The following is a 72089-nucleotide window of genomic DNA, read 5'->3' on the forward strand; positions in this document are numbered from 1 at the left end:
AGTAGATACTGTGTGCTTCCTTCCCCTTTTGCAGAAAGGGAAGGAGCGACTGAGACAAAAAGTTACTTATCCAAGTTAGGAAATGGTGGAGCTCCCAGGAAAAGCAAGCAGCACAAAGCCAGAACCACTACTCACACCATCAGGCAATACTGCCTCTGTCACAAAGAGACCAGAAAAACTCAAGACTACAAAAGGATTTGACAGCTGACAGGAACACTCATTTTCTAGCAAATATATTTATGTACTGAATATTCATGATCACAGCACTTGCTTCTCTAGAGCTAAAGCCAGAGCTCCGTCTTGGGACTACTGCTGGAAAGTATCCTTGCCTTCTAAAAGGTAAACTGATATTTGATTTCTATGTGCAGAGGGTGTTAAACTGATACAGAAATGCAAGGAGCAATGTACAAAATCACAGATTTGCCATTTGGAAGTGACACCTGAAAACAGGAAGATCTTGCTGTTTGGGTTTTTCAGCATCAACTCTGGTGTCTGAGATTGGAGTTTTTATAATGGGATTGTTCACACCTGTTCTCAAACTCTAGCGTGATCAGAATCCCCTGGAGGGCTTGTTGAAACAGACTGCTGAGCCCCAACCCCATAGAGTTTCTAATTCATAGGTCTGAGTGTAGCCTGAGAATTTGCATTTCTAACGAGTTCCCAGGTGACAATAATAATGCTGGTCTAGGGCCACATCTTACTCAGGCCTCAAAAGACGAAGTGACTTGTCCTGGATCACACAGCCGGCTTTTGACACAGCCAGAAGTCTTCCCTCCTGAAGCATGTGGTAGCTCTATTCTCTCTTCTCTTTTCCCCATCTAAATTTTTTGATATATTGTTTTTCCTTCATAACGACAGAAAGCTTGTCCATCACTAGAATAAATATGTGGGGTTAGGAAGTGATTACATTGAAAAATAGAGCAGGCCCATGCTTCTGCAATAAACTATCTTGAAGTCAAACTTAAATTCTTAGTTTTTTCCTCATATTTAACAAGCACACTCATGCATTCTGATTTGCCCAAGGTCAACACCAAGGAACTTCATGAAAATCCTTCAGTGGGGCGTCCAAGTGGCTCATTCAGTTGAGTGTCTGCCTTCAGCTCAGGGCCTGATCTCAGGATCCTGGGATTGACCCGTGTTGATTGATAGCGGGAGTCTGCTTTTCCCTCTCCCTCTGCCATCCCCCCACTCATGCCCTCTCTCTGTCTCTCTTTCTCTCAAACAAGTAAATAAAATCTTTTTAAAAATATCCTCCAGTTTGGAGTCAGGCCTCCTAGTTTTCCACGCAAACCTTAAAACTCATATTATTGCTTCTCCGTGATTCCCACAGGTAGTGTGTAAGAAAAAACAAGAGCCTGTGTCCAGTTCCAGCTTTGCCTTGGGCTGTCAGTCCCCTCTCTGGTCTCGGGGTTTTTTTACTTATAAAATGAGAAGCATAGCCTCTAAGGTCCCAATTCAGCTCCAACTTTCTAAAGAGCTGAGTAGAAGCAGAAGCAACATGCCTGAATGACAATGAATTCTTTTTAAATAGCATACCATATAATATATATAATTTAACCACTGGGGAAGAAACATACAATCCTGGTGGAATAATAGTGGGGTGATGATAGTGAATAGAAGGCAGTAAGAGAGGTGGAGAGCCATTTGGGGCTGGGGCTAGGACCAGAAAGAGGAACAAATAAGTGGGCACGTTCACAGTGATTCATTCTGTTTATCCTAGTTCCCCTTCCCTCCAGTGAATACATAGATCCATGACACATATAAGGATTTTTTTAAGACCACTTTATTTATAATGATTTCTCATTTATGCTTGGCAAAGAGACCAGAGAGGCAAAGGATGCTTGAGCATTTTTACAAGAAGAAGAGATGCTGTGGAGGGACACAATGTATTGCTCATTAAAGGAAAATTCACTCCCTTTGTAGCAGCAAAACATATGCCAACCAGAAATATTATTAAGCCAAATTTGCTCCCATTTAGGTAAAAGGATAAAACTGTCAAAAGTCTACAGTGCTATCATATCAGAGTTAACACCTGTCAAGGAGAAAAGGAAAGTACCTTAGCGCATAATCTGTCTGAGAGTCAAGGTCAGAAGCAAGCGGGTCCTTCTTATTTTATTCATTTTTCCACAGGTACGAAAAGATTACATCTAGCAGATGGAGGCTTTTAGCATAAAATAAGCTCCTGTGGCTGCATTTACTTGCAACAACAAGAAATATATGGCTACAGATGACCATCTGTTTCTTAATTTTAAGGTGGAGGGCAAAGAAAGTTTTTCAACTTTAGTTTTTGGATTTACTAAATAATCATTATTATTGTTAAATACAGACATCATTAACAACCCCCCTACTGCACTGTTTGTCATCTAAGATCTTGCATATTGCATGAGGGGTTTTGCCAAAATGATAATACAGGGCATCAACACATATATACCAATAACACTTTTTTTAAGTGACCATGTTTGCAAATTAGCACCTAAGCACCCATTCCTGTTGAGAGCTCAATTTGCATTAGTGCATTATACTGTGCTCTGAGTGATTTATTCACACAGAAATGGGGCTGTTCCTGTTATTATGGGACACACAAAAAAACTGATGGGATTTACTACACCTATTCTGAGACTTCCAAATAAGACCAAGGTGATCAAGAATAGAAAGGTAAGGCCGGACACCAGCAAGAGATGTGCGTGTTGTGACTAATTGAGAACTTCTACGTGGAGGCCCTGAAGAAATTAAGGGGCCTGGATGTTCACACCTGGCTCCTGCGAGGCAGATGGGGCCGCTGTGAGGATGGTGCTTGGAACATGTTCTGGTGGGAGGAACAGCATAGGAAAGATGCAGAGCTTGAGGGAATGGCAAAAGGGCCAATGCTCCAACCAAAGGGATAACCTGCAATGGCTACTCAGAATGGAAGAACTCAAGCCAACCTAAGACCAGCAGTGAGAAAAGCTCCATTCTGAGGTCCTGCACCTAATTTCTTGTGCCAACCTATCACCCATCATGCATGGAGAAGTTCCTTCAGCCTATCATGTCCTCGATGGGATACTTAAAAGGGGAAAGCCTGGTACAGCAAAACAGAATGAACATAGTGTTGTGAAAAAATCTATGCTGTGAACCTAAGGAACATCAAGCAAAACCCAAAATAATACAATTTAGCTAGTTAGATACTGTCCGGGGGTTTCCAAATGCCAGTTTTGGAAGTTAGGCTACAAAGCATTCTCAGAAAATCCACATGAAGACTGAAAGTAGGGATTCCCAAGATAGATTCTCAGGCTTCTTTCCCCCAGTGGAGAATGGCAAGATGGATACAGACCCCCAATACTCTGCGATCATCAAACTCTTGTTAGCGTTTTCAGTGGAAGGGGAAGAGTTTGGGACATCAATGCTAATAAATTAAAATAGATTTGTCTTATTTCTCTGATATAGGCCTGCAAATCAGTAATCTAACATTAACAAACTAAAGTATCCAGGTAGCAGGGTTTTGCCTTCTGAACCAAATTAACAGATGCAAAAGACAAAATTTCCTGCTTTTCAGAGGTATGATTCAGCTCCAGTTGCTGCAAGATGGACACCTCTTAACATGCTGTCATCTCTTTAGGTACAATATTAGGGCAAAGCATTTAAACAAACTGTGTCCTGGAAACTAAAGATTTGAACTTATTACTGACACAGAGGAAAGTCATAGCAGGCTTTTTCAACTAAAAATAGTACCACCAATGCAGGAGAAGGTACAGCTCCATGGTCACCAGAGCCCATCAGGGTCCAACCATCCCACCCTCCTCCCATTTACCCCTATCCTCAAACTTAACTTGTTCCAACATGACTACTGGATTGTCGGCCATCACAAAGGCATTTCAGGCTGCAAGAGAAGAAGAGAAGGACAACGGGCACTTCTGCCACATGAGTAACTCCATTTAAGCAGCCAGTGTTAAAGATTCCACACAGCAATTCCAAAGCCAGACAAAGACCCCGCCAAAAAGGAGAATTACAGACCAATATCCCTGATGAACATGGATGCAAAAATTCTCAACAAGATACTGGCCAATAGGATCCAACAGTACATTAAGAAAATTATTCACCATGACCAAGTAGGATTTATCCCTGGGACACAAGGCTGGTTCAACACCCGTAAAACAATCAATGTGATTCATCATATCAGCAAGAGAAAAACCAAGAACCATATGATCCTCTCATTGGATGCAGAGAAAGCATTTGACAAAATACAGCATCCATTCCTGATCAAAACTCTTCAGAGTGTGGGGATAGAGGGAACATTCCTCGACATCTTAAAAGCCATCTACGAAAAGCCCACAGCAAATATCATTCTCAATGGGGAAGCACTGGGAGCCTTTCCCCTAAGATCAGGAACAAGACAGGGATGTCCACTCTCACCACTGCTATTCAACATAGTACTGGAAGTCCTAGCCTCAGCAATCAGACAACAAAAAGACATTAAAGGCATTCAAATTGGCAAAGAAGAAGTCAAACTCTCCCTCTTCGCCGATGACATGATACTCTACATAGAAAACCCAAAAGTCTCCACCCCAAGATTGCTAGAACTCATACAGCAATTCGGTAGCGTGGCAGGATACAAAATCAATGCCCAGAAGTCAGTGGCATTTCTATACACTAACAATGAGACTGAAGAAAGAGAAATTAAGGAGTCAATCCCATTTACAATTGCACCCAAAAGCATAAGATACCTAGGAATAAACCTCACCAAAGATGTAAAGGATCTATACCCTCAAAACTATAGAACACTTCTGAAAGAAATTGAGGAAGACACAAAGAGATGGAAAAATATTCCATGCTCATGGATTGGCAGAATTAATATTGTGAAAATGTCAATGTTACCCAGGGCAATATACACGTTTAATGCAATCCCTATCAAAATACCATGGACTTTCTTCAGAGAGTTAGAACAAATTATTTTAAGATTTGTGTGGAATCAGAAAAGACCCCGAATAGCCAGGGGAATTTTAAAAAAGAAAACCATATCTGGGGGCATCACAATGCCAGATTTCAGGTTGTACTACAAAGCTGTGGTCATCAAGACAGTGTGGTACTGGCACAAAAACAGACACATAGATCAGTGGAACAGAATAGAGAATCCAGAAGTGGACCCTGAACTTTATGGGCAACTAATATTCGATAAAGGAGGAAAGACTATCCATTGGAAGAAAGACAGTCTCTTCAATAAATGGTGCTGGGAAAATTGGACATCCACATGCAGAAGAATGAAACTAGACCACTCTCTTTCACCATGCACAAAGATAAACTCAAAATGGATGAAAGATCTAAATGTGAGACAAGATTCCATCAAAATCCTAGAGGAGAACACAGGCAACACCCTTTTTGAACTCGGCCATAGTAACTTCTTGCAAGATACATCCACGAAGGCAAAAGAAACAAAAGCAAAAATGAACTATTGGGACTTCATCAAGATAAGAAGCTTTTGCACAGCAAAGGATACAGTCAACAAAACTCAAAGACAACCTACAGAATGGGAGAAGATATTTGCAAATGACATATCAGATAAAGGGCTAGTTTCCAAGATCTATAAAGAACTTATTAAACTCAACACCAAAGAAACAAACAATCCAATCATGAAATGGGCAAAAGACATGAACAGAAATCTCACAGAGGAAGACATAGACATGGCCAACATGCATATGAGAAAATGCTCTGCATCACTTGCCATCAGGGAAATACAAATGAAAACTACAATGAGATACCACCTCACACCAGTGAGAATGGGGAAAATTAACAAGGCAGGAAACAACAAATGTTGGAGAGGATGCGGAGAAAAGGGAACCCTCTTACACTGTTGGTGGGAATGTGAACTGGTGCAGCCACTCTGGAAAACTGTGTGGAGGTTCCTCAAACAGTTAAAAATAGACCTGCCCTACGACCCAGCAATTGCACTGTTGGGGATTTACCCCAAAGATACAAATGCAATGAAATGCCGGGACACATGCACCCCGATGTTTCTAGCAGCAATGGCCACGATAGCCAAACTGTGGAAGGAGCCTCGGTGTCCAACGAAAGATGAATGGATAAAGAAGATGTGGTTTATGTATACAATGGAATATTACTCAGCTATTAGAAATGACAAATACCCACCATTTGCTTCAACGTGGATGGAACTGGAGGGTATTATGCTGAGTGAAGTAAGTCAGTCAGAGAAGGACAAACATTATATGTTCTCATTCATTTGGGGAATATAAATAATAGTGAAAGGGAAAATAAGGGAAGGGAGAAGAAATGTGTGGGAAATATCAGAAAGGGAGACAGAACATAAAGACTGCTAACTCTGGGAAACGAACTAGGGGTGGTAGAAGGGGAGGAGGGCGGGGGGTGGGAGTGAATGGGTGACGGGCACTGGGTGTTATTCTGTATGTTAGTAAATTGAACACCAATAAAAAAATAAATTAAAAAAAAAAAAAAAAAAAAAAAGATTCCACACAGCACTCTCACTTATAGCTCATCTGTCAGAATAGTCACATGGTTCTGGTTGCAAAGCAACCTGGGAATGTAGTCTTTCTGCTTGAGTCATTACCATCCCCATAAAATCAGAGTTCTGCTGTATGAAGAGGACTCTCAGATGACAACTGTTATAAGATAAAAGGAGCTAATATGAGTAAAATGTTTGGTGCAGTGCCTGATATATAGTAAACCCTGAATAAAAGATGAGAGTAGCATAGGAAGGGAATAAAATATCTTCTCCTCACTTTTGAGTTATTATATAACTGGTTGGTCTTTGTGACATTAACACAGTGTTCCCCAAACCCTGGTCATCTATATACCATCTTTGTGATTTTTCCCATATTGATATACTACCTGTATCATTATTTAAATTTTTCTTTAGATCAAGTCAATTTTTACTTAACTATTTAGGTATACTATCCCCGTAAATAGGAAATCAATATTCCTCTAATACAATAAAAATTATCACTATTAAAATGAAAGTATTCATTTTGGATAGGACCAAAAACCATTTCATATGCCACATTTTAGAAAACGTTTCTCTGTTGAATGCCCTGGAGTAAATGACTTTTGTGATTGATTACCTCATGTTGGCTCTGGTCATTAATCAATCTCTGCTGCCATTTATTTGCTTCATCTAACACTGTACGATGGAGATGATTCTTTAAATATCTTTAGTAATTAGCAAAACTGGCATTTTCTTTAGGTTCAACCAACCTTTAATGAGAATTGATGACAAGAAGGATGTGGTTATGGGACTTTCCAGAAAGCTGACACATTCCACAGCTTTTTATTTTCTTTTTCAAGATCCAGACAGAATCGTATCGAGAGCTAATGATTGAACACACTGTCAACTCAACTATGTCTTCCATTTCTTTTCTTTCCTTTTTGGTCTCTGATTTATCTGTATGTAACTTTCCCCACCAAACTCCCTGACACAGCATTTAGTGTCCTCCATGATGCCTCCCTGTGGGCCTCTGTACACCCTAAAGTTCTTTTCCCCATAGTCTGAGCATGAGCAATTCTGACAATTTCAAGCTGCTGTTGACATCATGGTTACCTCAGATATAAACTGGCAACTTTGCCTCCTATCCCTGTTAACAGCTAACCCTGTCATCAGGGCAAAATAAGACCACTTTTGAAAGTTGTTGGCAAAACAAGAAGGGCTACACAACAAAAGATGGCACCATCTAAGTCAGCTACCTTCATGCTGAAGTGATCCTGAGGATGGACTCCACATCCAGAGGACTTTGCTCACGACTGTTTATATGCTGCATGACCTTGAGGAAGCACTGCACCTCTCTGTGTCTCAGTTTCTTCCTCTGTAAAACAAAGATAGCATACAACACCACACAAGGTGGTGTGAAGAGTCAGTGGGTTAATACGGATAAAGCACCTAGAACACCTGGGACATACTTAGCTCTCAAAACATGTTAGTTATTATTATTATTACCATCTGCAAAGCCTATCATTGAGTCTCTGGGTCCAGAGATTCATAGAATTGAATTCTGTGGAAAAGTAAGGAATTTTATTTGTCTTCCTGCTACTACCTTTTAGAAAAGGATCCCAGGGAGCAAAACTCCTTCCCACGGTCATCCCAGTGAGCTCTAGATTCAGGCAAATGTGATTTCAAATCCCAGCCCCATGACTCACTAGTGATACATGGTTAGGATACGTTGCTGTCCCATGTGCCAAGAAAATGGCGTTTCTTTATCCATCTCCCTACCAGACCTGCTCTTCCACACAAGAAAGAGCACAAGACCTGGGTAGTGGGAAACAAGCAAACAAAAGACACACCCTAGATTCAGTCTATTCCAGCAAACCTACACACATGCAGTACTTTAAAATTCATTAGATGAGGTTCACCCTCCCTCCCAAGATGTTGAACAGGAATATGGGAGGCAGATTTATGTAAACTTGGAGAAGCAAGTACCTCCTAAAATTGTGTGACCTAAGCACCTCATGGCCATCACACTAGCCCCAGCCCTAGGGCAAGAGTACTCTGGTCTCATATTGACTTTGGGTATAAGCCAGCCACTTGGGGATCTCATAGTTGTTAGCAGTTCTATCCCTTGAGCATCCTGCTACTGTTGAAATCAGTGCCTGATGCATCTGTGTCTGGTCTCTATCGATGATAACCTAGAGAGATCCTCACTGCAGCTCTTGCTAAAGCTGCTAGTCCCGGTCACATCTTCCCATCCAGAGCTTAGAAGTGGGCAGTCCACCAGCATCCTCCTTCATGCAGGTTGATGTCCCTCAGACCACTAATGACAGGAAGCACTCTCAGAAGCAGTGGGAATGTCAGGGGTCCCTTCACACCACAAGGACACTGAAGGTGACTTAGAAAGCTATCTTTGGCCTTCTGTTTGCCTAACCATGCTGTGTTGCCAAGCTTTCCTTGATATGGCTCTCCCTCAGTTTGGAGCCGGGCAGCCTGAAGGCAATCTCTGCCCAGAGCCCCATATTCACCTTGAGTCCAAAGCCCTTGACCTGGTCACCTCCTCCACTAAGTCCACCCACCCCTGCTCCATCCGACCCAAAGCCCATAGTGGAGAGATTGGGACCCACATGCCCAGCTCTTGCCACTTCTCCTCATAAAAGCCCTGGTCAGAGGAGCAGGATCCTACTATTCTCATCATCACACTTTGCCATATCCTCATCCCAACATGGAGCAGGATGCCAAACAACCTAGCCAACAGGTCGAAGAGGTTTCTTCTCCACTCCATGAAAGAAACTATGACCTAAACCTTCCAAGTTGTCCTCTTGATATGCTAAAAATAAATTAAAAATAAATAAATGTCCTATCCTCTTCTCTCCCTACACCCCCTCCTTCTAAAACCTGGCTTTTAATCTTACTGCCTTGTCCCAAAATCTTATGCTAAGTATCAGAAGCTGATTAACTTATTCTATTACCTTTGCATTTCTGCTATAATGTTCCTTATACCGCCACCTCAACCTGAAGTAGATGAGTCACTCAGGACTTAGCTGGGGAGTCAGCAAACTATATGGAAGTGACAAAGAAGAAAGTGCACTTAATAATTTTTTAAAATATTATCCATGTTGCATTTATTGCCTTGGGCAAGTTTCATAATTTCTTGACCTTCAGTTTCAGTATCTAGAGAAAAAAATTATCATGGTTTAAACCATAGGGTAATTGGGATGATTAAAATTTTATGTATGTGCAGAGACACATGAGCAAATAGTCATACTGGCATTCATAATAATCTCAAACTGGAAAAATTCCAAATGCCCATCAATTTGTGAAAGGACAAACAAAAAGTTGTATAACTACATAATAAAATACTATTTGATAATAAAAATGAATGGAAAGCTGGCACTTGGTACTACATGGGTGGATCTAAAAAACTTAGGCTACGTGAAAGAAGCTAGACTGAAAAGACTACATACTGTATAATTCTATTTATATGCAATATCCAGAAAAGGCAAATCCATAGAGACAGAAAGTAAAGCAGTCCAGGGCTGGGAGTGGAGATGAAATTGATTACAACCAGGCACCAGAGAAGAACTTGGAGTGATAGCGGTGTTCTAAAACAGGACCGTGATACAGTCAGTACTCACGTCTATATTTTACTCAAATCACTGAACTGTACATTCACACTGACTAAATGTTATGATATATAATTATACCTCGATGAAGTTGTTCTTAAGTGTTTTTTTTTTTTTTTTTTTTTATTCATGATAGGCACACAGTGAGAGAGAGAGAGAGGCAGAGACACAGGCAGAGGGAGAAGCAGGCTCCATGCACCGGGAGCCTGACGTGGGATTCGATCCCGGATCTCCAGGATCGCGCCCTGGGCCAAAGGCAGGCGCCAAACCGCTGCGCCACCCAGGGATCCCTGTTCTTAAGTGTTTCTGTATGTGTGTGGAGCCACACACAAGGCCTGACACAAAATCATCACTTAACAGATATTGATCACAACTGTTATCATGTTATTGAAATGCTTATTATTGCTATTAAACTCTCATTTCCCAAAAAAATAAAAAATAAAAAATAAATAAACTCTCATTTCCCATCACTTCCATGGCTATTGCCCCTAAAATAACTTGAGAGCTATTTATGTCTGGAAGATCATCTGCTTACTTAAAATGCCTATTATCAAAATCTTTGTATGTTCACAAATTCCAAGAGCTGCAACAGAAGGCCAACAAATGTCCTCATGATTTTATTGTCCTTGAAAATAAAAGGCAAACACACATTGTTAGAGTATTATTAGAATTCCCAACCGCTCTTTTTGCCTGTTGTGAAAGTCAATTTTCCAAATCACAATACTTGAGACTATAAATGAATAAATAAATAAAAACTAAGGCATTTAGCACACCTGCTTCAATCAGGTGCTGCAGCCTTTTTATAGAATGTTAATATTTTTACCCTTCCCTTTAGTTTTTATAATGGATGCTCCTTCCTCAATGTTTAAAAGCATAACTACGTCACCTACGTAGAGCTTGTAACCATTTGTTGCTATTCATAAGGTAATGTCTCTTTCAGCAGAAAAAGAAATCTGAGGCACGCATGCCCCTCTCATTAACCAGGTACTCAGGCACATCTTTATGCTTTTTCCTTAAGGAATCTTTTTTGTTTTACTTTTGCTATGATTGACCAATCTACATTCTCCAGGGTTCAAAGACTCTTTGGCTTCATCCTCATTTGGCCTGTTTCCAAAATCCATTCCTTTGGCCTCCCCAAATTGGTCTTTGCCATATAGCCAGCCAGGTCCCTAAATTCCCAGTCCCCCTATCCACACACATTCTCTTTCTCACCACATGCCAATGAGATTTTACTCCCACCTTCAACCCAACCACAACTGCCTTCACCCCTCCAAGTCCTCAGTGACCTGGCTTCAGACTCCTGTCTCTGTCCTTCCAGCTCTATCCTTTAACTCAACACTCAGGACAACTTACCCTCTATTACCTGGCATGCATTTATTTTAGAATAAATGGCAGTATTTTTCTCCAGCATAAATTTGGTTATAAATGTCTCAAAGAAAAAGATCAGTGCTTCTATTTCTTTGAGAGTCCTCTGTCTCTCTCTTTCTCTTTCGGTCTCCCTCAGAGGTGAATTTCTCTAGCTCCATGGTTCTCAAAGCCTGGTCCCTGCCATTGGTGTCTCCTGTAAACTTGATAATAATGCAAAATCTCAGGCCCTACCCCAGACCAACTGAATCTGAAATTCTGAAGACAGAGGCCAGCAATTCACAGTTTCACAAGCCCTCCAGGTGACTCTAATGCACATTTAAACTGAAGTACCACTGCCCTCAATCAAGTGCCTGTATAATGCAACACTACTGTAATTGAGATCAATGGGCTACACACTTTGAAATCCTCACTATGTTACCGTATTTCTAAATTGTCAGCCACCCCATTAAAAAGACCTCTGTCGCCCTTCAGACATTTTGCCTTTACTGTAGCCAGACAACCACATTATGAGGATTAAAGCAAATCAACTGGTTAACTTCTGAGTTTCCAGAGCTGAGCTGACTTTATTACTGATCATCATCAGAGATGCTGATGGAAATAAAAAAGGCCTTTGGTGAGAACCATCTTGGCTTGTGTTCCATTGAAAACAAAGATGGGAGACATTCACCTTTGACAGGTTGAGGAGGATCAGTATAACAGGAAAGATCATTTGTAGCAAAGCTTTGACCAGGACTTAGAAAGTATAGCGCAATGATTTAAAAATCTCTTTAGTTAGTAGCACCTAGGTGGTTCAGTTGGTCAAGTATCTACCTTTGGCTCAGGTCATGATCCCAGGGTGCTGGGATCGAGCCCCTCATCAGGCTCTCTGCTCAATGGGGAGCCTCTCCCTCTCCCTCTGCCTGCTGCTCTGCCTACTTGTGGTGTGTGTGTGTGTGTGTGTGTGTGTGTGTGTGTCTGTCTGTCAAATATTTTTTTTAATTTTTTTTTAATTTCCTTATTAAAAAAAAGTGGAGAATAGGCAGTGGCTTTCAAACAGCAGACATGATGGGTATATTAGCAGACTACAAAGGTGTATTAATCTTAATTCTTAAAAACTCCTTTTAAGTTATTGCTCTTTTTTTCACATTTGGAACTTCTAAGAAGATGTCCCTTTTTCTGTAGTCTGAAAACAATACACTTAAAAAGTCTTTGAAAAAGAACATAAGAGTGGAAGTAAAAAACATTTGCCTTGATAAGGCCAGTTTTTACAGATAATAGAGTGGAAGAAGATTGGGATTCATGTGAATGAAAACTATAAATACTTACTGATTGAGCACTGCATGTACATAATGCTCTCTGCTAAGAGGTGATCACCACCTCTACCATCAATTCACCATCATTCCTCCATGGATCTGCTGCAAGAGCCTCCTAACAGCCTTACCTGCTTCCATTATTGCATATAGCAATGGAGAGACTTCTTAAACATGGATCAGTCACCACACTCCCCATCCAGCACCCCACTCCCAAGGTTGCCATCACACTCAAAGTCCAGAATCCTACCCTTAACATGCTCCACCTATGTAGCCTGTGCTCTTCCTACAAGACCTCTAAACTCTTGTCCTACCTCCTCCTCTGACCTTCTTCCCTCCACTCCACCCCTCTTGTCTTACTGCTGTCATTTAAACATATTGAACACACTCTTACTTCAGGGCCTTTGCATCCGCTGTTCCCTCTACCTGGAACTCTCTTCCCCCCATAACAAAGTGGCTGCTTTCCGCGCTTCCTTCAGTCTCTATTCAAATGTCACCACAGCAGAGAAGCCACCTACAGAAAAGAGCACAGACATCCCTCTCTTCATTCTCTATCCTTATTCCCCTGTTTTTTCTCCTACCTGATGTATTATATTCTAATTTTTTAGCCTCATTCTTCTTGAGAATACTAGCCCCATACAAGCAGAGATTCTGTTTTGTTCACTTCTATATCCTCATCCTATGGTGCCTGGCACACAGTAGGTCCTCAGTAAATATTTGTTGGATGAAATAGTTGTTAGATGGATGAGGGACTACTAGGTGCTAAGGATACAAAAAGATAAACTACAGATTCCTGCCCCCAATGAGCTCACAATCAGGTTCATATTTATGTCCTTTCTCCTCTTGAAGACATTAAAATTGGTGGCGTATGCCAGTTCTGCAACATATCTGCTTCTCATGTTCACATTAGGAAAATGTGCAAACATATTAGAACCCAAATTGTTTCTATAAACCATTTGGTAAATCAAATTCATAAGGACAATTGGTTTAAAATTCTGCCTCCCGAAAAACCAATCTGTCACTATTCACTAGAAATAGCCACATTACTTCACTCTGTCTGATGGTAGAGCCAGGTATCTAGAAGTTCTTAATAACTGGTGAGTGACTTTGTTTGAATGTTAGTCCCAAGGAAACAGGAATGATGCACCTTTAAATGCCTCTAAGTGCAGGAAGGTCAACAAGATTTATGGTGTACCTAACGTGTAAAATACTTCACTTCATAAGTGATTCCCCAGGGAGTTGGAGAATCCTCAATAACCTTTCTTCCATGAAAGCAAGCAAAATAATCGTTACTATTAGAAATGCAGTTTCCTCATTAAGTCAGAGTAGTATGTCATGAGATTGACGTAAGCAATATTTTTCCCCTCTTCTGCCTTGTTTTAATGAAGGTAACATTATGAAGACATTTTCTCTCACTTTAACCAGTTGTGGAATAAAATGATTTTTTTCTTCCAAGTTTTTGTTTAAATTCTAACTAGTGAATCACTAAATCCTACACCTAAAACTAATACTATGCTGTATGTTAACAAACTGGAGTAAAATGATTTTAATAACACTCACCCTCCAGATAAACCTCACTTTTGGATTATTTGTTCCCTTGGTTACTGTATTTTTATATAGTAGAATCATGAAATAACAGCTTTTAGCACAAACTAGGATGTATTGGTGAAACATTAATCAATCATTGCATAGCAATGCCCTTGCGGAACCTAACTCAGGACATGGTTTTCAAAGGTCTTCAATGAAAATATATCCAAAGATTTTAAGTCCAATAAGTAAACATCTAACAGGAGAAATTCTTAGACTCGAAGATATAAAATATCACAAAGGTTGAAATCTGAGCCTTTGTGAATTGACTCCACATGGGTTGGTATCCCATCTCTGCATATGCCCTAAGTAAGGGGGTGACCTCTCTGCAGGGGTTCCCATCTCTCTGGGAGGAGGGTATTCATTGGAAAATTCTCCCATGCCAGGCCCAGCATGTGGGGATTTCTAGTGAGAATCAGTCCTCTGCTATTCCAAAAAAACACCTGGAAGGGACTGATTTGGTTTCAAAGTTCCCTGTGGACCAATAACAACAAGCCTCTTGCCATTAGCCTGGCAGTAAAGACTGATCCAATAAAAAGTTTTGCTCCATTACATCCAATTTTCATGCCTCAGAATCAGAAGCTTGAAGGCTGGTTGGTGATATATCCCCTTTCCACAGATGGCTCTTACAGAGGGCTCTACTACATACCCAGTCCTGATGGGTTCAACTGTAGAGAAGTACCAGTGTTCAAAGTCTGGACATTAAAGCTCCACTCAAGCTATATGGAAAATCAGAAACTCTAGCAAGCACTGGGGGGCCTGGCCTAAGGTTATTCTGGTGCATAACTTTCTGTTCTGAGCAGTTCTGTTATGTAGTCTCCTGAGCTAAATAATAGATACCAGACCCTAGAACACAAGTCTGTCTACCAGCAAGCGCTTCAAAGAAGGAGGGTGTGGAGTTTTATTAGCCAGAACTTACCAAGATATGGACTAGTGACATTGAAAGAGAGGAATGGATAGAGGAATGGGGAGATGTCTTTGGGTAACAGAGAATGACAAGCTTCGGCTGACATGTCAGAGAATTCAGGCAGCTTAAGAATCTAAGATCTCTCAAATTCCCTTGAGTATAAAGAAAAAAGTAAACAAGATGCAAAGATACCCTAAATATGAAGAAAGATAGAGGTTACAGGTTCCTAGAGATACCAGGTTAGGGGTCTCGGGAGCCTCTTCTCCAGTAATAGTTTAATGCTCAGGTTGGCTGTTATTCTGAATGACTTGTTGGTAATATTTCTAAATTTATGAAATGTATTTATAAGATCTGGGACTAAATAAATAACAGCAAATAACATTAGAGAAAAAACTTTAAAAATACTAGAGGACACATCAGGGGAAAGACTTTACAGAAACCAAAGTTTTTATGGACATAAACACCCCAGGGGGAGTTGCTGGCCTAACAGATTATGATTATAGGAATACCACCTACCCCCAGTAGTTCCCCAATAGTTCCCTATTGCAGCAGCACAAAATCAATTCGTGTGAGATTGGTCTTTGTCTTATAGATTCATCCATTATGAAATATTTTATCTATTTACTCAGAGACATTTGCCTTATTAGCCTAGGGCCCTCAGTGAAAGTGAATGGAGGTGCTCAGCCACAGTTAGCATGTGGGTTCTGGACTTGGATGAGCCTCAATGTGGACTTCAGCTCTACCACTCATGAGCTGAGGGCCCAGACAAGTTCCTAACCCTCCAAACCTGTAAACCGTGTGTCACAGTGCCTGGAGCAGCATCACCCAAGATGCCATTGAAAGAGAAGGGGCAATAGGAAGGGCTTGATGGAGCTGAACAACAGACAAGTCAAGCAAGAAACATCATCTCCCAGTGGAAAGAGGAATTTGAAATTCAGACAGATTGAAGACGTTTTTAGGTCCAACCATGGCAGGAAGATTCTGAATCTGTGTCTCATTCATCTTTTTCCTATGCATTTCCAAAAGTTAGCTAAGGGAAATGGCTCAGCATATCTTGCTCAAACTGAACTGGATTTGCAAACAAGGCAAGACTTAAGACTTACATCTATGAGTATTTCATCCCACTCGAATACCTACATCTGTTGTTTTTCATTTTCAACACTAAATGGAATATTTAAGGGCTGATTTATTCTCTTATTTATTTCACATGGCTAAGAATGGTGTGTGAAAATGGCTAAATATTTTTTAATTACCGTTAAGTAGTTTCCATGTGTCTACAAAACATCTGCATCCCACGCTGCAGGGGAAAAGAAAGAAAAAGAGGAGATCCCCACTTTTAAGAGGGGGAAAATCTAAATAGGCACATAAAGCATCCAAAAATCTGGAAGGAGTGATGTGGCCTTTTACAAAGAAAAGCAACAATAATGTACTGTTTTAAAACAGACAAAATATCTCTTTAAAAAGCTCGCTTTTAAAAAAAGGTCAGAGAAGTTTAAGGTTTACTCAAGTGTAAATGTCAATTGGAATAAGTGATACCTGTGAGAAAATGGGGAGACCACTGACCTTTTATCCAAAAGAAGGCTAGAAATGATGTCTAAGAAGGGTGAAGGGAGGGAAAATATTGTAAAGATTTTGAACAGAGAAAGAAGCAAGAATGAAGTAAAATTTAATTAAAATAAAAAGTTCCACACACAAGATGCTTTTAGTTGCTAAGCCATAACCAATCTGGTTAGACTTTTTAAAAGATGATATATTAAGTTATTAACTGATCCAACTGCAGGGGAAGTTTTACTCAAGTCTCATTGTGGTGCAGACAACCTCTTTTAACCTCAGAACAGAGCTTCATCCTCAGACATACTGATCCCTGGTAGTCCCAGAAACTTCCATGTTCACACTTAAAAAAATCTGCTCACTGATATAACTTAACCAAAATCCTTTAGTTTTCTCTTGATTAGTTTGATCTGGTTTATTTGCCCATCCCAGAGCCAAGTGCTGTGACCCAGAGTGGGGGGTGGGGAAAGGACATGCTGATTGGCTTATGCCCTTCGGAGCCTGTCCTTGGAGCTGAGAGGTCCATCCCACCCAAACCACATGGCTTGGCATACTGTGATCCATAGCAAGAAGATGGAATCAGAGAAAAGGACACAAGGTAAGCCACAAAAAGATATCCCCTTCACAAAAGAACTAGGTTTCTGTTTGAAAACAAGCATCATGCCTATGACTAAGCCACCCTTTCTTCAAAAGTTTGAAGTGAAGTAATTTGCCCTCTTTTTTTAAAAAGATCTTTTTTTTATTTATTCATGAGAGACACCACGAGAGGGGCAGGCAGAGTGAAAAGCAGGCTCCTCGGTGAGAGCCCGATGGGGGACTCAATCCCCTGACTGATCCCTCCCTGAGCAGAAGGCAGATGCTCAACCACTGAGCCACCCGCATCCCAAACTAACCTGCCTTCTTAAAAGAAGAGCATACAAGCATCCTTGTGAACCTCATAAACTTATCACAACCCTATTTATCATCTAAAGAAATAGTATATATAAATAAGCACCATGAAATCAGCTTAAAGTGAAAAATCTTTATTTATTAAGTTGATGAGAAAAGGTGTTATTTTCTTAAATATTCAATATCACTAATCTAGACCAGTTTATAAAATTTTTCATAATCAGCATCTTACATGCTTTTCCAGCTTTATCTTCTTCACATTCTGTGCTCACCCCATTCTTTCTGTACAGTCAACATTTTTACCAGGATTTTCACAATTTCCTCCATCACAATTTTTACATATCTGTACAAAAATGTAGGTTATTTTTTTAAATTCCATTTTACCTCTATTATTGGCTTACTAAATATACCTTTTGTTATATTTTTAGTTGTTTCCCTAGGATTTATCAGCCTACCTTCAAATATGATGTGACTTCATGTAGAGTATAAGAACTCTACAATCCTATACCTCCAATTCCTCCCTCCCATAATTTATGATGCCACTGGTGTACATTTTACCTTTATAGACACCACACCCCAAAATACATCATTACCATTCGTGCTTTAGACAGTTATCTTTCAGAGTCATTTAAAAATAAGAATAAAATCCCCTTCTATTTATCTTCATTTTTTACCATTTTTAGAGCTCTTTATTTCTTTGCCTACATCCATGTTTCTGTCTGATGTCATGTTACCTATGCCTGAAGACCTTTCTTTATTTCTTCTATCACAGGACCACTGGCAATAAATTCCCTCAGCTTTTGTTTACCTGAACCATTTCTCTACTTTACCTTCAATCTTGAAAGATCTTTTCACTGGGTATAAAATTTTGTGTGGCCATGGTTGTTGTTTTTTTTTTCCTTTCAGTAATTTAAAGACATTACTTTATTGCCCACTGACTTGCATATCTTCTGAAAGAAGTCAGCTGTAATTCTTATCTTTATTCGCATCAATGTGTCTTTTTCTATAGGTTTTTTCAATATTTTCTTCTTATTATTAGTTTTCAGCAGTTTGTATGTGTATTTAGTTGTGTGGTTTTTTAATTATTCTCAATTTTTTAATCCTTCTGGGAGTTTTCTGAGTTTCTTAGATATATAATTTGGTATATTTACTTATTTCTGGAATATTCTCAAATTTTTCTTCTGTCCCATTCTCTCTCCATCACTTTCTTCCTAGTGTTCCAATTATAAAAACGCCAAATCATGCGATATTGTGTCACAACTCTTGGATGTTTTGTTATGTTTTTTTCTCATTGTGTTGCAGTTTGGATAATTCTTACTGACCTATTTTCAGTTCATTAATTCTCTCCTTCTCTGTGTCAAGTCTACTGATAAGCCGAACAAAAAAATTCTTTATCTCTGATGTGTGTGTGTGTGTGTTCGTGTGTGTTTCTGGCATTTCTATGTAACTCTTCCTTATAGATTTTATCTCTCCACTAAAATTCCCCATCTGTTCTCATATGTTATTTTGTCCACCTTTTTGACTAGATCCTTTAACATACTAATCACAATTACTTTAAAGTCTCTGACTGATAGTTCTAATATCTTGATCATCTCTGAGTCTGGTTCTGTTGATTGCCTTGTCTCTTGAAAATGGGTATATTTGTTTTTATAATTCCTGTTTTGTGTGTCTCATAATTTTTATTAAATAACAGATATTGTGTGTAGAGCAGCGAGATCAATATTATTTATACCTGGAAATGGTCATGCATCTGTTTTGGTCAGGCCATCAGTGTCAGGAATTGAGTCATTCTAGCAAATGTAATGTAACAGAGGCTAAAAATGTGCCCGTGCAGTTATACCTTATAGTTATACCTATATCTTTTGAGCCTCTGTTTTTTCCTCTAGCAATAATGGATCCTTAGCTATTTCAGAGGGTTACAGAGTGCTGCCCTTCCCCAGCAGTTTAAGTCTTTTGCTCTGTCAGGAGATAAAGCTTTGGGCAGGAGGGTAGGGTTATTTTTCTTAAGATTTTATTTATTTATTTATTACTGAGAGACACACAGGGAGAGGCAGAGACACAGGCTCTGCCACCGGAGAAGCAAACTCCTCACCGGAGCCTGATGCAGGATTCAATCCCAGGACTCCAGGATCATGACCTGAGCTGAAGGCAGATGCTCAACCACTGAGCCACCCAGGCACCCCATGGACAGCAAGATTTTTTTCCCTTCTCCAGTCTCCTCCTCTATACCTGCATGAATGAGGATGACTCTCTCTTGTCTCTTGCCCTGCCTCCAAACTCTCTTATGAATACCTGGTGAAGATGTATAGAAAAGAGCCTGAGAGAAGTACAAATCCCTCTTGTGCCCCAAGATCCCCACTTTCTCTTATTTTATGCTAGCCCCTACTCACCCTAAAAAAATGATTTGAATGCTATTTAATTTCTTTTTACCTATTTGTACAGCAGCCTCCCTTCTTCCTGTCACAGAGGAAACAGTCTACATGTCAAGTCTCCCGTTGGAGGAACATCTTCCATCTCAGAATTTAGGTTGTTTGCTCTGTGACCTCGGCTCTTTAATAGGTCCAAAACCCAGTTATGATTTTGTAATCAGCTGAATTTTTCCCATTGTTATACTGGGAGTGATCCTGTTCCCAACTTTCTACATCCAAAGTGGAAGCATAAATCCTCTATGTTTGTGTACACTAATAATAAAAAAAGCTAATATTTATTGCATATCTATGATGTGCCTAGCATAATACTATGGGATTTACATGAATTAGCTCATTTAATCCTCACCATTTTTACATTCATTTCCTAGTTTGGGAAACCAGGACACAGAACAGTTAACGTACTTGCCCAAGGTCTCACAGTTGCTAAATGGTAGAGACTGAATAGAACCCAGTCAGTCTGATTCAAAAGTAGTGCTATGACTCTATATTGTTGCCTCTACCTTATGAGCTCCTTGAGGACAGAAAGAAATTCAATTCTTGTGTTTATTTTTCCAGAGTCTTTCACATTGTCTCATTCAAAAGAGGCATTCAGTCAATGTTTGTTGAATTAAAGGCCTTCCTCCTGCCCCTGAAAATCAAAGTGGGGTTTGGAGGTAATAACCTGGTGCGGGGCTAACCCATCTTGTTGTTCTCACCTTCCAGTCCCACACACAGGAACTGTATGTCATAATACATGATGATAAAAAGTCCCCAGTACCTTGAACAATCTCCTCCCCGTGCTGAACAAGTCAATCCATGACAAGAAAGCAATGATTAATGGCTTCTCTGCCAAGTGATGTTTGCTTGATTAACAGGAAATATGATCCATATTTCATATAAGTTTCCCTAAACTTCAAACACAGAGACTGGAAGTTCATACTCTGTTCTATCTAGCTACAGCTTCACACTATGTGTCTTTGCCCTCCTCTTATCCTGATTAAGCAATAAAAACTTAAAGGGCAAAATCTATAAATTGTACTTCTCCATATCCCATACAGTACCTAGTGCGAAGCTCTACAAATACCTGTTGAATGAAGGAATGAAAAAGATTAACTTCCACTGCTCCAATGTTGCAGCTCAAACAAACCATGTCAGAGTCACATCTTCTACTGAATGCTGGAAATTTTTAGGATATATATGATTCAAAGGCTTGGCACCAAACTATTTCAGAGATAAGTAGATTTATCCAACATGGGTGAATGTCAGTTCTAAATCTTTGTACTTGATATTCTCTTTCTGATTCTTCAATCTAAAAGGACACTGGACTTCAGAAAATAAAATCTAGATTCTAGCCTAAGTTTTACCATTTACTAACATTAAAAAATAAAGGTAATGATATCTCAGAGGCTGAGTTGTTGTGAAAATAGAGTAAGTTAACAAATGCAAAAGCACCTCAGAAATTATAAAGTACTATATAAATGCCTGTTTCTTTTTTTTTTAATTTATTTTTTATTGGTGTTCAATTTACTAACATACAGAATAACACCCAGAGCCCGTCACCCATTCACTCCCACCCCCCGCCCTTCTCCCCTTCTACCACCCCTAGTTCGTTTCCCAGAGTTAGCAGTCTTTACGTTCTGTCTCCCTTTCTGATATTTCCCACACATTTCTTCTCCCTTCCCTTATATTCCCTTTCACTATTATTTATATTCCCCAAATGAATGAGAACATATAATGTTTGTCCTTCTCCGACTGACTTACTTCACTCAGCATAATACCCTCCAGTTCCATCCACGTTGAAGCAAATGGTGGGTATTTGTCATTTCTAATAGCTGAGTAATATTCCATTGTATACATAAACCACATCTTCTTTATCCATTCATCTTTCGTTGGACACCGAGGCTCCTTCCACAGTTTGGCTATCGTGGCCATTGCTGCTAGAAACATCGGGGTGCAGGTGTCCCGGCGTTTCATTGCATTTGTATCTTTGGGGTAAATCCCCAACAGTGCAATTGCTGGGTCGTAGGGCAGGTATATTTTTAACTGTTTGAGGAACCTCCACACAGTTTTCCAGAGTGGCTGCACCAGTTCACATTCCCACCAACCCAGGGGAATTTTATCAAACGTTTAAATGCCTGTTTCTTATAATCATTTGCTCTTGGGTCAATGCATTTAAATCCTATGCTTAATAATTGGAATAATAATAATAACCAGTTTTTATTTAAGGTTATAAGCTTCTAGGCTATAACATCATTTAACCTTCACACAAAATCTCTACATATTAGATCCATTATTATCTCCATTATATAAGGAAACACTGAGACTCAGAGAAGTTAAGGGACTGGGTTAAGGTCACATAGTAAGTTAAAGTGTCTGTATTCAAACCCACACAGTCTGGTTCCAGAAACCTCACTCCTTAGCACAGTACTCTGCTATCTCCTAAATAGAAAGCAGAGATTTTGTTAAATCTGGTTATGGAAAAGCTGGTTAGAGAGTGAAATCACAGGACACTTCATGGGTTCTATTCTTGACCATCATCTCTACCCTATCCCTAGATTATCTCTACTACCTTATTGCTTCAACCTTCACTTATGTGCAAATAGTATCCAAACTTCTATCATCCTGATCTCTATATCCAACTATCTGACCAACTAGTCAGTCATTCATTTATTCAGCCAATGCCCATCAAGCATCTTTGTTTTTTTGTTTTTTTTTTTTTATTGGTGTTCAATTTACTAACATACAGAATAACACCCAGTGCCCGTCACCCATTCACTCCCACCCCCCGCCCTCCTCCCCTTCTACCACCCCTAGTTCGTTTCCCAGAGTTAGCAGTCTTTACGTTCTGTCTCCCTTTCTGATATTTCCCACCCATTTCTTCTCCCTTCCCTTATTTTCCCTTTCACTATTATTTATATTCCCCAAATGAATGAGAACATATAATGTTTGTCCTTCTCCGACTGACTTACTTCACTCAGCATAATACCCTCCAGTTCCATCCACGTTGAAGCAAATGGTGGGTATTTGTCATTTCTAATAGCTGAGTAATATTCCATTGTATACATAAACCACATCTTCTTTATCCATTCATCTTTCGTTGGACACCGAGGCTCCTTCCACAGTTTGGCTATAGTGGCCATTGCTGCTAGAAACATCAGGGTGCAGGTGTCCCGGCGTTTCATTGCATTTGTATCTTTGTGTCAGGCCTGAGCTAGGTGTTGAATGGAGCATAAAATAAATAAGAGACATGATCTCATGGAGTTTACGCAGAGTAGAGAAAGGCAAATAAATATATTTACTAATTGAAAAGTAATGCAAAAATTTCAGACAGTATTTATTATATTGCATGAATGTTTCAAGGGTGAGCATCCTGAAAGGGAGAGTCTGATGGAAGCTGTATTGCTTTTTCTAACATAGGTTCAAAAGTCAAAGCCACTCACTTTACTCTATTAATTAAAAGTGAGTAACTAAAGACCAACCCATATTCAAGAGGAGGGGAATTAAAGCCCATCTTTTGATGAGAGCCATGCCAAAGAATTTGTTAATATACTTTAAAACTATCATCCCAGTCATTTTTTTCCAACCTTCAGAAGGATATGAGAATCTCAGGTCCTCTAGTCCAATCTGGCAGCTTTAAGTAAAGCTGCTTTGACACCCCCATATAAATCTCAACTATTCTTTAGAATTCTTTAGAATTCTAGGAAGATGGCTTTGTCCATTCTGCTCAATGTAACCTTTTGTCTTCCCTCTTCTGACCTCATAGCACCCACACTCCCATCATGACATTGCCTTAATGATTATTCCATATTTCAACCGATATCAAAATAGAACTTCTTCTGGTCTCATCTAGATCATTGGCTCCTAAAGAGTATTAAATATGTATTGCATGTGATTTCTGAGTATCTTTCACAGTATTTTAATTGGAGCTATAGTCACAGAGCATGGAATAGAGAAAGGAAGGAAGGAATTTTTCTCTATTTTCTGAGAATACCTATTGCTCTAAGACCTAGTCTATTTTTTACACTATGAAACACACACACACACACACACACACACACTGTGGATTGCTCTGTACGTTATATAGAATATCACATTCTCTGACACTTAGGAAGTCCTTAAAGATCACCTAAGGTTCAGCCACCTTATTTTTTCCTTGAGTTTTACAAACATTTTTTATTTGATTTACATAATAAACCCATGAGGAAGATACTATTATTATATGTTTCTCCCATGAGAAAAAGGAAACTAAGAGAAAGCTATCCCTGAATTTACCTCAGTCAGCAATGGGAGCTCAAATATGGGTCTTCCTGCACCTAAATTAGGGGAGTTCATCAATGAGAAATCTCAGAGACTTGTCCAAGATGAGGATTAAATTCCCAATTCCCAATACAATGTTATACTCAGATAAATGAGAGAAAACTCTTTTCTTACTAAATTCAAAATTAGAATCAGTTCACTCTCAACCTAAAATTTCAGATCATATATTTTATCTTCATTTTTTCCCCTCTTGGGTCCGAATTCAAATAAGTGGGAAAAGGTGAAAGGGCAAAAAGAATCATAGAAAGAGGGAGCTCTGATAATACAACATCTTGCCACATGAAAAGGTCAAATGATGCTCTGTTTCAGTCTGTAATAGGCTGCAATTTGAGCAACCCCAGCCATGAAATACCGGGCAATTTCCTGACCTTTTTAGCTGTGGCTGCAAGTGCTTTGATTCTTGGGACATTCTATATCTATATTTAAAACTAACTAAAAAGACTGTTTCTCAAAACTCCACTCTCATGATATAAAATATAACCTACAGGCATGATGGACAATGGTTGTTGGTGGTTTAACTTGTTTGCTAAGCTTCATTTTGGTTGCCAATTATCCAAATGTCCTTCCTACCACTGAAGATATCACATCTTAAGAATCTTGGTGGGACCATTTGCTTCAACGTGGATAGAACTGGAGGGTATTATGCTGAGGGGAGTAAGTCAATTGGAGAAGGACAAACATTATATGGTCTCACTCATTCAGGGAATATAAAAAAAATAGTAAAAGGGATTATAGGGGAAAGGAGAGAAAATGAGTGGGAAATATCAGTAAGGGTGACAGTACATGAGAGACTCCTAACTCTGGGAAACAAACAAGGGGTAGTGGAAGGGGAGGTGGGTGGGTGGATGGGGTGACTGGGTGACGGGCACTGAGGGGGGCACATGATGGGATGAGCACTGGGTGCTTTGCTATATGTTGGCAAATCAAACTCCAATAAAAAATATTTAAAAAAAGAAAAATATATACATATAATTTTTCAGTAAAATCTCTTCATACAGATAAAAAAAAAAGAATCTTGGTGGGAGGTGGCATCCACCTCCTACCACAGAAGCTGAAAAGACAAGGCATTCCCCTCCCAGTGTCCCTTGCAACTAGGGCATAAAACCTGGGCATGATCAATCAGATGCCTCCACCCTGGAACAGAAGAGAGCAGGAACAGAGGAGAATCTGTTCTGGAAATGGGAGCAACAATAGCAGCAGAAGCTTCCAATTTCCAAAGACATCAGAGGCAGAGCATAGTATCCTCTGCCCATTGCCAATGACAGTGCAAGCCATGGCATCCAATATTCTACAGAGGGAACGGCATTGTCTTCACAAACTGGTTCTAAACATGATTTTGGCAGTGGTTGTAGCTGCTGCATTATCCATTGCTTTTGCCCATATTCTGAGCTTGGATCTCCAACCTTCCCAGGGAAGGTTGACATTTATTAATTTATTTATTTGTTTGACCAAACCTGTATCACTTTAATAAACTCCTTTCCTGTTTAAGTCATCCAAAGACATTTTCTTTTGCTTGCAACTAATACATCAAGGAATAAAACTAAAATGTAACAAAAATACGAGGGGCTGGGTGAGGTAGAATTTCTTTTAAAATTATATTCATATGTTCTTGATGAAAAATTTCACTCAAAATGACTCCTGCACAAAGGAGTCAATACCTCAGGCTATTATCACATTTTCACAATTTGAAAAACAGGATCAAGATCTAGACTGGTTTCCCACTCATATCCAGGTCTCCCTCTAGATAATCTCCATTTGTGTCAAGGACACTATCAATTTCCTCATCATTCATGCCTGAAAGCCCCACAACTGTCCCCATCTTTCTATTTTCCTTAATAATGACTTCTCTCAGTTCTCTTCCTGCCTTCATACTCCCAGTGGCCAAACTTAATAGAGACAATTATCACCCTTACATGAGTTATTGCTATAATTTTTTAACTGTCCTACCTGTCTCCAATGTGTTCCATGCCAAATTAATTTTCTCAAGACATTGTGCCTCATCACTCTCCAGATCAAAATCCTCAATAGCTTACCACTATCTACAGGATAAAATCCAAACTGTTCACCATGACATATGAGACTCTTCATGATCTGATGGCTTCTTGCCTTCTCAGTTTGACCACCACATGCACTATAATAGTATTTGACCAAGGAAAATATTTTTTAACATAATATACTTACTTTTTAATAAAATCAAGAGATATAATACACGCTCAAATAGAGAATTTGTATAGCAATTAAAAATTGCCAAATATGTTGTTAGAAGATTTTTATGGCCACAATATTAAAACAACCAATGCTAAAAATAACTGTCATGTGCAAAATGCTTATTATGTGCCAGACAACGTTCTAAATGTTCTATTAGTATTGTCAATATAAATATGACAGCAACTTTATAAGGTGGGTGTTATTTACATGTGGGAAAACTGCAGTGCTGAGGGTCTGAGAAATGTATTCAAAATCATTCAGCTAATAAAGGCAGAGCAAAAATTCAAATGCCATGAAATCAATTCTTAAGGAGCATATTTTCTCAAAGGCAGATTATCACAGGGGTAGAACAACTACATAGATATTTAAGGTTTTTGTGATATGTCCTTTAAGCTAATGGTAAAAAGAACAATATTGCTAGCATCAACTTCCCAGTGGAATCTTATTAGCATCTAATAGACTATCGGTGTTCCATGCATAATAACTTGTAAAAAATCCAGATTCTCAAACCCTGCCCTCCAGGAATTCTATTCCAGTGGATCTTGCATGGAGTTCAGTACCATGCATTTTTATTAAACACCTGAGTGTTGCTGGTGCAGCTGATGTAACTGAACCATGACTCTAGCTTTGAGAGATCCTGAGACAGCTAACCACTATGTGGTAATGGCCATGAGACTTGAGTTCTGTTTCTTTGGCTCTGTCACTCACTTGTATTACCTTGAATAATTATTTTATTGACTCTCAATTGTATCATCTCTCAGTGAAGGAATATGGTATATATTATCTAACTTTTTCTGCATATTTTACTCATGAATGTGCTAGTCCAGGAAGACCCAAAAATGCTCAAACTGTTCAGTTGGTAGTGCCTGCCTGAAGCTCTGTTGGGAAGGATTCTGAGGTCCTATTTAAGACCAGTCAGGGAAGGGGGAGAGATGATCTTTCAGAGATGTGTCATTCATGTGGGAAGGAGATTGGAAATATGTGTTCTGAGTGTTTGATAGTTTCAATATAGCCAACCAGATCTATTTTCCCTTTCTCTAAAAAACCATTCCTTCACTCACATTGTTCCCTTAACTTACTGAAATTAGCTCTCTATTTCCACTTCAAAGGTTCCATAAATACTTTCTCATTACCCCTTTCTACATCCTAATTTTTATAATTCCAACAAGTAATTGCTTCATTTTGCCTTGTAACATGGGTAGTATTTTATCTGCCTCTCTTTCCTCAAAAGAAAGCAAGGTCACTGAATTGATGTGGGGCTATGGTGAAATAACTTATCTAAAGTGCCTAGAACCCAGTAGAAGTACAATTATTATTTATTATAATCTATTCAGTTCTAAAATTCTAGACATCTAGGGTAAAAGTTATTAAATATTGGCAATAGACAAAAGATGCTGGAGATGGAGTTGGAACTCAGAACCTTGGACAGCTCAGAACGTTTTCACAGCATTCCTACTGCAGTTCTGACACTGCCCACAATATTTTCCAGCCTCATCTCTCTGTCAGGGTAAACTAAGGGCTCTTCGCCTAACAATTGTGTAATCTGCCCGTCTCCAGAAAGAGGAACATTCTTGTCTATTAAAGATTTATGATGTATGTGATGTCTAAGTAGTTCTCTCATTGCAGAGTAACAGTGAATTTAAGAGTGCAGGCTCTGGGTCAGATTACTCCAGATCCAGAGTCCTGACTCCCCTCACTTGACAGCTGTGTGACACCAGATAAGTTGTGTGGCATTTTAGTGTCTCTGTTACCTCATCTGGTACATGAGAATAATCAGTACCTACTTCATAGAACTTTAGTGAAGACAAAAAGGATATAATCTGCACAGTGCTCAGAACAACCTAGCACATATCAAGTCCTTAGTGATGTCAGCTGTTAGCTGCCACCATGAAGCCAAAGAACTGGTTCTATCCTAGCCCTATTGTAAACTCATGTGACCTCAAGAAAGGCCCCTTCAACTGTGAAACAAGAGAGTTGGACCAGAGCAGATATATCTATAATGTAATCCACAAAACCTGAAATCTTCTTTCTTGTGTCCCAATAAAACTTTTCCTATTTAACTTCTGTTCCTTTGTTCATTCATCCTTAGATGTGGTCAAGGGTCAGACTTAGAGTAGTATAATGATCTTGAACACCATTACCACAGCAATTAGTTCAGAACCCCTGACTTCAGTGTCATGAATTTTGGATGAGAGCCTCCCTACCAAGGAAAAAAAAATGCCTGAGATTCTCAGCCTCCCACTGGCCCAACTTTTCCGAGCCTTTCTCAGGTCCAATTCCAATTTCAACTAACTGGTGAAGGAGATACCCCCAAGAAAGGGGAGGAGGCATAAAGCATCAGTATTTCCATGCCATCATCCCACACTCCACAGCAAGATCTTCCTTGGTCCCTCTAGTCATCCATTTCAATAATCCTAGATTTTTATTTCAAGGGTTTGGATGGCCTGGATATTTTCATTTTCTATTGCATATTTCTTACTAAGAGCTCCTGAAACAAAGGCATGAAGCCCCAAGTCCCTGTATACAGACCTGCTTATGAATTTTCTCTTTAATCCTCAGCATCTTTCCCCAAATGCTTTTAAAAGTGGTATGAACCCAAACAGTTCCCTGGCCCACTGCAGCTTCTAACATGAGATCATGACTTTAAATCTGAAAATCACAGTATACCTAGTTATTAATAGCAGGGGATTTCAGCTCAACACAATGCTCTGGTAGACTGCCAGCAATCCAAGTTTAACATCCTCCAGGGTGTGAAATTAAAAGGAAAAAAATTCTAAAAGCCTGAGAGTTTCTTCATTTGAACTAGAGTTTAACTCCTTCTCTGCACCTTCCATTGGCTATAAGATCACTACACTTGCAGTTCATGATCAATTTTTTAGTGTTATTAAGGCAAATGACTCTGTCTTACTCATCTTTGTAGCCTTAGTGAGTAGTACATATTAAGTGCTTATAGGAGACTGGATTATTATTCAGTAATATTTATTTTCTCTTTTTTTCTTAGGAGTAACATGTTTCACTGATTTGGGCTTGGCCATGTGTCTTGCTCTTAGCCAATAAGATGCTAATAAATGTGATATAGCCAGGGCTGAAAATGTGTTCCTGCTCTCTTCAACCTCTGGTGGAACCATGAGAAGAAAATTTCTAGGATACCTCACTGGTCTCAGAAGGAGTATAGGAAATATGGGGAGCAGAATTTAATGGCTCCTACTGAGTACAGCCTGTATCTGTCAATCTCCAATAAATAAATAAGCATCATGATTTCAGTATTGTCATACACCAACTATTTATCTCCTAGAGAGTAACAAGAAAGAAACCAGGTCATACATCACTAGAGAGTAATTCCAATACCTGTTTCTCCTTCAACTGGGGATGAAAGCTTAAGAGCATCATAGCCACATTTGGAAAGTTAGTAGACATGATCCATAACATGTTCTTACTTAACCTCAGGTTAAGCAAAGGGACAAAGTTTGCTAATTTTGTTTTATACTCTTTCTTTCACTGACCTTGTCTCTATCTCACAAATAAGGAAACTACTCTTTTGAGAAGGGCAGAACTGCCTGGAAGTCACATTGTGCTGGGGGAAAATCTAGTCTCTGCTGTAATAAAACTCTATAGAATTTATAAGAATCAGGAATTCCCAACAAGCATATAATTGAACCTGTTTTTACTACCATGATAAAACTGGGCCAAAAATTAAAAATTCATTACCTAGTGTAGTTTACAGAAGCTATGTCTCAGCTCCTTGGAAAAGGTTCCCAATCTACTCAATGTAACAAACATAAGAACACAAAAATTACCAAACCAGGTCACCCCTAGTACCGTTCAGCATAGTTCTCTGTCAGTTGAAAAAACAAAGTTGCCTTGATGAAAAGTTAGGTTTTGCAAATAAAAGACCCCGGTTGCCCTCAATAAATCATGTTGGATCTATGAAGCTTGTGATAGAATATCTGATGCCATATTTTCCCTATGCTACAAACAACCTAAAAATAGATACACCAAAGAAACCACTATGACCAGGCACCGAACAATAGTGCAACAACTGCACCCCTGAGAGACAGGGAACTTGCGAACTGAGCTGCAAAATCACCCTAGTAATATGTGTAGGACAGTTTGCCAACTAAAGCACAATGAGCTGAAGTCCAAGCACAACCTGGTAGTCTTACTGAGGTGAAGTGGCAAAGAGCAAAGTTTGCAGCAGCTGACATAGGGCCCTGGAGAAGAGAGAACAGAGAAGTTCATGTTGGACCCATGGGGTTCCCCCATGTTCGGAATCCCCTGACTAGATCCACAAAGGAAACAGCTTAGAACCTGAATCCCACCAAATTAGAGAGGCTTGTGAATTACCTTGGGCTTTTCACAGATAAGGCGTAACAAAAAATAAAATAAAATAAAATAAAATAAAATAAAATAAAATAAAATAAAATAAAGTGTACACATTATTGGGTGATCATCCAGCAATTACACTGTCTACTAAACAAAAATAAATCATCTTCAGAGGAAGATTACAAAATCCAGAGTCTACAAAATACCACTAATGAGCAGTTCACAATAAAATATTACAAGATGCAAACATACACACACACACACACACACACACACACACATAACCATAGTGAAGAGAAAATTAGTCCAGAGAAAGTGACGTAGATATTTACCCAACAAAAATGAAAACCTACATTCACACAAAAACCCTGTACACAAATGCTTAAGACAGCTCTATTTAGGGATGCCTGGGTGGCTCAATGGTTGAGCATGTGCCTTTGGCTCAGGTCGTGATCCTGGGGTCCTGGGATGGAGCTTCACATTGGGCTCCCTGCATGGAGCCTGCTTCTCCCTCTGCCTATGTCTTTGCCTCTCTCTCTGTATCTCTCATGAATAAATGAATAAAATCTTTTTTAAAAAAGACAGTTCTATTTATAGTCACCAAAAACTTAAAACAATTCAAATGTCTCTGGACAAATGAATAGATAAACAAATGTTTGCACATCCATCCAACAGAACACCACTTAGCAACAGAAAGAAATGAACTATTGAATACTTAGAGCAATCTCAAAGGCATTTTGCTGAGAGAAAGAAACCAGTTTCCAAAAGTTTCATACTGCATGATTACACTTACATTACACTTGAGGAAAGGCTCTATAGCTGTAGAAAACAGACCAATAGTCACCAAAGTTTAGGGATGGGGTAGGATTGGACTATAAATGGGCAGCAAAAGGGAATTTTTTGGATGATGGAACCTTTCCATGTCCTGATTGTGGGGGTGGTAACAAGAGTCTATTACATGTGTTAAAAGTTATAGAACTGGGCACCAAAAAAGTACATTTGACTAAACGTTAATTTTTTAAATAAAGCTTAAAGTCTGCAAGGAAAAAGTTTATAAAGGGAATGTTATAAACATGTTTAATAAATTTAATAACAGAAAACTATTACATATCCTAACCATTTAAAGATAGGCGAAGGACATATACAGACAATTTACAGAATAGGAAACATAAATTACCCTTAAATATATAAAGATACGTTCAACGGCATTTTTACACTTATTGGTTGCCAAAGGCAAAAAGAATGTATCATGTTGGTGAGAATTTAAGTCAACAGACACTCTAATACATTGCTGATGAAAGGTAAATTGGTATAACCTTCATAAGGAAAACTGTCAAGAGCTATCAAAAATTTTTTAAATGCATGTGCCATTTCATCCAACAACCCCTCTTCCAGAAATTTATCCTACAGATATATTCGTACATGTATCAAATAACCTATGAACCAAATTATTTATTGAAGCCTTGTTTTTATTAGCAAAAGGTGGGGAAAACCCAAGTGTCCTTCAGTACCAGATTGGTTAAGTGGAATATGATATATATACCATGGGATACAATGTGCCATTCAAATGAAAGAGAACCTCTCAAGTTCTAAAATAAAATATTAAGTGAGTAAGAACATAACAAAGTAAAAAAGAGTCTCTTCAGGGGTACCTGGGTGGCTAAGTCAGTTAAGTATCTGCGTTAAGCTCAGGTCATGATCCTGGAGTCCCAAGATTGAGCTCCACATGGGGCTCCCTGCTCAGCGGGGAGTTTACTTCTCCCTCTGCCCCTCACCCCATTCCTGCTCTCTCCTCTCTCCCTCTCTCTCAAATAAATAAATAAATAACCTTTAAAAAAAAAGAATCTCTTCATGTTAAGCATACATATGCATTGTCCGTTTTTTTAATCCACAAAGTTTGACATTCCACAAACGCTTATTTTTCATTTTTAAATTAACCTATGGAATGTTTTTTTTTATTTATTTTTTATTGGTGTTCAATTTACTAACATACAGAATAACCCCCAGTGCTGTCACCTGTTCACTCCCACCCCCCGCCCTCCTCCCCTTCTACCACCCCTAGTTCGTTTCCCAGAGTTAGCAGTCTTTACGTTCTGTCTCCCTTTCTGATAACCTATGGAATGTTAACCATGCTTACTGTTGGAGGTAATACATAGCCACTTTCAGGGTCTAATATAAGAGATTCTGTATGAGCTCTTAGATTCTGCCCCAAAATCTACCTCTGGCATGTGCTAATACCTAAAATTCTTAGAATCATAATAATAGCAATAATAATAATAATAATAATAATGGCTAAAATTTATTGAGCACTTATAGTGTGCTTAGGATATATGCAAGGCACTTTGCTATGCTCTTTACATCAATCCAATTTCAGTCTCAGTTACAATTTCTTTGAAGTCGTACAGCACTGGAGATGGGTTACAAATTGGAAGGAAGAAAGATAAACACAGACACACACAAACTGAGATTTAAAGAAATCAACTTGCATAAGATAATTTCATTCATGATCTCTAGATCCAGATGTGGGCAGCCTGACTTTAAAGTTCATGCTCTCCTCATTACCCAACACCAGATATAACTTCAGAATCTTTGCACAGGGATGAAGTCTTCAGGTCTTCTAGTTAAATCTTTCAATGACTACAGGACCCACTGGACAACATGCTTGACAAGAAGCAATGCAGCCTCTGCAGAGTGACAAGGATTTCACAATCTCCTGAGACATCCTATTCCATCACAAGACAACTCTGATTCTTTTTTTAAAAAGCTCTTCTTTCCGTGGAGCTCAAACCATCTGTTTCCCTCACACTCCCTTTTTCTCCCCACTGGAATGACACAAATGGGCATCTAGTCCCTCCATCACAGACAGTTCTTGCAGTCTCTAGTGTCAGCTCTCCTGCTGCCTCTCTTCTCTCTCCTCTTCTGGCTCAGTCCTTAATTCTTCCTACACAATGACTCCAAGATTCCTCAACATCCAAATGGGCTTCATTTCAATACCTCCTTGGTTTTTTTATGTTACAAATCAACCCTATTAGGTACAACTTACATATAATGAAGAACACAGACTTTAAATATTATATTTAAAGTTTTGACCAAAAAAGCACCTATGTAACCCATGCCTCTATTAAAATATAGACTATCTCCATCACCTCAGAAACTTCTCTAGGAACTCCCCTGCCCACTCCCACCCAAGAGAACTTCTGAACTGACTCCTATCACCATAGATTAATATTAACTCTAATCACATAGTAAGTACTCTTTTGCATCTGACTTCTTTAACTCAGCACAATATTTTGGGAATTCATTGTGTTGCAAACTACAGTAATACATTCCATTTTTATTGTTGAGTAGTATTTCGTTGTGGAAATATACCATAATTTTTGTATCCATTCTCCTATTAATGGACATTTGATTATTCTCAGTTGGGGGCTCTTTTGAATACAGTTCCTTCAAAATTCTAAAACAAGTTTTTGTTTGAGCATATATTTCTATTTCTCTTGGGTAAATACCCAGGAATGAAATAACTGAGATCATGGGGTGGGTGTATATTTAATTTTCAGGGAAATGCAATTAAAAGCACAGAGATATACCATTTCACACTCAGTAAAGCAGGTATAATTAAAAAGACTGATGACCCTGAGTGTTGGCAAGAATGTGAAACAACACTCCATTCAAAGGGAGATTCTTCAAATTGCATAAACAACTCACTGTGTTGGTTGATTAGCTCCAGGTACAGTTATCTCCTCTGCTCTGGGCCTTCAGCATCCATTCATTAATCCAGCTGGACTTTCTCCTGGCTCCGAGTGACCTGGCCATTGCAGAGACATTGTTGCATTTAGTCTTATTAAGATTATTCCCTTGAACTTCTTCTGTGCAAATAGTTTTTCTGATCCAGGTGCTGAACACAATTTTCCAACTTTAATGAACTTTATAACAAATTACATTTGTCCCCACACAAAAAGAGGAAATCACTATTTAACATCAAAGCAATCAAAGAAAGCACATAAGAAAAACTGAAATTAAAATGTTTATGAAATATCTAGAGAACAATGTCTATAAAACAAAATCCAAAAACTACAAAATACGGAAAAGAGGAATGCAAGTAGTTGAGAATGAAGATATAGTAACTATCTTTTAGTCTAGAAAACTGTCCTAGACCTGATCTCACTTAGTAGCTCAGCCATCCTGGCAGGTGTTTATATTCCTTCTATTTTGTAAATGAGGAGGCAAGTTCAAAGAGGGTTAAGTGCTCAAGATCACACGACTAATAAGATCAAATCATGACCTAAAACCAAGTTCACGTCTACAAATTGTGTGATTTTTCTGCTACATTGGCACATCTCACCCTGATTACTCCAAATATCCCATGAGTAACCCAAATCCATTTGACCCATTTGCAATAGACTTACCGAGGATAGCCTTTGGCCCCCATTTTATAACCCTTGGTTAGAGTTAAAATATGCCTTTTGAAACACTTTGATTAGCATTTTCTTCATCCTTGTGTCTGAGTTCTGGTAGCAGCCTGCCACAGAGCCAAGAACACTGACAGAAGAGTCAAGAGGCTTGTATTCTGATCCTGCCTAGGGCAATGACAAGCCCTAGGACTTTGTGTAGAGAGAAAATGGTGGTGGAAGAGAATGTGGGCTTTGAAGACAAAAAAGACCTGAGTTCAAACCAGCTACTACAATGACCCTGGTGACATTATTTCACCTCTCTGAGCCCTACTTTCCCCACCTGAAACTAGGATAACAATACCTCTCTTGAAAAGTTATTGTAAAGATTAAATGAGGTAATATGTGTAGAGGAGGTCTGAAATAGTAGGTGTTCAAAGAATGCCATCTACACCATAATAATCCTCCTCCTCATCATCATGACTTAACTGCTATCTCAAAGTGCAATAGATGAGTTTTAAGCTCATGACCAGCTTTTTCTGATATTCTTTGAGCCCATTTATGATCACATCTTTGTATATATAACAGAAAACTAGTTGCTTAGAAGTTCCTTTAAAATAATTGGACAGTTCCAAATAATTGAATGGTTACCATCTCACTCTCTGGAATGTTCACATAGAAGTATTTTCTTGACTCAGTCATGCATTCATCCATTATTGCCAACCTAGTATGGGCCAGACACCTTGTTAGGCAGGGAGTGAGCATCCAATGAACCTGATAATTATCCTCTATATAGGAGTATGCATTTTTTTTTCCTGAAGGGAGTGCTAAGGAACCAGTGCAGATCCTTTCTAAAAGTAGTATTGCTCTTTTAATGTCTGTGAATGTTTATCCACTTCTGACAATCACCATTCAGCTAGAAGGACTTACCAGAGAACCTCCTTATTGTTCCACAGATGGTATGTTTGGTGGGGGGAAAATGTGAATTACACATTAATTCAACAATGTTGCATATTTCTTCAGATTAGAAGCTGCTTCCAATAGGACCCATAAATGCAGAACTAATGAAATGGAGTTAAAAGCCAAGGCCCAATACCAGTTCTAAACACAAAACAACACAGAATTCATAAGCATTTTACTTCTCTTCCAGGGGACTGCAGGTAGGCTCCTCACACAAATGGCATTCTGAACAACTGTGTGCAAATTGATTACTCCTTAAATGAAAGTCCACCTCAAATATACCTAAAGTAGCTATCTTTAAAAGGAAACTATACCAAATGCTTTTGCAATGCTAAAAATTATCTTGGAAAATAAATAATGAATCCTGGAATTTATAAATCTAGACTGTCACATATCAAGGTTGCTTAATAAAACAACTTAGATGAACATTTTCTATGAAAATTCCATTTAAACCTTCCACATGTGTGATTATTCGTCATCGTGGTCTGCAGCCACCAACGAAGTCCAAAAATAATTCATTCCTACTTCATTTCGTTAAACAGGCACATTATGGATATGAGGCAATAAATGGCAATTTTCATAACATTTAGCTCTTTCACACAATGAATTAGCAGGAACTGAGACTACAAGAAGGTTTGAGTCAATGAACAACTCTCATCCTAATTATGAAGGATTTACAAGAAGGGAGTGGAGTGACTAGGGCATGGTAATGGGGCTGGAAAAGGCCAACTTCCAGAACAGGAAATCTATTTGACTATCAAGCTGCAAACTGTAATTTATTAAAAATGTAATTATCCACAAAACTCTTATTTGCAGAACCCATTGAAGAAATATTGACATTTGGAGCTGTGTTAAGGTCTCTGAAGTCCTCATAGGGCAATGGAACCTTCCTTATCTAGTTTCATGTTTGTGAAGGTTTTCTCCTTCCCAAAAGGCACAAAAAAACAGGAGGAAATTGCTCTATAACAACAGTTCCTCAGGTCAGTTATTGGAAAAGAAAAAAAGAGGTGCAGGGCCTTGGGATCCTTCCTTTGGCCCTTCTCATCCCCTTTCCATAATGACCCCAAGTCCAAGGGCTGGTGTCATGGGTAGGTGTACAGCATGTGCACATGCTTCCGTGCTCTGGGCTCGGAAGAGCCCCCATGCAGGCTTTAATGTTCTGCTGTCACTGTCTTTAAATTCTGAATTAATTTTTAACAAGGGGCCAATCATTTTCATTTCTCACTGGGCCACACAAATTATGAAGCCATCCTGCCAAGCCTCCTTCCCACCCACGCACACACACCACAGACATCTTCTCCAGGACCTCTTCATAGCCACTTGTTCTAACCTCCACTGGGTCAAGATGATGGAACACTGGTTTGGAGCTAGAGGTCAGAGTGCACTACTGGGTTCAAACCGTCCTCCTTGTGAGCTTTGTGACTCTGATCTCCTCATAGAGAGATAGCACTCACCCACCTCACAGGGTTGTTACAAGAACTAAATGAGATAAAGCATGTAAAGGTAGGTGAGAACACATACCACAGAATATTCTTTCTGTGGTAATTACTACATTAGGAACAGGAAGAGAAGAGGAAGGAAGAGGACGGCCTCACCTGTGAAACGCTGCCTGCCCTCCCAGGCTGAGTTCACTAGCCTCCCCTCTATTTAATGAACCATTCTGAGTATAGCATTACCATCCCACCAAAATACTGCATTTTCCTAGACTTTAGACATCCATGTACCACTTTCAAATTCCACTCTATCACTGCTATCTATCTATCTAATAGGTTTGTTTAGATCAACTTACTTGTTTAAGTGAAATTGTTTTACCTTGCAAATAAACTGTGTAAAGTGAACACCAATATCCCACATAAAAAGGGAAGGTAACACACAACAATTAGAATTTTTACATGGTTATTCACATACCACCTAAAATCCTCTTAGACACCACCAGTAGCACCCATGTTGACTTTGTGTCCTCTTCCACTGGGCTCTGAGCTCTCTAAGCGTAGCAATTATAGTCTCAATTCTATTTCACCAGCTAGAAAACAGTGCACTATGAGCAGAAAGTTCTCTGGAACCATTTGCTGAATGAATACTTGTCAACAAACTGTTAAGAGTGATAGGCCCCTACAAAGATGCTCATGCTTTAGCGGGCGGCTTCCTAAGGCCCTAAAACCTTCATATCCTAAAGGCAATGGATCTCTCCAATGCAGCATTCCTCAAAATGTGGTCTGAGAACCACCTGTATCAGCATCACCCTGAGAGCTTGCTAAAAAGGCAGATTCCAACCCTAGTCAGAACGTATTGAATCAGAACCTCTGTACATAAAGTACAGCCTAGTGGTAAAATTTCAGGCATTGACATATAGTAGTAGTAACAGTAGTACTAAAAACAGCTAACACTCTCTTTGTTTTGCATATGTACCAGGACTTATGCTAAACATTTTACATACATTATCTCACCTAATCTGCTTATCAATTCAATGAGGTAGGTGCTTGCCAAAGTCACAGAACTATTCAGGGGCAGGGACCATTTAGGCCAGGCAGCCTGACTCCGGAACCAAATTCTCAATGACAGTACTATACTCATGAGTAGAACAGAAGTTTCTGGAGAGAAGAACTATGGATCAATCCATGGGTCCTTTGGATCTCACCATGTATTTTTCCGTTTATAAGCTCAGATCTGCCTGCAGTATAGTCATCAGCCAAGTAGAAAGCATCACACACAAAAATTATATTTTGGCTCATCATGTGCATTCAAAGTGCAACCTATCAAAGTTGACTGAATACAACTGGAATAAAAAAGCATTCCTCATTATCAAGGGAATAGGGACCTCCATTACTTGGGGGGACAAAGCTGCCCTTTCAGAGTCAGAAGACCACACTGAGGAAGCCACAGTCTCTAACCTTCAAGAAGTGGTCGAATGTTCTCATAAGTGAGCTGTCTCAATCTGAAATACTGAGTTCCCTGACACTGTAGATGAACACTGCAAATGAGCTAAATCATCAGTGTCCAGATATTCTAGAGATTTCTGCCCCAGGGAGAATTAAAGTTGATTAACTCCTGAGATAGTCTCCAAATCTAACTTTGGGATGCTTCCATCTTGCAAATAACAAAAAGAAAATCAATTTAAAGTACTGTTTGAAATAGATACATTTGTGTTCTGCTTTAAAAAAAAAAAAGAACAACAACAACAACAACAAAGAAGAAAGAAAAAAATGGAAAAAAAGAAAAGGAACCCCACTGGCTGATGTTAAGAATCATAGAAGTCTCATAAACACTATGGAAGAACAGACCAGATGGAAGCATTGCTGAGCAGGCATATTATTAATCATGAGTCAAAAAGAAAACAAAAAACGCACTGAGTTGGGTGACATCCATTCTGGAAATATTTAGCACAGCCTGGTTCCTGCTGAAGTCCCGATGTGGGAGTTTACAGTTCAGTGCCCAATGGAAACATTTACCTTAGCAAGAGCTGAACACCATGCACATTCTTGTTCCATGCAATTATCAATCTCAGTGGTGGCAAAAAGATTCTTAAATAAATAGGCTACACTGCCTGTTCTTGAGTCTTCTGATTTAATAAACCAAAGAGATAGGAACCATCTTTATCTAAACTGGATTAGTAGGTCAGTGATGAGCAATTGTTATTATAGAAGAGTCATTTCTGAAATAGTCACCACGAGAAGAAAGTCCTAGAATGAGTCCCTTTAGTGTTTTTTGTTGCTGTGAACTTCGTTTGGATACTTTGTTTGGAATTTTGGATGAAAAGCCACATATATAGGCCATGTTCCCAGGGCTGTTGTTAGGCTGGCTGGACATTTCAACAGTATTAAAAGCTGCTTATTAACAAACTGTTGTGATTACAGGGGTAAGGAGAGAAAATGAATGGGAAATATCAGAGAGGGTGACAAAACATGAGAGACTCCTAACTCTGGGAAACAAACAAGAGGTAGTGAAAAGGGAGGTGGGCGGGAGGATGGGGTGACTGGGTGACAGACACTGAGGGGGGCACTTGACGGGATGATCACTGGCTGTTATGCTATATGTTGGCAAATCGAACTACAGTAAAAAAATATACAGAAAAAAAAAAAAACTGTTGTGAGTACACAAATCTGCCCTCAGTGCTATGAGGCTTTTATGTGGCTCAAATAACTTCCTGTATGTAGGTGGCAATCATGGGGTTGGCCATTTTCTTTTCTCCTTGTTAGTATTTTTGTTCACTTAGCTCTTTAGCTAGTTGTTATGCTGCTGCCATGGTTTTGACTTCCAATTTTTTTTCATTTGTTAATTTGTTTCCAATGTAACTACTTGTGGAAAGAAACATTTAGAGTTACTTTGCATAAATGGAGTTATTTGGGAAGTATATTTTCTTGGACTTTTGCATTTCCTTTGGATCTCTTGTTCAGAGAATACCATCTTCTCTGGATATAAAATTCTTGGAACACAGCTGAGATCACTTGGATACTCTGTGTCCTTCTGATGTTAGTTATTTAATGTGAAAAGGCTGAAACTAATTTGATTTTTGTCCTTTTAAAATTACCTCTTTTCTTTTTTTCCTCTAATTTTCTGTTTGGAAGATTGTCCCCAAAACTTGAAATCCTTACCAGGATTTGTCTTGACATAGAGTCTATTTAAGGTTTGGTGGGAAAATCTGGGAAACAATTTCTATCCAAGTGGGTTTTTGTTGTTTTGTTTTGGAAGATTTTCCTTGATTGTTCATTTAATCATTACAGATAATCTCTTTGCTCTATATTTTTCTTCCAATATTCTTATCATTTGTAGGTTACACTTGTCACCTCTGGTTTCTGTATCTCTCCCTGCCTTTCATCTAAATCACCTTTCCCTGCATTCTTTCTAAAATGTATCTCCTGGTGGCACCTGGGTAGTTCAATCGGTTAATTATCTTCCTTTGGCTCAGGTCATGAACTCAGGGTCCTGGGATCAAGCCCCACATTGGACTCCCTGCTCAGTGGGGAATCAGCTTCTCCTTCTGCCCCTCCTTCCTGCTCTTGTGCATGCTCTCTCTCTTACTCTCTTACTCTCTTGCTCTCTCCCTCTCTCTCTCTCAAATAAATAAAATCTTAAAATGAAATAAAATAAAATGTATCTCCTGTTCCTGATGACATTTCTACAGTATAGACTCCATTTTTCCCTGCTTCTAATCAACAATCCCAGTTGTGACTTTCATTTTGTTTTACTTTCTTTCATCCCAGACATTTTAAGAAATTATATCCTCTATTTATCTCATTCAGGATGAAGTATTTTCAAAATTGTGCTTCTGCCCATTGGAAAGTTTATTTCAAGAGAAGAACTTTCCCCTGCACTTCTGACACTTGACTCTCCTCCCCTGGTGCTACAGTTTCTCCCCACACCCAGGGAGTTCTTCATTTGGCGCAAGTTCCACGGGTGTTTGTACAGTCTTGATCTTTCTCAGGTTCTGGCTGGGACAAGTAGTTTTTTGGGTTTGGGATTTTTAAAATATATATACATTCTTATTTTCTTCAACCTATGTCCACGGGGAACATGGAAATCTTAGTGTGATAAGCTTGAGGAGTGGCACCCCAAAATATACCACTTTGGCATAAGGATTATTTTAAGCTAAAGATTCTTCAAAAAGCAAGAAGGAAATTCCGATCTTTCCTTTTCTTCCTGAAAACGAGAGATAAAAACTCCCATATGAAAGATACCCTCCCTGTACCAGAAAAAAAGAAACATTTTTTCAATGGTGAATCATAGAAAAGAAAAATCAACAGACCTTGTTAAAATAGTTCATATCTTCCTTTAGCCTCCCCACATAGTTTACTTTTTCCAAGTTGCTTCTCTTTGTTCAAGGCAGCACAAAACTATTTAGGTTTCACCATTTCATTGGGTCTTCCCTCCTTATGAGGACTCCCTTGACACATAAAACTCGTATTAAGTACATTTGTGTGGTATTTTCCTGTTAATCTGTCTTGCATTGGCCTTGTCCCTGTCCTTGTCCCTGTCACTCCACTTGAGAATCTCCCACCCGCATCCCTGAGCACTTATTGAAATCCTCCTTATCCCCAACCCCTGGGTTAGTCTCAGGGCCAATGTTATTAGTCTTAGCCCTGTTTTGTATCTCTCCTTCTACAAATCATTTCTCTGCCATGCTTCTTTTAATTCTCTTAGTATTTTCCACTCAAGGTGTATTAACAGGTCCTCAATATAAAATTTACTAATGCAATATTTTCTATTTTTTATATGAAGCATTCAAAATTACCTCCTTGAGGGTTTTCTGGTTTTGCTGACCAGGTCTGGAATTGGCTTCTGATCAATATTTATTAAAGTGAGAAGTATTCTTCTGCTCTTTTAGAGAATATGAACAACTTTCCAGTTACCCACGTTCCATATTTCAAGAATGGACTAGATTTCCACTTCCTCTTTCCCATCAGATCGGCATCTGAGCCTCAGCTGTTGATCTGCAGCCACAGGGCCTAGCACAGGCTTCCATACTTCTACTAAGTGAGTGTGTTCATCTCTGAGATGTGAGGGGAGAACCTCTATGGGTCTGCTTAAGAAAAATCAAGTCTTGCACGGTTTGTCGGGACGGAGGATGTTAGCAAGCAGCCCCTACGCTGAATCTAGCACGCATGTGTTGCATGGCTTGTATCATGTCTTTAAAAATTGCCAAGTTAGTTGTTAATGTATAAGCCCCTGGATTTATTGCTGAAATATCCAGATTTTGACTAGGATGGTTAGCACTTTCTGCGGTTACCAGCTGTCTCTGGCACCACCTGCTGGCCACATCACTCAGTGCATCCATCAGACAGTTGACTACAAAGATGAGGTCCCTAAAGGTGAACCAGAATCCATTTGCCTTGAGGATCAGAAACATCCCTTAAAGGCCAATGTTCCAAGGCTCAGATGGACACAACAGTAAGTTCTTCCCAAGAAAATCTCTGTTTATTCTTCTTCTGCTTTCTAGGGTCAAAACGTGTGCTTTATTGTGGTTGTTGTTTTAATAAATACAGCCACTATTGTGTATGGTTGAATGACCATAATCATGACACTGCCTTCCCCATCTAGTGAGTTTACTATGTAGTCTGCACTGCATTACCTCACGATATTCCCAAAATGGAAGGTGCTGGTAATAGAAGGGCAGACACCTGAGTCCACTTCTCAAAGACCACCCCTCAGCCACGTGGCCTTGATAAAGTCACTTCTCCCTGCAGTGCCTTTAGTGAGTGCTAGCTCACCAACACTGAACTCCTCTCCAACTGAGATAATCCTATAAAGCTGTGAACACAGGCATCTTGTTGTATTGCACCTCACAGATATCCAACTGTTTACAAACTGAAGCTGTATAGCAACCCTGTCTGGAGCAAGTCTATTGGCACAATTTTCCAACAGCATTTGCTCACTTCATGTATCTGTGCCACATGTGGGTAATTCTCACAATATTTTAGGCTTTTTTATTATGATTGTATTTGTAATGGGGCTCTGTGACCAGTGACTACACCTTTTAACTTTAATTTTTTAATTAAGATATATACATGTTTTTAGATTTAATAGGCTACAGTATAGGGTAAACATATGCACTGGGAAACCAGAAAATTCATTGGACTTGCTTTGTTACAGTATTCACTCTTTTGCATGGTCTGAAATTGTACCTGTGGTATCTCTAAGGGGCACCTGATTAGGGTCAGGCCCTCAGGCACCATCCAAACCCATGCTGTCCAGTATGAAGCTACCAGCCATGTATGACTATTGAGAACCTGAAATGTAGCTAATCCAATCTGAAATATGCAATAAATATAGAATGTATACTGAATTTTGAAGACAATATGAAAAAAAGAATATAAAAATACCACATTCAGGTTTACCTGGGTGGCACAGTCGGTTAAGCATCTGCCCTAAGCTCAGGTCATGATCCCAGAGTGTTAGGATCAAGTCCTGCATCAGGCTCCCTGCTCTGTAGGGAGCCTTCTTCTCCCTCTCCCTCTGCCTGCCGTTCCCCCTGCCTATGCTCTCTCTCTGTTGAATAAATGAACAAAATCTTTTTTTAAAAATACCACATTCATATTTTTATATTGATTGCAAGTTGTTATGATAATATTTTGATTATATTCAGTTAAATAAAATGCTATTAAAATTCATTCCACCAGTTTCTTCTTAATTTTTTATTGTGACACTAGATAATTTTAAATTGTACACATGATTCATGTCATATTTCCACCGAATAGCACTGCTCTAAACAGCTGAATGTTTAAAGCACACAGTTATCTTACATAGCAGCAGGAAGAGCAATTCTATATCCAGGACCTTTTTAATTTGTGTATTTTGTCCTTTTATGTATGAATCTCTATGATAAATATAAATACCTGGGTCTTCTGTTCATAGGATGGTCACTTTAGTCTGTCAGCACCTGTGAATCTTGAAGATGGCCTCCTGGGAGCAGGAGTCAGGCTGCCTGGGAAATCTCATGAAATCTTCTCTACAAGGCATCTTAAAGAGGTGCTCTGGTTCAGAGATAGAATTAGAGGGAGTCAGCAGCGACTGAAGAAGAACTATAAATAACTAATACACTTATGAAAATGCTCTCTCATGCTGATAATCAAAGAAATGAAATTAAAACATGAGATTTCATTTTTAGTCTGTCAGGACACAGAATTTTTTTTAATTATAGCCAAAGTTAGCAAGAGTATATAGAAATCAGTATATGTATTCCCTGCCTGGGAGAGTTGAAGTTTACACAGCCTTTCTAGGGGGTAAGTTAGCAATATGGAAAAACAGCCTTAGAACTGCACATGTCCTCTGAGCAAGCAAGTCCACCTCTAGGGATTTCATCTAAAGCAATTGTCATGGCTGTGCACATTAACTTTTCTGTAAGGATATTCATTATTTTGCAAATTATAACAAAAATAACATCAAATAGAGGACTTTTTAAAATTAAGTCATATTGAAAAAATAAAATGCTGCCATTAAAAATTATGCAACAGACTATTCAATAATAAATTCCTCCTCCCCCTCCTCCTCCATCCACACTCTTCAATTCAGCGTGTGTGATCTTTTTATGGTGAAGCAGACTGTGTCACTCTCCTGTTTAAAACCCTCACTATTAAAAAACAAATTAAAAAAAAAAAACCTTCACTATTGTGGCACCTGCGGGGCTCAGTCGGTTAAGTAACCAACTCTTGATTTCAGCTCAGGTCATGATCTTGGAGTCATGAGATGGAGCCCTGAGAGGGCTCTCTGCTGGAGATTGTCTCTCTCCCTCTCCCCCTCCCCCAACTCTAAATAAATAAATAAATAAATAAATAAATAAATAAATCTTAAAAAAATAAATCCTTCATTGTCTTAATTGGGTGTTAGGATGAAGCCCTTAATCCACGTATGGCCCTAGGGTCTGGGCCTGACTCCCTCTCCAGCTTCATCTCCCGCCAGGCTCCTCCCTCTGCTCCCGTCCTACTGGCCACAGGGACCCTCTTTCAGCCCCATGGGCCTAGAAAGCTCTTGTTGGCTCTGGGTCTTCATTCATATCACTCTGCTAAGATGCTGCCTGCACCCCACTCTTTCTGGCAAAAACCTCCTCATTCTAGAAGGCTCATGTTAAGTGCCGCTTCCCCAGAAAACCATTCCCTAACCCCTCCCTGTAAATTAGGTCTCTTTGTTTCCTAGCATCTTCTCTTCCTCCCTGTGACTTCTCAGTTTCTGACTCTGCATTTATTACTGTGATTATTTGTGGAATGCCAGTCTCCCCACCTCCCTGTAGGACTTTGCTCATATCTGGCATGCAGGAGATGTCCCATAAATGCATGCTGACCAGGGGCACCTGGGTGGCTCAGTGGTTGAGCATCTATCTGCCTTTGGCTCAGGGTGTGATCCTAGGTCAAGTCCCGTGGGGGGAGCCTGCTACCCCTTCTGCCTATGTCTCTGCCTCTCTCTGTGTGTCTCTCATGAATAAATAAATAAATAATATTTTTTAAAAATGCATGCTGAACAAATGAATGATATTTAATTCATAAAAAGCAGGTTATACTAAACGAAGTCAGACACAGAAAGACAAATACTATATTATCTCACTTATATGTAAAATCTTAAAAAAGAGAGAAAGAAAAAGCCAAACTCACAGTTATAGAAAACAGATTGACAGAGGCAAGGGGGGTGGGCAGGGGGGAATGGGCGAAGCTGATAAAAATAAATAAGTCCTGGTGATGTAAGTTACAGCACAGTGACTATAGCTAATAACTTTGCATTGCATATTTGGAAGTTGCTAAGAGAAGTAGATCTTAAAAGATCTCATCACAAGGGGAAAAAATGTGCAACTATGTTGAGGTGACAGATGTTGACTAGATGTATTGTGGTGATCATTTCACAATAAATACGAATATCAAATCATTGTGTGGTGTACCTGAAACTAGTATCATGTTGTGTTATATCTCAATTTTTGAAAGGCAGGTCATAAAATGGTGTAATAGGATTTTAGTATCAATGTGCATATGCATATGATTCTAACATCTAGACGTAGAAAATAAAAAAGACCAGAGGAAAATCCAAACTGTTCATAGAAATGTTTCTGTGTCATGATGTTACTTTGCTTCTTTCATTCTGATTTTCTACAGGGAACATATCTAACTTTCAAAATCAGGAGAAAATTTATTTCAAAAATACTAATAATCACAAAAGCCCTGGGTTTGAGTCTCCACTCTTAACGCAAGTTTGATCTCGGGAAATCTCAGTCAGCTCTTCACAGACTCTTCACTATAAATGGGGACAAGGACACCTGCCCTGACTATTGATAGGAGAATTAATGGAATAATATACTTGTAAAGTTTTGCACATATTACAGTAATTACTCGGGTGCTTTAGGGTGTGAGATGGACCCACTGTGTAGGGTGACTGGCATTTGCCCAGTGGTTGTGTACTTTGCAAATACCGCAAGGAAATGAGTTGGGTAAATGGAAGCTGTGTCTTTTGATGGACACCTTGATAGTCATCACCACCCAGTGAGGTGAGGCTTGGGCTTTGTTAATGCAGAAGGAGAGCCACTCTGGGGAGAGAAGTGTAAGGAATGTTACAGAACAAGGATATTGCCTCTCCTTTCCCCAAGACCAAAAGCTGGGGAAACAGGTGGCCTCCCTGCTGGCTCTCAGCAAGGGTGAGAAAGATGCAAACGGCAACATGCAGCTATTGGGAGAGAAGTATTTTTTTTGTACTGAATAACTCAACTTGGTGGACTCTTTCTACAGTCTCTTGGTAAAAATCCAATGATTATGGACATTCTTTCGGGGTTCTTTCTCTTCAGTCTTTTGCTTGTTGAATGCAACTTCGAAGAAGAGCTGCTCTGATTCTGATGGAAGAAAGCAGCTTATTCAACTTATTCCATAAATATTTATTGAGCATTTGTAAGTGGTGAGGCACTATGCTAGGAGCAGAGGATCAAGTGGATGAACAAGGCACTGCCCTTGCATTCAAATAGCACAATCTAATCATTATGATCTCCTGATTGTAAATTCCCTTAACCTCCCCCCACCCTGCACTGCCCACTTCCTGACTTCTTGCTCTGTGTCCCCACCACCCCCATTTTAGCATTTATCCCACTGAACTGTACTCATGAACCTTGGAGCCTATCTCATTTAGCCTGTAATCTCCTTGAGGACACAGACACTACTCTGAATCTGCATCTGCAGCATAAGTCTGTTATATATGGTGCTCAATGAATCAGCAAGTGAACAAATGACTTAAATAATTTCGTAAGCAAATGCCAATAAAATAGGGAAGATGATCTAGGAAGTAACTGTTCAGTTAGGCTTCATGCTTTGCAAACTGAGTAGAGATATCCGCTACCTTCACACCTGTGTCCTTTCTACAGGAAATAGACTGGGGGTTCACCTAGAGGATAGGTACAGGAATAAGGAGCTGTTTCTCCAAAGCTCTCTCTAATCCAGATGTATGTCTGATACAGGTGCTTCAGTGCCCCTGGAGAAGCTCACAGCTAACAGGATTCCAACAGACTAAGAGTTCCTCCTAAGAGAAGTCATTGTATTTACTGAAGGCTATCAAAGATATAGGTCATCACTACCCTCCCCCCATTATCACAAGGTATAAAACTGGACAAAACTGTATAACAGCTTGTGTACCCAATGGCAAGGGCCATATTCTGAGAAACACAGGAAGAAACTGAAGATAAATAGTTCAGAAGAAACAAAGTTCAGGGAAGATGTAATAACTGATTTCAAACATCAGAATGGGGATCCCTGGGTGGCTCAGCGGTTTAGCGCCTGCCTTTGTCCTGGGCCTGATCCTGGAGTCCCATATCAGGCTCCCTGCATGAAGCCTGCTTCTCCCTCTACCTGTGTCTCTGCCTCTGTGTCTCTCTCATGAATAAATGGATAAAATCTTTAAAAAAAAATCAGAATGACCAAAGTTAGAAAATAAATGATATTTTTTCCTTAATGCCCCCCAAGGTCAAAGCTAGGCCCCCACAGGTGGGTATTAGAGAGAGGTGGGTTCCATGAGAGACTTCTAACTCTGGGAAGCAAACAAGGGGTAGTGGAAGGGGGGATGGGGTGACTGGGTGACAGGCACTGAGGGGGGCACTTGACGGGATGAGCATTGGGTATTATACTATATGTTGGCAAATCGAACTCCAATAAAAATATATATACAAAAAAAGAGAGAGAGAGAGATGGGTTCCTGGCTCAATGGAAGAGGTACAAGTCAGGAAATGATTATAAAGGATGCATGTTGGTAACTCAAGGTCAAAGGCAATAACACAAAACAGAACTGCCTTTGAAATGTTTCTTTCCAAGTTCACAAATACAATGCTGGATATGCTTGCTAAGGATACTTAACTGAATCACTTAGTTCCCTTCTACTAGGAAAGGATGCCAAAGCTAACATCCTGTGAGTGCTCTTCTCAGATTGATGGACTCATGGCTTTGAAGGGGCTTTGGCTTTTCGGCAACTTGCCCCCTTCATAACAGCTCTACTTACTTTGAGTGCACTTTTGACCTGTTCAAGTCCACAAGGCTCAGCTAACATTTCTATAATGAAATGTCCATGGATCGCTGTGGGCCACAATTATCCCTCCGTTCTTCAAAACTCATCGCCAGGGTCCTTCTGCTTTGACCTCTTTGGACTTGTCATTTCAGCTGTTCAAGTATTTATGTTTGCCCTCCAGTTAGATTCTAGTCTCCTTAAAGGAAGATGCTATATGCTTTTAATCCACAGGGACTAACAGAGTTTCTCACATTTAACAGGCCCTCAATAAATGTCCACAGATCTGGTGCTGCTGGATTCAAGCCAGAGAATGGAGGGAACCCATTCTGTCAAGGTCTTGGAAAACATCTGTGTTTTTTCAGCACAGCATTTGCCATCCATCATAGAGGAGATTGAAACAGAAAGAAGTCAAGCAAAGTACAAGGTCATTCGCAGGAGCCCCAGCAACTCCATTCTCCAAGGTTGGAATGTTCTCTCCCTCTCTCCAAACAGCAGACCAGATGGTCTCCTAAATCTTGGCTTTCATGGTTTAACTCTAATTACAATGTTAGTTAGCAATGAGCTCGGTGATTCAAAATCACTAGTAGATACTTTCCAGGCAGTCGAGCTTTTTTTTTTTCTGCTCTCACTACCAACAGGGCGGCTTTGTCATCAGCCTTGCTTTTGCCTCCTGTATTATAATTGCCTAGCTGTTTAGAAAATGAAATGAGCTCAAGACTACCAAACCTAGCTGAAAACAGTGAGCACTCCAGGAGACAGGAGGTAGCAGCAGCCAGATGGCTAAGTAGCCTCTGATGATATTGCAGTCAAATTGGGAGACACAAATCAGAGAATGCTCCTCAGTTGTGCAAATGCCATGTACCAGGTGTGGAACTCAGAGGTGCACATGTGTTTGCCTAGTCATTTTGTGAATGTGGGTGAGAAGAAACCCTTACAAGTGAATCCCTGGAATTGTAAATGTTAGAAAGAACTTTTCAAGGTCATCTCATCAAGACCTTTCCAAATACACAAATGCTCCATTAAAAGGACTCACTCAAGTTCTGGTTCAAACTTCCCATAAAGGAAATTCATAAAAGGGCCTCCTCATCCATCAGATAAACCTTTTCAAATAATTAAAGAAGATCTCATGTCCCCCCAAATCTTTACTTGTTTAAATATTCCCCCAAGTACTTAACTACACTACTTGTTTTAATCTCAAATTTCTGCCCTTAACCTCACCATATATTTTCCCCAGGGAATCTATTCCCCACCAGAGCCCTGCTGAGGTGGCTTGATCAGGTTCCATACCACATGACCCTACCTCCTGGTCATGGTTGATTGGTCCAGAGGTGGACACCTAGCATAAGCACAGCTACCCATTGGCATCCTGCATCATCAGTCTGGCAAGAAAGATGAGCTGGGCCAATCTGGTTACCCTCCTAAAAACTGGGACCTTGGTAGCTGAGAGATTGTTGTCATTCAACTGTGGGCTGCTAAATTGGAGGGTTATGCAGTCAGGGTAGGAGTAGCCATTTGAGGCCAGGAGCAGGATGAGTAAGCAAAGGAAGGAAGCATTTTAGGAAAGACAGAATATTGGAACAGATGTAGAGAGAGAAGCAGAGTCCCCACCAAGTAAGATTGAGATGAGAAAAAGACCATTCCTGCCTACCCCAAGACTTGAGTCGTAGCTTTTTCGGGATCCCAGGGCTCCTCAGCCTTTAATTAAAGGATGAGGAAAATTGAAAGAATCTCTATTCCTTGCAACTCTAAGATGCTGGGCTAGGAACTCTCTTTTCTAGTGGCTCTCCCCTTGAAGGGCAGTCATACATTTCCATGCTACTCCAAGGGTAGACTTTTTTCAATTGGGTTTGCCATATGTGTATGTGTGTGTATGTGCACATATGTGTATGATAGATACCACATACATTATAAAGTCTGTCTAAATGAAACAACTTAGAAATGACAGCATGTGACAACCATGCAGATATTTATTGTATGCTCACTGCCCACAATGTATATAGTACTGGATACAAAGTAGTAGTGGCCATGTTCAAGGAGGGTAGAAAGTCCAGTAGTGAAGTAAATGCAGTCACATAAAACACAGCAGATTGTTATATGCTACAGTTAAAGATATGCTACAGTTAAAGATATGGGGGGGGGCGCCATTATTTTTTCTCTCATTCCTTTCTGTACTATCAGATTTTTCCAACAAAACACACGCATGATTTTTTATGTCAAGAAATATTATCTGGGCATGGAAATTATGGGTACTTTCTTTTGTTTTCTCCCATTTATTTTTGACTATGAAAAAAAGCTTTGGATTTTTAATAAATGCAAAGTTAAGATAAAAGAGAAATTTAAGATAAATAATTTCATGAGAAATTTAAGATAAAATACAGACATCAACACATTTGGAAATACAGGGGAGAGAAAATTCCTGACTGGGGAGATCCAGAAAGATGTGGTAATGACACCATTTCATTAGGACTATGACAGATGGAAAAATAAAATAGGAGGCTATGTGAGGAGAAGATCCTCCAGGGATCTGCAAAAAAATAGCTAAGGCAGAAAGGCACGATACAAGGTGGTATGTCCAGGGTGAGCAATCCAGCATAGCTGAACAATGGCTATAAGGCAGGGAAAAGCACAAAGGTTATTTGGCCCAATTTGTGGAAGGTCTTGAATGCCCAGCAAAGGAAAGACATGGTCAGAGTTTTGCTTAAGATGGCAGCAAAGAGAATGGAAATGAAAAGAAAGAGCTTAGAAGCAGGATCAGTAGTGAGAAGTCATTGCAATATCATTTCCCAAAAAAAGTGACCTTTTGTTCATGTGAAGCTATCAACATGAAAGTTATATTGTATGATGAGCATGTTTGGAATCGCCTTGAAACATGTTTCAAGGCACCTGTGACTACATATCTTTTTTATCCATTTCATTCATTTTAAGCTAACTGTGTCATCCAGATTGCTTGCTGGCAAAATTGAATTCAAGTACTTCTGTCTTTTCCTTGGGGGATGCAGGGAAGTATTGGGGAGGGCTTGTGTGAGAAGCCAATAACCAAATAAATCTGTGAAGATGAAAGTGAAAGTAGGGTAAAAATGAAGACAGCATTGAAAACTTCATCTATAGTTTCATCAGGAAGAAGGTAATGGTGGCCATGTGTCAGAACTTCAAGCAGCTTCTCCAGCTTAAGCTTATTCCATGTGGTTGGGTTGTGAATACTACACTCTTCCCTCCACGAGGAGTTTTAAAATATTACTACATGGCTTTGATCAACTAAAAAGATGTACTTCTTCATGTGTCAATGCCCACATGAACTTACAGAAAATTCAGGAATCAAAGTTCAGCCTCATTCAGCCTAGAACCCAGACCTAGCATCAACAGATCACAGTTTATTCTAATTTGTGGCAACTTTCTATTCACTGGGATGGTAGTTTGAGGCATTCAGCAAGGTTGTAACACACTATTAGAGAGTCTTTACTTCCAGATTCAAAGACTGCTTACAGAAAGGTGAGCCACAGTCACTGAAAGTGATCAACCTTATTTCACAGAATAATCTTGCTCGTTTATCACTCAATAAACTGTTTCTTTGCAGAAATAAATGCTTGAGAACTTTACTGCCCACACAAGAGATCATGAAGCCAAGCTAAGAGGCAAGGAAATGGGAAGTGTGCAGTGGGATGGGAAGAGAAGACACTTGAGAGGTAGGAATTACAATATCTGATGACTAAGTATAAAGATCGAGAAGGAGAGAAGAAACAAAGGTGGTGCCTTTCCTCCATCAATAATTAGGCACGTGTGCCCACTATGTCTTCCACATTGTGCTGGGTGGGGAGGTTACACCTGTGAGGGAGCCCTCATGTTGCTCGCTCTCTGGTAACCATGACAAACAAGTGAGTAGGAGATCACAACAAAGTGGAGAAACAAGATGACGCTGTGGAAATGGTTAGAGGAGAATTCTAACATAGCCAAGAGGCATCAGAAAAGATTGCCAAGTAGAATGAATAATAAGAGGTACTGTATAAAAGTAAGCCATGTGAATGGCAGATCACAAGAGGAAGTGATTCAAGGCATATACCCTGAGTCAGATGTTGCAGATTCAAATCCTGGCTCTGATACTTGCCAGTGGTGTGACAAGTTACTAATTCACTTTGTGTCTCATTGGCCTTATATATTAAGTGGGCATAATAATTCCTTCTTTGCAGAGCTGTGGTAAGGACCATATTAAATCAACTAACAAAGCTCTCGGCACAGTGACTGGCACATGGTAAGTGTGAAGTGAATGGTAACACTATTTCTGAGAAGAAACAGCATGTGCAAGGCTATAAGGTACAAAAGAATATGTGAAAAGGCTGTAAGGTAGGAAAGAACGTTCAAGGGAAGTAGTTCAGTGTTGCCGAAGTGAACAATATGTGTCAGAGGAACCGGAAATGCTGAGCCTAGAGAGGGAAGCAAAGGCGAGATGGGGGAGGCTCTTCTAATATTACCTAGATGGCCAATAGGATGCAGTAATGTTACTTGAAAAGACACAAACTTGGAGAGAAATCTAGCACGTTCTTCAGGGTTTCATAGTCTTGGGGATTACTTAACAATCATTTTATAACTACTCCCATGAGGAAGCATGCATTTCCCAGAGGAGAAAACAATGGAGATGAGACTGAAGTAAAAGCCATAAATGTCAGGTCAGTAGTGGGAAGCAGCCAAGGAGTCAGGAATGGTAGGAAACAAGGAGGTAGCCAAGCCCTTGGATCAAATTCCTCAGAGAAGGAATTGGGCCCATTTCAATAATGTGACAGAAGGAAAAGTTACTTTATCAAAACTGTTTCTGACCTGGCAACTTACTAGTGACAAAACCACTCCCTTCCTCCATGTCTTAGTAAACAGGGGAGTAGCCTAGCTTGGTCCTTTTCAACCTAGGAACGGCACCTAGGAATCCATGAAGATGCTAAAGAGAGGTTCACACTCTCTTGTCAACACACTTTTTTAAGACCCCAAGGCAATGCTACTTCTTTCAAAGCTCCAGTAGACATGGTACATCTTCAATAGATTCATAATCATTAGGAGACTACATCATTTGTTTGTTTTTCAAAAAATTGAAAAAAATATATAATAAAAGGAGGACTGGTAGTAAAGAAGTTTGAGAACACTGGACCAAATCGTTTCAAAAGACCATTCGGGTTCTAACATTCCAGAATCCTACTTTCACCTACAGTAGGTATTGGGCCTATAAAAGTCAATGTCTTTGAGGTTAAAAACATGGGATTCAGAGTCAGAAAGACCTGGGTTCAAATCCCAGTTCTAGTACTTGCAAGATAAATGCCCACAGCCAAATTATTTAACCTCTATAAATTGCAATTTTGTAATAACTAAATTGAGATTAAAATAACATTTTCCTGACAAAGTTGTTGGAAGGAGTGAAATAATACAAACTTCAGTCATTGGTGTATTCCTTCCTGATCTTTACCATATCTGCTAAAACCTGAAATATTAGTCAGATAATATTTTTCTTTAAATCAATTTATGTTTTCACTTAAGTCAATGTACTGTAACAGGAAACTTTAAATTGTTATCATAAATAGAAAACCAGTATCACCATAAATTGATAGTAACCATAAGAGATGCCAATAAAAATCATATTGAAAATTTTGTCACAGTAAATAACAATTACATTTTTGTTAGATTATAGCTAAATACTATTTCCTGCTTAAGGCTCTGGGCCTGAGGCTATCCTCTCTTCATTAAAATGGAGATTAGCGTGCATTAAGAATAGAGTCAAAAACACAGCAATTTCCAAAAGCTCAAAAGAGAGTTAAGAAGGAAACTTTCTACATGATTCAGTGCTATTCAGTGCTTCAACTGGTATTACCTAAAATAATCTCTCATAACACATATGCCACATTTGAGGTACACTGAGATAATGTATTCAGAGCTCTTGTCATTAGGCTTCTCATAAAGTCACTGGATAAGTGTTCATTTTATTGCTCTTGTTAAGAACCAAGCCACCTGGCCCTGACACAGGCCCCTGCCCTCCCCACCCCACACTGGCTAGAGGCAGCCTGGCCACATCACTGCAGAAGCCTCCATAAGGAGCATAGTCATTCACTCCTCCTGTCTTTCAAGATCACTTAGTCAGTTGGATACATCCAGGATACATCTTTAATTTACCCCTTTCTGTCCATTTCCATAATGACTGCCCATCATATAAACCTGGTTCTTATAACAATCTACCCTGCCTCCTTACCCTTCAAGATTCAGCTGGAAACATTGCACTAAGAAGACTTTCCTGGCCCTCAACCCCATGCCAGGCTGAGGCAACAACCCTAGACTGGTGTACAAACTTCTATAAACCTTGCTATATTGCAGTACTCTGTTTGTGTCTGTCTTCCCCACTCAATCATAAACCTCGGGAAGCCAGACGCTATGTTCAGTTCACCTTTGTATTTGTTTGTACTTAACATAATAGATACTGAGTTCAGTTTTCCTACAAGGACAGAAAAAAGAATGGATGGATGGATGGATAGAAAGAAGGGAAGGAGGAAGAGAATGAGAGAAGGAAGGAAGGAAGGAAGGAAGGAAGGAAGGAAGGAAGGAAGGAAGGAAGGAAGGAAGGAAGGAAGGAAGGAATAGTGGGTCTGACAATGATAGATCACATTGTTTCTGACTTCCTGATTTCCTAAAACAGAAGAAAAACAAGGTAATTCAGGCAGAGTTGGCTTAATTCCCTCTTGTCCAATTTCTGTACATCCCCTCCACACACCATCCGTGGCATTTTCCTCGTCTTACAAATACCTAAGGACTGTAGCCTTCACAGAAACTACCTTGGCTCCCTGCCAGAAAACAAACAAGCTTAAGAATAAAGAAAAATAAATAAATAACAACAGTGACATCTCGTACTTTGAGGTCTGGGAAATGAATTCCAAATGGGAGCTGAACTCCAAACCAAATGTTTGGCTTTCAGTGACAACCAGCTACTTGGCCGAAAGCCTCAGCCCCCTCCTGAGACCACTTAGAAAATGTTGGCCCAGAGCTCTTCCTGAGAACTGCTGTCTCCCCTACACCTTTCCTAAGCAAAGAAGAAATTACTGCCAAGAGAAAACAATCAAACTTTTCTACCAACTTCCTCAAGGCTGTTGTTTGTGGTTGATCTTTTTCTTACTTGGGAACTTTCCAAATAATTCCTCAGCAATTAGACTGTGTTTAGAGAAAGTCTACTCAAATCGGCTGATTAACACACCTCTCTCTCTCTCTCTCCCTCTCTCTCTCTCTCTCTCTCATACAGACACACACACACATGAAATCAGACTGTTAATCTGGTGACTCTGTGCTATTCAGATTGCGCAGAAATTTAGGTCTCACAGCATGTAGCTACTTACACACCCTGCACTTGGGAACAAAATGAGCTTCCAGAATGTGGACAAAATTGAGAAGAGGGACCACGGAGGCTCCAAGGCATGCCAGGAGGGGACACTGGGAAAAATGCACACAGTAAAAGAAAACATTTCCTGTGTACCTGACTCAGCTAGACTAAGCTTCTGGAAAAATGTTAATAATGCTGGTTCTGACCGAAATCATGGAGTTATTTCTCTGCTCCCATCCTCTCTTTAAATTTCTCCTCAAGACCAATATCCCTGATGAACAAGACCAATATCCCTGATGAACACAGATGCAAAAATTCTCAACAAGATACTAGTCAATAGAATCCAACAATACATTAAGAAGATTATTCACCATGACCAAGTGGGATTTACCCCGGGATGCAAGGCTGGTTCAACACTAGTACAGCAATCAATGTGATTGATCATATCAGCAAGATAAAAAACAAGAACCATATGATCTTCTCAATAGATGTAGAGAAAGAATTTGACAAAATACAGCATCCATTCCTGATCAAACTCTTCAGGGTATAGGGATAGAGGGAACATTCCTCATCATCTTAAAAGCCATCTACAAAAAACCCACAGCAAATATCATTCTTAATGGGGAAACACTGGGAGCCTTTCCCCTACGATCAGGAACAAGACAGGGATGTCCACTCTCACCACTGCTATTCAACATAGTACTAGAAGTCCTAGCCTCAGCAATCAGGCACAAAAAGAAATAAAGGCATTCAAATTGCAAAGAAGAAGTCAAACTCACCCTCTTCGCAGATGACATGATACTGTACCTAGAAAACCCAAAAGACTCCACCTCAAGATTGCTAGAACTCATACAGCAATTCAGCAGTGTGGCAGGATACAAAATCAATGCCCAGAAATCAGTGGCATTTCTATATACTAACAATGAGACTGAAGAAAGAGAAATTAAGGAGTCAATCCCTTTGACAATTTCACCCAAAAGCATAAGATACCTAGGAATAAACCTAACCAAAGAGGTAAAGGATCTATACCCTAAAAACTACACAACACTTCTGAAAGAAATTGAGGAAGACACAAAGAGATGGAAAAATATTCCATGCTCATGGATTGGCAGAATTAATATTGTGAAAATGTCAATGCTACCCAGGGCAATTTACACATTTAATGCAATCCCTATCAAAATACCATGGACTTTCTTCAGAGAGTTGGAACAAATCATCTTAAGATTTGTGTGGAATCAGAAAAGACCTTGAATAGCCAGAGGAGTATTAAAAAAGAAAACCAGAGCTGGGGCTGGTTCACAATGCCAGATTTCAGGTTGTACTGCAAAGCTGTGATCATCAAGACAGTGTGGTATTGGCACAAAAGCAGACACATAGATCAATGGAACAGAATAGAATCCAGAAGTCGACCCTCAACTTTATGGTCAACTACTATTCGACAAAGCAGGAAAGACTATGCACTGGAAAAAGGACAGTCTCTTCAATAAATGGTGCTGGGAAAATTGGACACATGCAGAAGAATGAAACTAGACCACTCTCTTGCACCATACACTAAGATAAACTCAAAATGGATGAAAGATCTAAATGTGAGACAAGATTCCATCAAAATCCTAGAGGAGAACACAGGCAACACCCTTTTTGAACTTGCCCACAGCAACTTCTTGCAAGATACATCCATGAAGGCAAGAGAAACAAAAGCAAAAATGAATTATTGAGACTTCATCAAGATAAAAAGCTTCTGCACATCAAAAGAAACAGTCAACAAAACTGAAAGACAACCTACAGAATGGGAGAAGATATTTGCAAATGACGTATCAGATAAAGGGCTAGTTTCCAAGATCTATAAGAACTTATTAAACTCAACAGCAAAGAAACAAACAATCCAATCATGAAATGGACAAAAGACATGAACAGAAATTTCACAGAGGAAGACATAGACATGGCCACCAAGCACATGAGAAAATGCTCCGCATCACTTGCCATCAGGGAAATACAAATCAAAACCACAATGAGATCCCACCTCACACCAGTGAGAATGGGGAAAATTAACAAGACAGGAAACAACAAATGTGGTAGAGGATGTGGAGAAAGGGGAACCCTCTTGCACTGTTGGTGGGAATGTGAACTGGTGCAGCCACTCTGGAAAACTGTGTGGAGGTTCCTCAAAGAGTTAAAAATAGACCTGCCCTACGACCCAGCAATTGCACTGCTGGGGATTTATCCCAAAGATACAGATGCAGTGAAACGCCAGGTCACCTGCACCCCAATGTTTATAGCAGGATTGTCCACAATAGCCAAACTGTGGAAGGAACCTCAGTGTCCATCAAAAGATGAATGGATAAAGAGGATGTGGTTTATGTATACAATGGAATATTACTCAGCCATCAGAAATGACAAATATCCACCATTTGCTTCAACATGGACGGAACTGAAGGGTATTATGCTGAGTGAAATAAGTCAATCGGAGAAGGACAAACATTATATGGTCTCATTTATTTGGGGAATATAAATAATAGTGAAAGGGAATAGAAGGGAAGGGAGCAGAAATGGGTAGGAAATATCAGAAAGGGAGACAGAACATAAAGACTCCTAACTCTGGGAAACGAACTAGGGGTGGTGGAAGGGGAGGAGGGCGGGGGGTGGGGGTGAATGGGTGATGGGCACTGAGGGGGGCACTTGACGGGATGAGCACTGGGTGTTATTCTGTATGTTGGCAAATCGAACACCAATAAAAAATAAATTTATTATTAAAAAATAAATAAATAAAAATAATAATAAAAAATAAAAAAAAATGTGGTCTATGTATACAATGGAATGTTCCTCAGCCATTAGAAACGACAAATACCCACCTTTTGCTTCTACATGGATGGAACTGGAGGGTATTATGCTGAGTGAAATAAGTCAATCGGAAAAGGGCAAACATTATATGGTCTCATTCATTTGGCTAATATAAAAATTAGTGAAAGGGAATAAAGGGAAAGGAGAGAAAATGAGTGAAAATATCAGCGAGGGTGACAAATATCAGTGAAGGAGACACCTAACTCTGGGAAATGAACAAGGGGTAGTGGTAGGGGAGGTGGACAGGGGGTTAGGGTGACTGGGTGATGGGCACTGAGGGGGGCACTTGGCGGGATGAGCACTGGGTGTTATGCTATATGTTGGCAAATTGAACTCCAATTAAAAAAATAAATTTTAAAAAATTTAAAAAATTAAAAATTCTCACCAAAAAAAAAAAAAAAAAAAAACAAACAAACAAGAACTTCTCCTCAGACCACATGTTGAAAAGCCAAGTTCAAGGCCTTACTTAGTTCTCATTTCCAATGCTACAATATTTGGCCTTAGCTTTCTTTCCACTAATGTCCCTGGTGGTAAGGTATCCATGACAACACAGGCAGGCCCACCATCCTGACTCCTCTGTTCTGGTCTTAACTCAGTCTGAGGGAAGCATTGAGCTCCAACTATACTATATGCAACAAAGCCAGTGAAGACCTAAACAGTCACAGAGCTTCGATGAGGGGCAGCCTTACAGACCAGATATACACAGATTTGGGAGAAATATTTGAGCTTCAGATCCAAGCTCAACTGTGCAAAGTACTCATACTTCTGAGCTTGAATTCCTCATCTGTAGGAATGTTCCCTGTTTTAAAGGATTAAATATGATGATGAAATTAAATGATGCTACATATATAATGTGCAGGATCTATTATGATGTAGGTGCTTCAACAAATGTTATTGAATGCTAAAAGAATGATGAATTCCCTTGTTCAGACTCCTAGTTAAGAAAATCCAGGCAGATCTTGGAGTCTCTAAGAGCAGTTTGCTCAGTCCCTGGATCCCATAAACCACTCCTCCTTGCCCCTATTCCCCAAGCACCAGGACACAGGCAGTAGGAGCAACTGGCCCCGTGCAGGAATTAAAGGGGAGCATTATCTTTAGAGAATTTAAAACCAACAAAAGTCAGTCTGATTTTATTTTCACCATACTCCAGCGATTCTAAGCACTGTCAGTGATAAAATACTCCTCCTCACCCCCATCCCCCACCTGTATCACTCAAGGATTATGCACCACATCTTGGCTGAGTCCTTGCCTGGCCTCACATTCTATCTGGATGGGTCAGAAGCCAAACACCTGGATTCATCCAGGAATCAGAGATACTCTTAGATCTTTGCCTGAATCTATCTATCCTTAGGCTTTTTGGTTTCAAACCAAAAGAGAAGAAACATTCTGAGAATAAGAGATAGTTATTCTAGGCCAGCAAGTACGTAAACAGGCCCAGACCAGAATAAGGGCCCAATTATCAGACAGAGCTCCACTCTCCTCTTTCACTGCCCCTTGTTTGGTGTCAATGGGCCTATTTCTTTGAAAATTGAAACTTGATCCTTAAGCCTCTATTTGGTTTTTATATATAGATAAAGGGGAGTGCAGGGAGAATCATGTGACCAAGCTAGAGGGGCTATCTAGTTCAACTTTTTAAAATGGGGTAACTGATGCTCAGAGAGGTAAAGTGATTGATCCAAAGTCACACAGCAAGAGAGCAGCAAAGGGGGTAATGAACACCTAACTGTGCCTTTGTGAAAAGTAAGGCAGTGCAAACAAAATGGCGTGCTCCCTGCTGGCACAAAGTAAGCAATTGGTAAGAATTAACTACCACTTCTATGTTGCTGCTGTTGTTTTTGTTAAAACAGGACTAGAACCCACATCTCCAGGTGTTGGGGAAGTCTCTTCCCAGCACCTAGCTCAGTAACCATCCAACCTGTGTGTGACCATCTCTGGTGTGAAACACTCCCCTCACCTCCAGAGACACCCCATCCTGCCTCCAGGCCCCTCTATGAAACAACTCCACTTTATAATGAGTTGATGTGAATCATCTATCCTCTCATCCCTTGTGTCCATTGGTGAGTCCTAGATTTAATCTCAGTAGCATCAAGCCTTTTACAAAGAGATTTGGATATTAAATCAGACCATGTTGGTCTCTGGATAGAGACCATCCAACTAGCCTGCCTGAGTGGTAAAAAAAAAAAAAAAAAAAAAAATTGTGTATATATATATATATATTATCAGTCATTCACCTCAAGAAAGAAAAGGCCAGTCTTTATCTAACTAACAAAGAGGACACCTTCATCATGGCAAGCCTGCTGAATAAATCAAAACAATAAGTTTGCAGGAGGCAAATGCCCTCTATTAGATAAATTAAGATGAGTGCCTCAGTAGATGCCCATTATCCTGACAGGAGCAGAGAGGAGAGCTCGTGTCTGTCAATCTTCCCTCTGAAAAGACAGCACTGATTAGATGCTGACACGCAGTTGTGTCTGAAGAGCAGAAACAGACAACAAACAAAAGGGGTGCCTTGGACATCATCTTTCCACTCGATGTCACACAGAACATTTAACACAACCTTACAGCTCTACACAGCCTTTTGTACCCTTTAAAAGAATGTTTATCACTTTATTTGGCCCTCAAGGAAATTCTGTGATATGAATTTACAAAGGTGTTTGATTTTACAGATGTGGAAATTAAATAGAGAACAGCCGGCCATGGAATGGACAGGCCAATGATGCATTCACTGGGCAAGTGAGTGAATACCCAGCACTGGGCCAGGCTCTGCAGAGGTGAAGGGAAGCAAGACAGATACTCCTCTGCTTCCACAACCCTTAAAGAGAGAGAACACAGAAAATTAAACACATGTGTGGTCAGGTAAGTGCTCGGATTGGGGAAGCAGAGCGGGAGAAGCAGGAAACCTGGTTGAGGGTCCCCAGGGATGAATAGGAGGTGGCCAAGCAGAGACTCTAATCCTAGGAGGGCAGGCCTCACAGGGAAATCCAAGAATATAGGGCAGGCAAAGTGATGAGAAATACCAACAAGGCCTCACAAGAGAACACAGCAGGATACAGGAGACTGCTAAATAAGGAGATGGGAAATAGTTTGGTGAATCCAAATGCTTTAATACCCCACAGGCTCTGGGGGCTTCAGAATGTTCTGGAGTTTCACAGTGTTAGGGTGAGATATAATGAAATTTGACCACATTTGAAAGGTAAGGGGAAGCCAGAACAACTGCTTTTCCCTCCTGTCAGGCGCCCCCCACTGGCCCTCAGGTTTGCCTCTACTGGCAGGCCAGACAAGGCTAAACACTCAAGTCCCAAGACCTGGTTTTACCTGTAATTATATCCCTGCCAGCCTCCCTGCCTGTACAACAGCAGGATGTGCCAGAGTTGAGGGGCCCCTCCAGCTGGCCGGGCTGACAGGAAGAGGAAAAAGGCACTTATCTCCTCTCTCCCCTCTCAGCTGAAGGCCTGGACCTACAGAGACACCCCCCCCACCCCCACCCCCACCCCCACCCACCCCCACCCCCGCCAGGCTGTGAAGAAGAGGATGGCGCAGGCTCTCTGCACAGGAAAGATATGTCACAACTCTGTAACATTGTCTCTGTGGACAGTACCAGTTGATTTTTCAAGGAGCACAAATGAGAAATGCCTCAAATCTAAGGCGTCTCTATTTTGGGGTCAGATTGATGGTTCTTTTTGTGAACTCTGCATTTTTGAAACAGGTTTCACCGGGGATAGTTTATTCCCACTTTCATTCCCACATAAGGGGTGGGCAACATGATCCAAATGAATCCAGGTTTGCATCCTCTGTTTGGTTCCTTGAGCTTCTCCATTTGTCTGATTGCTTCTTGCCCTTCCCTTCCTCTCAAATTTGAGTTCTCTCCTGTAACCACTTTCTCCAGCTCTGAGTCCTACCCATTCCGATTTGTTTTCTAGATCTGTAAAATACTTTGCCTTTCCTCAGTCAACAAAATTTATTAAAGTTACTTTGTTATGAGTTGGCTATTGCAGTGCCCCTTCTCCGGCAGCCATAAATTCCCGAGGCAACTCCTCTGTGCTCCGTTACCCGGAAGACTGAGGAGCTTTTACGACATTGCTGTAGGTACAGAAACATTGCCAAGGAGCTCCAAAACATAAGGAAATAAAGAGCTCTCGCCACAATCCTCTAAGCCAAACTCCCATTCAATCAGGTAAATGAAGTTTCTCTTATGCCTCACGGGAATGCTAAAATTACAACTGATCTGGTTCTATTCTTTATATTCTTAAGAGTATCTACTGTCAACCTGTGGTCTGGGGCCATTGATGACCAATAAAAAGCCTTTATTGATTCATATAACAACTATGTAGAACTTGCTGTCTCTAAGGCCTACCCTCACTTCCTTTGTATGAAAATGCTGTTCTCATCGCACAATCACCATCTAAATTTATGTTTTTATCTTTGTTTATTCAGTCTCTCCCAACAAAACATATGTTCTGTGAAAACAAGGACCTCATTTGTTTTACCTGGAATTATATCCCCAGTGTAGAATGTCTGATAGACAGTAGATGCTCAGTAAATACTTGTTGGATGGATGAATGGATAGTATTAAGGGCTAAGATGCACTATGAACAACTCAATACCCTCAAGGCTTTTACAAGTGGAACAGCTGATTTTTATGCCCTGATGTTTATAATACAATTACAAGCGGGCTTCCTCTCACATATAAATCTTTTTTTTCCCCCACACCAGGCATTATGTCATTCAGATTTCAGTCAAACAAGTACCTTTGTTTCTTGCCTCAATGGGGGGAATTTGGTCATATACACACTGGAGCCCAAAGCCCAACGCACCATTGGTAAGGCTGGGAAATTTTTCATTACCACTTTCTGAAGATATATGGGGCACCTATGAGAATTCAAACATATCTGATAGTGCCTATGCCACACCAAGAATCTGGGAAGCCTCATGAGAAATAAGGAGCTTCAAATAGAATATCACCACTTACTGGTTTATTGTATTTATGGTATTGGGTACCATAAAGGATTGTGGGAAAGGGAGTCCCTTAGATTTTTTTAAAAAATTGAAACTGCTTTTCTAGGTAATATCTAAGGCCCTTCATGCAGAAAGGCCTTATAGCTCTCCCATTTCCACTCAAGGACTCCAAACTTTCCTTTCCTTATTCCTTCCACACTTGTAAAATAAATAAATATATTTACAGTAGAGCTCCAAATCTAATATACATAGATCTGTATATCCTTCAGAATGGGAATGTAACAATATATTATAGAGATTTCTATCCTTTTAAATCTTCTTTGATCTTATGACAGACTTGTGAACTTTGTATAGTAGACTATTTATCTCCCTTCCTCCAAAGTGGCATGTAAGAAAACCGTAAGGCTGAGGTTTGTCCAAAGTCTCATAGTGCATTATGGCTAAGCCAATACCAGACCCAATTCCTAATCTTGCAATCTTCGTCCCAGTGGAGGATGGCAAAACGAATGGCACTCTGTCCCTCTAACACACGTCAGGCATTACTAATCAAGCTCTGCCTTCCTTCCCCCCCTCAGCCATGCCTAGAGGAAACTTGATTTAGAAGCCACTACCAATCAATGTCAAGTTGAAACCTATTTGCCTTCAGTGAGCTAACCAAGTTCCCTCTGTAAATTAGGGAGCCCCTCGTGAAAAGCAATGCAGAGTGAAAACTGCTGCTTGAAACAGGAAGATGAATATTAAAAAAAAACACAGGAAGGTGAGCTACTGGGACATAGATGGGATAAATTGTGAATTGCATATTCTATAGTTGCCTGAGAGTCATAAGACCTGGGTTTAATTTTCATCTAGTTGCTATAGGAAGGAGGGATGAATCATTGTCACCACCATGAAATAATCAATTGTTACATGCAAATGGTTGTTAATTACATTCCCTACTTCCATTAAAAAGGTAAATGACCATATCAACCTCTCCCTGGGTGACCAGTATGTACATATTCTGCCTTTAATCCCTCCATGGAAACATCTAAATGGTGCTTTTTACAATCAACCCAGCTTTAAGCAAGGCACATTTAGAGGTGATGTGTTAACTCTGAAATAACATCTTACATAAACTCAAATGATCCTTAGTTATGAGGAAACAATGTAGGTGCATCTCTTAGAATCTTTCTTTCTTTTTTGGGTGATTCATTCTCATTCCTAATTTAGCAAAAAAAATGCTAAATAATAATAAAACTGATAGCATACCTGAAGAGGTGAATCATCCAACACCACCAGATCATTTCCTATGCACTGACTGTATCTTTCATATTTTTACCCAATAAGTAGCTTTTCAAAGAGATGCTTCTTAAATTAGCACTTAGCAGAAATAAAACTCTATTTATTATTTGCTGGATAACTGGAACAAAAATAGAAATATGCATGGATCCAAAGATTGATGACTTTCCAACCTAAATAAAGGTTGTTGAGATCATCTGTATCTGAGAACATCCGCCTTTTGAGTTCTGCAAAGAAGTTCCCCTGCAAAAAGTCTGTGAGCTGAAAATAAACATTTTCCCCTGCAATGCCTAATCTCTAATCTTTTCCTAAACTAAGCACATGGGGCCTCAAGGTAGGTCTACAGCTGAAGATCACTGGGCCTTTTCCTATCTAATTATATTTGAAAGCAGATTGTATTCTCAAGCACCTTTGGCCAGGTGCATTTGGGAATTTCCCCATCTCCTTGATAGAGGTCACCTATTTTAGCTTTCATTATGACCTCTTCCCCCAGATTAGCCTTGAAGGTATGTGTCTGGTACATTCTGGACATCAGCAGGCCTTGCATTCTGACTCTTCCGGCCAGTACTCAAACTCAAGTTTCTCTAAGTTAGCCATGATAACTATCACTTACTAAGGACTATTATATGCTTAGCACTATCCCAAGAGATTTATGGATGTCATCTTCTAAGAACTCAAAATATGAGGTAAAGGTAATGTCCATTTTATAAATGAGGACACTGAGGCTGAGAGAGATTACGTACTGTCTTCCAAGTCTAGTAAGTGGCAAAGCCTGGATTAAAACCTTTTGCGTAAATTCTATATAACGTTGTCTTGTAGCCAAGGACATTACATCAGATACTCAAGGACATGATAGAGAGAATGAATTCTGTCATGGTCCTCCATCCATCCATGTGGTTGTGTTGAACCAACAAAACATTTTAATAGTAGAACTAAAATATCAAATAGATGATTTTTTTATTACCAAAAATAGCTTAAAATGAAATGTCATAAGCATTTGTATTTTGGTGACCCAGACGATGAAATTCTTTTTCCTTGTTTGGAGAATTCCCTCCACCATAAGTAGCTTATTAGGAGGCAGAGCCTGAAAATGTGGGGATGCTTGCCTTCCCAGTTTTCCTTGAAAGTATGATATGGGAAAGGGCCGAGGCCCATCTGCTCAGACAGTCCCACCCAAGACTTTGAAATAACAACTACAGATGCAGAGAAGCAGAGACTATGAAAAATTTATTCCTGAAGCTAAGTAGTAGCAAAAAATACCATGAGTGATGTCAGTATGTGACCACACCCCAACGGTCTGTGGTGTCCAGGTCAGGGGCAGCAGGCACAGGAAACTTACCAATCTAATTCTGTGACTGGAGTCTGTCTGAAATTCTAGCTTGGTCCTCCCCAGCTCTGCAGGCTTTCAGGTTATTGTTAGGGTTGCCCTGTGCTCTTTCAACACACTTCTTCTCTCCTTATAACAGTCAGTCAGTTTTCATTGCCTGCTTTGCCTAGAACAAGGAGGTAGAAGTTGATGATCACCAAGGTCTCCATTCTCCACAATCTTTACCAATCATATCACTAAAGGAGAAGGGAAGGGATAGAAGAATCTAATTTTATTATAAAATCCAGAATCTGAAAATTCTGCACCTACGTATACATGGGATTATCTATCTAGGAGTAAAAGTCTATTCTGAAAGAACTCATTTGTACTTGGCCATTGCAGCTAAATTTACCAGGTCTGCAGATGCCCCAAACAATTCAAGTTTCATTTTAGAAGCATGGAGCTGGACCCCAGGAATGACCACAGGGTTTGCAAAAGTACAAAATATCCTGGGGAGCAGGATAATGTGTCTCCAGATTAAAGAGACTAAACAAGGCAAGGAAACTAATTTAAACGAGGCAGAGAACTTTCCTATGTAAAGAAGGTTTTTTTTGTTTTTTTTTTTAATTTTTATTTATTTATGATAGCCACACACAGAGAGAGAGAGAGAGGCAGTGACATAGGCAGAGGGAGAAGCAGGCTCCATGCACTGGGAGCCCGATGTGGGATTCGATCCCGGGTCTCCAGGATTGCGCCCTGGGCCAAAGGCAGGCGCTAAACCGCTGCGCCACCCAGGGATCCCAAGAAGGTTTTTGTGAAAGAAAATATTCCTCAAGTCATCAAGTGAATAAAAGCCAAAATACACAAGGTACATAAATCCCAGTGCTTTATTCTCTATGACCCTGTGCTTTCAAGGCTACACGCCCTTGTGGAGTGGGTTTTAAACACGCACATGCTACAAAATGATGTTTAAATATTTTCCACAAAAATGTACCCCTTAAAATTCCTAGCTGCCTCTGATCATATTCCCAGTAAGATACCCACATATACATATTTCAGTAAACTATAATTCATCAGATGTTTTCTATATATTAAGCACTTTGCCAGGCATAAGAATGCACAGTCCTTGTCCCTGAGAACTCTCAGGCTATTTCAGAAATGGCCTCATGAACAGATACACACAATGCAGTGTGAAAGAGCTAATGAAGAGAAATAAAGCATGACAGGAACATGGATGATGGAGGAGCTGCCTGGAAGATCCCAGAAAGGCAAAATATATTTAAACAAACTTCAAAGGAAAAAACAGTATAAAGTTCACTCTTCACTAATAAGTAATCAACCCTATCATTTCACATGCTACAAATGCCTATATCCAATTCCTCCATCTTAATAACACTCCAGTTTCCTTTTGGAGATTTACCTTCACACCATTGTATATAATGGAGGGAGGGTAATTCCAGGTGCCCACCTCCTAATATAAAAGCTAAAGCACCAGAACCTTCGTCTCTCCACTGTCAAAACTGCCAAGGAGTAGACCTACATCCTATCCTCAATGAGTTGGATCTTTTTCTAAAGGACCCTGAGTCTAGAACAATATCTGGACTTTTAAGTCCTTCCCTTGCTGCAGAGAAGAGTTGACCGTTATCAGCCAGTAGATAAGTCAGCCTCTTATCACCACAAAGCAGTGCTGTTGCTCCTATTGCCCAGTCTTTCTTGAGTCCTGTTTGGTTCCTGCCCTTTCCCAAAGCTGTTACAACAGCCTGTCTTATAACCTGTGAACCTCCCATAGTTTCTCACTATGGGATCCACTTCCCATAGCTTCCATTAAATTCCCATTTGCTTATGTAACCAAAATATTTACAGCCAGGATCCTTTATAGCTGGACCTCTTGTGACAGACTATATAAAGCCCACCAATGTTGAGGTCACATCCTCCATGCCAAAAACTACCAATCATTTTTCTTTCCCTTGCCACCTTCATATTCCTCTTATATTTTGTCTTCCCCCTCAAGGGTTCAGCAGTTCAGTTCCTCATTTGAAAATCTATGGCCTCCAAACCCAAGAAATTATTTCACATGGGGTTTTTGGATCATATCTAGCCACTGGTTAAGGATAAGCCATGCACACACCCTTCCAAGCCTTTGAAAGCTGTTAAATGTAATGTTGTAGGATTAGCCACATAGAGATTACTGAGCTGGAAAATGATGTTAGACCTCAAGTATCCTTGCTTCAGCGTTGTGGGTGATTAAGCTGAAAGTGCTGCCAGGGCTTGAAGGATCAATTAAATTGAATGTATGGTGTAGAGTGTCCATCTCCACAGCTTGTTCTAGAAGGTGTTGGGGGCTTACTGTACAAACAAGTCACTGCTGGAGCTTCATGCTCAGTCTCCACACATAAAACAAATGGGCTAGCAGTAGAGAGTTATTGCTGAGAATAATAAACAGTTACTACTACAATTTATCAAGCATTCCAAGAGGGCAGAGACCAAATCTACTTTGTTTATTGCTGAATCCCCAAAGCCTAACAGGTTGAAGTAAGTACTCATCATGTATTTTTATGAATCAGTGAATGTCAGGCATAGGGCTAAGCTCTTTATTTACATTATCTCATTTATTCTCTTAACAGTGTGGCAGGTATTATTCTCCATCTGTGGTGGATGTGGCATGGGAGTCTCTGAAAGGGTAAGCAACTAGGAAGTAATGGAGTTAGAACTTGAATCCATACTCAAGTGACTCCAAGGCTTGTACTGTTAAGGCTATGTGGTGCTACCGTGCCCTATGCGGCCTAATCCCCACCACAAAGGAGCCACTGTCCAATGAAGAAGGCAGATGGACAGCACTATTACTGTAGGAAGCTGAGCAGGACAGGGTTAAGAAATGGGTCACAGGCAATGCCCACATGTCCACTGGCACTACCTCACTTGACAAGTCTCACATGACTGCTCACATGCTTCCCTACCATCACCACCACTTCACTGATTTCCATTTTCCTTTCATCACACTGCTGGAAATGGTATATTCGTACCACACAAAGAGGCTATTTAATTCTCCTTACCTAAAACTTTCCCATGATTTTCCCATTGCCCTTATGATACATCAGAAAGCTTGCTACTCAAAGTGGACCATGGGCCAGCAGCACCGTTATCACCTGGGAGCCTGTTAGAAATGCAGGATCTCAGGTTTCACCCCAGACCTTCTGAATCTAAATCTGCATTTTAACAAGATCTCTAAGTTATTAACAAGCACCTGGATATAAAGTCTTTAAGGAATCCATCAAGGTCATATGACCTGGTTACCCCTACAGCCAGATTTCCACTCTATCACACCTCACACTCAAGCCTCTCTGAACATGTCCCTATTCCTTGCATGTGCCAACTCTCTCCATGCTCCAGTGCTTTACATGTGCTGTTTCTCCTTTTGTATTAGCAATGTCTGCCTCATTGCTTTGGCCTTAGCTAAAACAAGACTCTTCTCTAGAAGCCATCCTTGCCCATCACCCATGCCCTCAGCCTTAGATATTTTATACGCCCCTGCTGCACATGCTCATAGCCCAGTGCAGTATCCATTTGCAGTTGTGTATTAAGTTGTATCTCTCTCCAATAAAACAAAAAAAGGGATCAGTTTTGTCCATGTTCTCATCATATCCCTAGTGCCTAGAGAATAGCATAAAGTACTGAATAAAATCAAACACCGTCTTAAAAAACAATGTCCAGTTCCCTAATCATTCCGTTGTCAGCCTCATTTCTGGCTCTAATTCCCCAAAATTTAAAAAAAGATGCATGAAACCTATTTAAACAGCATTTCTCTCCTTATCGACTTTCGTGTGGAATCAATAGTAGAGGTGACTGATAGCTGAGACCAACACACACTCATACATGCTCACCTACACAAAATAACAGCAATTATTCACTCAGAAAAAGGGAGAAGGAATTTATACACTCAAGTCAAAAGGGCTAGGTGAAGGAGCATTAGAAAAGAAAATTAAGTCCCTGCAACATGCGCTGAGTCATGAAGCTATCACGGGGAAGACCAATGAAGCTTCACAGAGTAAGGGATGGGAAGGCAAGGAAATATTTAACAGACAAGGCACAAAAACAGAAGTGTTAGGGGTTTCTCCAGTGCCATTTGTCTCTAACTTTCTTGAGTTCAGGTGGACTCTAGGGAACAAGTAAAAAATCAGAGAATTTTTTTTTCAACATCTAAAGATCAGTTTCATTTTTATGCACCAACAACGAACAATCCAAAAGGGAAATTAAGAAAACAATTCCATTTATAATAGCATAAAAAAGAATAAAATACTAAGGAACTTAACCAAATAGGAAAAAGAGCTATACACTGAAAACTATAAAACATTGTTCAAATGAAAGAAAGCACAAATAAATGGAATGACATCCCATGTTCATAGATTAGAAAAACTTGATACTGTTAGGATAGCAATACTTCCCAAAATGATCTAAAATTCAATGCAATCCTTATCAAAATTCCAAATACAATATTGGGTTGTTTCTTGTTTGTTTGTTTGTTTGTTTGCAGAAATGAAAAACTGATTCTAAAAATCAAAAAATTTTTTAACTTGTGAGAAAACCTAGCCAGAGAGGTGACATTAAAGTGGCAGAGTATGAAAGATGCCTCACACTCATGGTGACAACTTAAACCATCTCTATTTCCCCAATTCCAGTAAGGCCTTAACTTTAAATCATCTTGCATAAATCTATACAGGAATTAACATAAAGTCACTGACACTTTCATATAACAAAAACAAATTTTTGTCAAATCCAACTATGAAGCAGCACCAAGGTGACATGAGAGAAGGGAAGCTAACTAACTTCAAGACTTACAGAGATTATACTTTCAGAAAATCCAATACACCAGCCTGTGTCAGTCTGCAAGTCTGATACGGACTCCTCCCAGCTCTGGGAGGGGTGATAAGCCCCTGGCCAGCATGCTGCATGTCCCTCTTCCTCAGGCACCACCAGTGCTCTGGTCACTCTTACCAGGATGTGACTTCTGAAAGTTCTTGTACATCATGTTCCAGGCAGCCACCATTAACTGATCAGGACCTGCATCCAAAATGAGCTGTCTTTGCCTCTGCTCATCTAGAACACAATGCTCTACTTAAATTAAGCAGATTTTCTCCCCACTTCCCATGTAGCTACACACTTAGCTCAAGTCCTGTAATCTATCA

The 72089-nt window shown here is 39.8% G+C and overlaps 1 long non-coding RNA gene across 1 annotated transcript; it reads right to left on the reverse strand.

Moving 5' to 3' along the window:
• Positions 1-7475: 7475 nt before the first annotated feature.
• On the reverse strand, positions 7476-44712 carry LOC119871642. Its single transcript, XR_005357630.1, has 3 exons — positions 44575-44712; positions 34602-34701; positions 7476-7805 (listed from the first exon to the last, which is right to left on the reverse strand). It is a non-coding gene; the product is annotated as an uncharacterized LOC119871642 (long non-coding RNA).
• Positions 44713-72089: the final 27377 nt, after the last annotated feature.

Source organism: Canis lupus, chromosome 4, assembly GCF_011100685.1.
Source record: "Canis lupus familiaris isolate Mischka breed German Shepherd chromosome 4, alternate assembly UU_Cfam_GSD_1.0, whole genome shotgun sequence".
Lineage (NCBI taxonomy): Eukaryota > Metazoa > Chordata > Mammalia > Carnivora > Canidae > Canis > Canis lupus.